This window comes from Eleutherodactylus coqui, chromosome 6 (genome assembly GCF_035609145.1).
Source record: "Eleutherodactylus coqui strain aEleCoq1 chromosome 6, aEleCoq1.hap1, whole genome shotgun sequence".
Classification (NCBI taxonomy): Eukaryota; Metazoa; Chordata; class Amphibia; order Anura; family Eleutherodactylidae; genus Eleutherodactylus; species Eleutherodactylus coqui.
This window is the reverse complement of record NC_089842.1, coordinates 31933065-32005153: the sequence shown is the minus strand read 5'-3', so window position 1 is coordinate 32005153 and position 72089 is coordinate 31933065. Positions and strand designations below refer to the sequence as shown.

General features: G+C 44.3%; 2 protein-coding genes and 1 long non-coding RNA gene across 3 annotated transcripts in view; 1 reads left to right on the top strand and 2 right to left on the bottom strand.

Moving 5' to 3' along the window:
* The window catches only part of LOC136632011 (phospholipase A2 inhibitor and Ly6/PLAUR domain-containing protein-like), a 16970-nt gene extending 13168 nt beyond the window's left edge, over positions 1-3802 (bottom strand). Inside the window, exons 1-2 of the mRNA XM_066606545.1 lie at positions 3742-3802; positions 2723-2836 (exon numbers count right to left, since the gene is read on the bottom strand). Of these exons, the coding sequence (XP_066462642.1) occupies positions 2723-2836; positions 3742-3790 (163 nt within the window). The 5' untranslated portion in view covers positions 3791-3802. The remainder of the gene's footprint in view (positions 1-2722; positions 2837-3741) is intronic.
* Positions 3803-15069: 11267 nt separating this feature from the next.
* Positions 15070-16391, top strand: LOC136572036 (uncharacterized). Its single transcript, XR_010785744.1, has 3 exons — positions 15070-15176; positions 16166-16220; positions 16326-16391. It is a non-coding gene; the product is annotated as an uncharacterized lncRNA (long non-coding RNA).
* Positions 16392-25278: 8887 nt separating this feature from the next.
* LOC136572035 (phospholipase A2 inhibitor and Ly6/PLAUR domain-containing protein-like) lies at positions 25279-49701 on the bottom strand. Its single transcript, XM_066572654.1, has 5 exons — positions 49638-49701; positions 48617-48730; positions 29458-29604; positions 27208-27345; positions 25279-25605 (listed from the first exon to the last, which is right to left on the bottom strand). The coding sequence occupies exons 1-5, from the start codon at positions 49684-49686 to the stop codon at positions 25418-25420; spliced, it is 636 nt and encodes a 211-aa protein (XP_066428751.1). The 5' UTR covers positions 49687-49701; the 3' UTR covers positions 25279-25417.
* Positions 49702-72089: the final 22388 nt, after the last annotated feature.

Below are 72089 nucleotides of genomic sequence, written 5' to 3'. Positions count from 1 at the left end.
GACTCCGCAGGTAGCACCAAATAAGAGCTGCTAAATTTACCATTGTGCAACGCACGAGCCAGGCAACATTCTTCCATAGGAGAGGAGCAGCCCTGCCACTGTGACTAACATCAGCGTGATCTGTAGTTTGCATTGGTATCAATTTAGAGTACATAGGACTTTTTAATAACTTTTAATTATATTTTTTTCTTGGAGACAAAGTGACAAAAAAGGCACAATTTTTGATGGCGTTAACCATGTAATATATGATATTTTAATTACTTACTGGAAGAAGGATTTTCTAACTTCATATTTTTTATTTTTATAATAATTAAAAATGGTGTAAATTATAGCAGAAATGTGCTCCACCTATGACCTAGCATAGATGTCAGTTTGGGACTCATGGATGGCCCAGGATCCTCTGTGTTCAAGACTGCTTGTGCCTCCTAATACATTTGGTGCATCTTCCTGCACTGATCTGCCAATTAAGACAGGCAACATGGAGCTCCGGTCTTAATATTTCTGTTCCAAAGTCTATTAGAAAGTTGTTAAACTTTATGCAAAGGTTAAAAACTTTGATACATAACTAAACCCCTTTCAAAACACTTCAAAAGAGTGTCATTGGGGGGGGGGGGGTTGCCATTTTTCCAACTGATGACCTATCCTTTAGACAGTAGAGGAAGTGGGAGCATTGTCTTCAGTCCCATTGAAATCAATGGGAGCGCTGTGGTACTATTTACACTTCCTGCTCTTGTTACTGATCAAGCCAGATATCCAGTCTTGTCCAAAACGAGAAACAGGAAGTGCAATAGAAGCATGGTGCTCCCATTAATTTCAGTGGGAGTGAAGCCAGCGCCCCCACGTCCCCCCCCCCCCCCATTTGCTACTGACAACGTCTGGCCTATCCAGAAGATGGATTCAACTAAAGAAGCTCTTTCACTGTTGGGTGTTCGCTATATAATTGTAACCATTATCATTTCCTTCCGCGTGTTTGTAATTATGTCACTTTCAATCAGTCTGTCAGGCACTGCAATTGTTTTTGTCTTCAGATCAGTATCTTAGCCTATGTGCCAATGATGGACATCATTTTCGGTTATATCGTGCGCTGAGCTCCTGTCCCCTTTCCACCCCTCATCACCATTTGCAATAGGAGGGGGAGGAGGGGGAGGAGCAAAGTCTGGGACTTAGCTCCACCCTGTCCCGCCCCCTCCCATTGCAAATAGTGGCAGGGTGTGGGAGCTCAGAGCACTGCTCCCGGCTCTCCCAGCCTCCTCCCCCTGCACAGAGGGACACTGTATATTGGCTGGGCGCGAAAACTCAGCCGATATACGTTTGTCTGAAGCTGCCCTTGCGATGTATATTTTCTAACTCTTCTTTTTTTTCAGTATTTTTAGCGTGACTATCCTGTCATATCTATTGCTAACGGCATACTTCATTTTTATTTTCATGTTTCTGCTGTCTTCTCTTTTATTGTTTATTTACGTTTCATTCCTTGCTTCACTAGATTGTAGTTTAGTACTTGACAAAGGAGCATACGGGCTCGAAACGCGTTGCACTCTGTCTTGTATACGTTTAATAAACTATTATTTATTTCATCTATAAGTTTCCAATTTTGTCCTCAAGTTCTGGTACCTCTCATAGCAACCCGGTCTACACTTTACCTTGCCTTGGGGCTGTAATATAGTTTGGGACACTCTGGGCGCAGCGGTTTTCTCCTCTACTTTCAGATAAATAAATAAGAGTTATGAAGGGGCTAGGAAAAAACGAAAATGGTAAAAAAATAAAAGGCTGAGTTCTTAAGGGGTTAATTCCAGCAATAAAAAAATATATATTTTAAGTGGGAAAAAGGGAAGGAAAGCTATATCAATTTGGTAATGGCATAATTGTAGTGACCCACAGAAGTATTATTTATACTCCATGATCAATGCCGTTAAAAATATAAAGCATGTCGAAATTGCAGATTTTGTTATTATATTCTCTAGCAAAAAAGAAATAAACAGCAAATAAAATGTAATATGTTCCCAAAAATCAGATAAATAAAGAATAGAGTTCATCAAGCAAAAGGCAAGCCCTCATAGAGTTCTGTCATTGAAAAAATAAAAATGCTATGGCTCCTGGAATGCGGCGACAGAAAGGCAAAAAATCTTTTTTTATCTATATAAAAATAGCAAAACATAAAAAAAACTGTATAAACTTGTTTTTGCCGAAATCGTGCCGACCAGAGAAGAATGTTATATCTTTATGTATTTTGCACACTGAAGGCCTTAAAAATGAAATTTCATTTTTTTTTCCCCAATTCCCCCTAAACATGGAATAAAGGTTATACAATACATTAAATATAACTTGTGGCTATATCAGAGGAGAATTTAAAAGGTTCTGGCTCTAGGAATCCAATGATGAAAAGAATTGAAAAATTAGCTGGTCATTAAGGTGCAAACAGGCTTCATCACTAAGGGGTTAAGTGCTTTTAATTGATGTGTTTTCACAATAAAGTATTTTCTCTATACTTTTGTATTTTCTGTTTATAATTACGGATAACCTACAGAATAACAAGATAACTACTCCAGTTTTGAAAAACTAGAAAGTACTTAGTGTCCATATATGTATATAGTGAGAGATTTGTAGACTAAGAAACTCTATTAAAAGTTCTATATAAAATTCGGCATTCCAGTGTGTGAAATTCTACTCTGGTCACCAAGACCCAAATAGCCCTGGTCATGAAAGGGTTAGTCATATAACTCACCGTGAAGGACTTGTGTATATACAGACCCACACATAAATCCATCCGGACAAGTTATGCTGCTGCCTGAGCAGGTTGAGGACATAGATATACACGTCCTACATGAGATAGCAGAACCTAGAGAGATGTCACACAGCACACAGTCAGCACATTAATCACTTATTACACTCTTGTTTTCTGCTGCAAAGTAACTGAGATCAGCGGCATCGGAGACAGAAGTCTAAAAGCTCATCTCCCAGTATGAACAGGAGGAGAGGTAACATCTGTCACACAGACTTATACTGCTATAGTAGAAATATTAATATGTCTTATTACCGCCACAATTCCTGCTATTTATTATTTTCTATCATTATTAAAGGTACGTGCACACGGATATTTCTGGAAGATTTTCGGATCCAAAAATCTGTCCGAAAATGGGACAGGAACAGCGTCTATTCATTTGAATGTGTATATGCAGCATGTCCTAATATTGTCTGATTTTCAGATGAGAATATTATTGTCCCACACATCAGACAGCACATGGACGGGATGTCTGATCAGAGTTGTGCTAGAGAATCTTAGCCACAACTTTTTTAATGCCCGTGTGCGTGTACCCTAAGGGTGTAGTTACACTTCCATTTATCAGTTGTAATTCCATCTTTGTTTCATTTTTTGGAGCAGAGATACAGAATAAAAATGGGAATAAACATTTGTTTTTTCTTCATTGTTTTCAAGGGGTTTTCAAAAAATACCTAAGGCTTTCAGTTTTCTTCGTTTCCATTAGTTCATATTGTGCCATTTGTTCCATTGAAACACGGAAACCTAATAGAGTAGAAGCGGACTAAAAACTTTCAGTTTTCTTTCTGCTTTTTTCTTTAAATGCATTGAAAACACTGAGGAAAAACAAACATGCTTGTTTCAAATTTAATTACATTACTCCAAAAAAGGAACAGAGGTGGAATTATGACCCGCAGCACTAATGGGAGTGTGATTGAGAAATGCACAGAAATAGAGCAAATACAAAGGCAAATAATTCAACCTACTTGTTGCTGTAAGAGCCGAGAGGCTCAGAAATCCAATCAGAGAAATCATCGTTCAGCATAGATTTTCTCGAGAAATGAAAACCTTGGGTGAGCCTCCTGATTTATCTGTTTTTTTTGGGGTGGTACACAGGAAGAGCTTAGTAGTTTCAAAGAAATGAAAACTTGCTCACTGGTATAGGAAAGTTACAAGTTATCTCCCATCATGCCGTTATCTTGATAATAAAGAATGTATCTCCAGTAAATCTTATACTGGTTCTCTATTATACGAATAAAAACTAAGAGACATCTAAAAACCCCTTTACACAGAACGACCTGTCTGGCGTAGATGCCCAACAGGTTGTCGCAGCCATAATTGTTCCTGGGCATTTACATAGTAACGATCATCACCCAGTGAATAGAAGCAGAGCTGGCTGGGGGTGGCTCTGGCCTGCCAGAAGGAATGACTGCCTTTTTATACAGGCCAATCCATCATTCAGTTTTCTGCATGCATAAACGATGAACAAGAAGCGAACAAATTTTCATTCAGTCGGGGCATGCATTTATACTGAATGATAATCATTAAAATTCTACTGGATGTGGGAATCTGAACGATTTATCAGCCCTTATAAAAGGGATCTTCACCTGGAGCAGGACACAGGAGTCCAGAGGAAAACTCAGCAGTCAGGAGGGGACAGAATCAAATAATGCTGTGTAAGTACCATGCACAGAATGACTGTGACATCTTACCAGCACTGGATAGAAGCCACAGATCAGTAGTCAGGATAGCCAGGAATCGTTATCGGGAGGGAAGGAGGTGCATAATGTAGTCAAATGGAAAGCCAGAGGTCAGCAATCGGAGGCCTCGGTTTGCAGTACAGAGGCATCAGGCGGGTATCGTGGTCAGAGAGGAAGCCAGAAGTCAGTATCAGGAGGTTTTGCAGAAATAGTGGAGAAGCTGGTAACATGGAGCTGGATTAAACTGTGCTGTCAAGAATATTAATCATTTTCTGATACAGCGGCAGGGCCAGGCTTTTATAGGATGTCTAATCAAGAACTGAATGGAGCTAGGACATGGGCTGGGTTAACAGAATCTGGGAAGAAGGCAACAGGTATGCAGGGGAACTGTCCAAAGAGCTGATGGCTCAATAAGAAGGGCTACTGTTCAAGATATCCCAGCGGCTGGCATTCCCTGGTACCTTCAGTGGAAGTCCACTGTGAGCCAAGGTGCAAGTATGTTTTCTTCTGGCTCCCACGACTTTTCCTCTGGCCCATATTTCTTCCACTGCACAACGTACTGCAGTTTTCCGTGGTATGTTCAGGAGTCCAAAATCCTTTCAATGACGTAGTCATGCCCTTGGACCTTCACAGGAGGGGGAGGCATTTGCTGTCTGCTGGAAAGGCCTCAGTAGGGACACATGGAAAACTGGGTGGATTTTCAGGCTGCCCGGGAACTTCAAGTAGAAAGCCATCTGGTCGACCCTCTCTGTAATTGGAAAAGGTCCAATAAACCTTTGCCCAAATTTGGTAGAATGTAAGTGGGTTTTCAGATTTCAGTTGGATAACCATACCTTCTCTCCAACCCAGAAAAGGGGAGCCGCTTGACAATGTCAGTCTGCCACTTCTTTGTAGGCCTCCTGAGCTTCCCACAAGGCCTCCTTTAATTACTTATAAGTATCTGCCAATGCTGCCAATTTGTGGTTGACCATCGGGATAGGAGTGTTGGCAGGAAGGCTAGGGATGAAAACGGGGTGCCTTCTTTAGTTGCATAGAATTAGCTATGGGTGGTAGAACTATGTTAGGCATTGTTATACATGAACTCCGCTGTTGGTAGATAATCCACCCAGTCATTCTGAAGATGGGAGGTGAAGCAGCGGAGATACTGCTCCAGGGTTTGGTTAGTTCTCTCGGCCTGGCAGTTGGACTAAGTATGAAAGGATAGATTCACAGGGCCATGCAAAAGTGTTTCCAGAACTTCGAGAAAACTGAATTCCTAGTCAAAAAACTTCCCGGGTCATCAACTGTGTGCTTGGCAGTAGGAATCTTATTTATGGGGATGAAGTGAGCCATCTGTCATTCCACAACAACCAAGATGGTAGTCATTCCTTTCTGGGGGGGGGGGGCAGGTCAACTATAAAGTATATAAATATAGATCCCTATTGCATGGATGGAAAATCCAGAGGTCGAGCTTGTGTTGTTTTGTTCTGAGCACATACCTCACAAGAGGTTACATATCTCTTCAAATTCTTCCAGCAGTGAGGCCACCAGAAGGAACAAAGCAGGAGTTTCAAATTCCTTGTGACCTCAATGTGAATGGTCAGCTTGAAAATGTGGACCAGTTTGAGGACTTAAGAGTAGAGATGAGCGAACGTACTCGTCCGAGCTTGATGCTCGGGCGAATATTAGGGTGTTCGGGATGTTCGTTATTCGTAACGAACACCACACGATGTTCGGATGTTCGTCTATATGCGCTCAATGGGGCCGGCGGCAGCAGCGCCAACCCCATTGAGAACATATAGAAGACAAATCCTTCTTCTCTGCCACAGCTGGAACAGCTGTGACAGAGAAGAACGATGTTTGCCCATTGAATTCAATGGAACCGGCAATACAGCCGACTCCACTGAATGCAATGGGCTGCCGGCGATCGCGGGATGAATTGTCGGAAAGGGGTTAAATATATAAGCCCTTTCCTGCAATTCATCCAGAAATGTGTAAAAATAAAAAATATATATATACTCACCTGGTGCCGGCAGATGGAGTTCAGCGCGGCAGGCTGCAGTTCTCCTGAACTGCTCTGAACAGCTGTGAGTAGTATTCAGCAGCCGGGGATTTAAAATCCCCGCCTGCTGAATAAGATGCCTCTGAATGGTCACAGCCTGACCAATCAGAGGCCAGCCCTCACTCACACCCATTCATGAATTCATGAATGGGTGAGTGAGGGCTGCCTCTGATTGGCTCAGGGGCAGGAGAGCTGCCCCTGAGCCAATCAGAGGCAGCCCTCACTCACCCATTCATGAATTCATGAATGGGTGCGAGTGAGGGCTGGCCTCTGATTGGTCAGGCTGTGACCATTCAGAGGCATCTTATTCAGCAGGCGGGGATTTTAAATCCCCGGCTGCTGAATATTACTCACAGCTGTTCAGAGCAGTTCAGGAGAACTGCAGCCTGCCGCGCTGAACTCCATCTGCCCGCACCAGGTGAGTATATATATATTTTTTATTTTTACACATTTCTGGATGAATTGCAGGAAAGGGCTTATATATTTAACCCCTTTCCGACAATTCATCCCGCGATCGCCGGCAGCCCATTGCATTCAGTGGAGTCGGCTGTATTGACGGCTCCATTGAATTCAATGGGCTAACATCGTTCTTCTCTGGCACAGCTGTTACAGCTGTGGCAGAGGAGAACTTGCTGTGTCGTTCCCATCATTTTCTTGAATTGCCAAGATTTTCACACATGAAAACCTTAGCGAGCATCGGCGAAATACAAAAATGTTCCGGTCGCCCATTGACTTCAATGGGGTTCGTTATTCGAAACGAACACCCGAACATCGCGGGAAGTTCGTTTCGAATAACGCGAACCCGAACATTTTGGTGTTCGCTCATCTTTACTTAAGAGTCAACCAGCCTTGGGATCATAAAGTTGGTGTTCTTGCCTGCAAAGTCCACTGTTGAAAGAGAGTTTCACGTCTATAGAAGAATGACTTAGGAAAGGCCAGAGGCTCCTTGTTCCCAACATCATAGTTTTTATCCTTGGGTGATAAGATGTTGGATAGAAATGCACAAGCATGCAGTTGCATCTTATCTCTGATTCATTGTAATAGGATAGCTCCCACAGCGGAGTCGGAAGCATCCACCTCCACGAAATAAGGCAATTGTGGTCTTGGGTGGATCAGTACCAGTGCTGTAGTAAACAGAGTCTTAAGTTACTACAAAGAATTTTGTGCCTCCGGGGATCAGAAAAACATGTGCTTTCTTTGTTAGGAAGGTGATGGGAAAGATGACTTTTGAGAAGTCCTTGATAAATCTTTTGTAGATAGGCTACTGCTTGGAGTACAGGAGGTTCCCGGTTCGAGTCCTGACAATAGTACTGTGTGACAGCTGAGTCCTGAGAGATGAAGAAAGAAGATGGTTACTGCCAGCTGGGTGAAGGGCTGGTGATAGAGCATAGTGCAGGGCAATACATTTCTTATGCCTCCCAACACAGCAGGACAGCTCTAAAACCCCCATACTGTTCTGTGGATTTCAAGATGGTTGGAAGGCATGAGTAGTAAGAGTTCATACCTTATGTCAAGCCGCCCACTTTTGGAAAGTGACAGGTGCCACGCCCCTTTCCCAGGACCTTTGACCCTCCACCCCTTCGTCACAGCAGCTGGCCGTCTGTGACGTGTATCAGGGGCCCCCACCTGTATTCTAAGCCTGTGACGCATCACGAGACACACTTTAGAATACAGTGTGTGTCATGATAATCATGGGCTTTTTTATATGTATAGTTTTGGCTTGGTTGTTATTTACCAACCAGCTCGACTTATGAGTATAATGGGTTAATATATAGAATGCATTTCAAGCCACTAACAGATTTTTTCAGCACCGCAATCCGTCAGCCTAGACATCTGTTATCTACCATGCAAATCATCCCCTATGAATGGGTTATTATATGTACCATTCATGTAATCCGCAACGAATGGGTTATTAAGTTTATAGGATGAGCTAATGTTATGTGTAGCCTGGTAGGTTAACCTGCTGTTATATATCAATCATGTAAATAAAGAAGTTAATATATTGAAAGAAAAACAGACTAATGTATAGTTTTATAAAAGTTTTATTGAGAGCGCCGAATATATAAATGTTGCGCTGTAAGAAAGAAAAAAATACAGAATATAGTTATTACATAAAGGAATGCATAAGAATGATTACATAGATATGTATAACGCTGTATAATGTTAAAAGAAATATAGTTACATTTTCGCTCGCATAAAAATGTCCCAGCCCAGAGGGTGATTTTTCTTGGTAGCGCTATGGCTCTGCGTAGCATGGCGGATCAAGTCCAAAATGTTTTGTTTGAGGGAAGTAACAGTTCAAAAGTCTCTCCGAGTTAAAGTTTTAGATCCATCATGGACTTTATTAAAAAATCCATCTTCAAAGATTCCACCAACTCGCGAGTACTGGCGTCTCCAGCGACATCGCTAGGTACATTAGCCTCCGCTATTGCATGCATAAAAATGTTCCATCCCAAAGGTATACTTCTTCTCACGAAGGTGTGACTCTGCGTCGTATGTCTGATCAACGCTGGGAAATTGGTTCCGTGAATTACGGTATTTTTATACATCAGCTCGTGCTTATCGTTCCATGTGATAATATTCCGGTGATTGAGTAGAGCGGCCAGCAAGCGCTCCGTGTTTTTCTTGCACGAGTGCGGAAGGTCCCAACGGCGAATGACATCAGCTATTTCAGCTTCATAACGCGATCGGTCGGCAGCATACACGGATGGAATAGCGTAGTCTGACTCCATATTAAAGTCTTTACCACTTCGGTTTAGCCACGAGCTGAGTCTTGGTATGATTCCTCTCGCCGAGTTCAATAGGTCGCTTTAGTGTAACACGCAACTTTGAACTAGATGGGGCATCCGTCAATGATTTCTGTATGCTGACTTCGAGAACCTCACATTAGTGTGATCAGCTGACTATCACTTATGTCTAGGCCCACAGGATGTGGGTGTGTGACAATGAATGGGATGTGGCTTGAATTAGTTACGCCTTTTTTTACAATCAGTAGCTAATTAGTTCCAACTCGGGAAGTGTGTCAGTATAGTGATGAATGATGATGTCTATTATTACACACTAAGAATCAAAGATTACGCTGTTAACAGTTAACACAGGTGTCTATCTCTCTATTTTATTATACTTCATGTATCTAACGATTATATAAAGATGCACAGATCATATTGAAAACACACGGTATCCGACATCTGTAATGACGGTCACAAAACTTATCTTTTATAAATTGGTTTACAAAATTATCATTTTTTTTTAAATCTGGCGTAAAGAAACGTAAAACACTCTCATAAGATAATCCACGGGCTATGTAATATAATACAAACACACAGTAATGCCCACAAAATACACTGTCAGTATCCTGAATTTGGTTATCCTGATATATGTACCTAGAGCAGTTTCTTTTTAAAAACTCTATAAAAGCCTCGGGAAAAATGGGACTATCCGGTGCTAGGCCGTAACTATCAAAAAAGACCGCTCTCTCCGAGTCATATAGTACAATTAACACCCAGTGTCGTCCTCGCTGAGTTGAATCATCAGTATTAATTATATAAGCCGATGGTCTTTTATCCACAGCGAATTGGGGTAGGAAGTCACTCGGGTATACGCCAGCAAAAATTTGCGAAGTATAACGATCGGATTTAAGGAGATTCGTGAGTTGAAGTGTGTTCATAATTTAATTGTAATCGTACAGAACTTCTCTTCTGTGATTTATTTCCAGAATAGCGGGACTTGACGCATAGACAAGCATGTTAACCGTGTGAGGGGTAGGGACTGAGAAGCGTACTTCCGCACGCAGGTTCCCGGTTTTAACGAGCGAGAAGTGCGTCCCGGGCTCCATGTCCGGTGACAGATCGAATGCAAAAAATGTGTATCCGCTAACGAACTCATTTCTGTCAATCGAAATCGAGTTGTCTGCTCGTTGCTTTCCGGAGATATGCACGAGAGCCATATATTCCCTAATAGCTAATTCGGCCTCAAAATCAGGCTGAAAAGGCCTGGCCGGAATCTGTTGACCATCCAGATACAAGGCCGCGTGGTTTACGGAATAATGGTGAAAACAGAGAGGATTTTTTTGGAAGCTACCGCTAAAGGCTTCATTGTCCACAAAGGCTAATATCACAGTTTTAGGTATTTGACCCAGGAACAAATTTTCATGGGTTGCTATACGGCTTCCGATTGCTATGCTGAAGACTTTGAGATTCGTCCTATCCAAAGTATATTTAGCGGTGGTTGCTAGTAGCGCCTGGCTGTGGCCTATGCGGACGGCTGGGGATACTTGTACTCTCTTGATGAAAATTGAAGCATGAAGGATTTGAACTTTAAATCCATCAGGGTCTGCTGACATCAAGCAGAATGAGTCTTTATTCCTTGTCAGTTTTATCTTTAAATCCAGACCTTTCAAGATAAGTTTCGGTTGGTTAAATATATCACCATAAATAGGCCCCAGAAGCTCCACAGTTTTAGAGCGCTGTGTTGCTGCAGCTCTTTTAGCGAAGCCTACATTTAGACCGTCGAGTGTCCTTTCATGGTGGTGACTCGCAGAATCCTTGTAAAACAGGCCGGCTGTAAATTGGGATGCGAGCGTTTGACCACTATAATTTAAAATTGTCTCGATGAACGCTCTATAACTATAAAGATTATCGGATTGTGAGATTAGTCGATCCCCCAATGTGATGTCCACTTGGTTAAAAAGTGTGGCTACTGGGTAATTAATAAAGCCCACACGTGCACCATCGGCGATGGGTGTGTTATCTTGTTTAACTATACGACAGGTTAAGTGCAGGAGGGTGTTATTTAAGTCGTAGTAATATTCGCCGCTACCCGATATGAAGAATTCCAACGGCGTGTTGTCAGTGAGGGCCGCGATAGGCAGGACTTCAACAAATAAAGATTTTTCAATACTTGTCTGCGTTGGCGGTATGGTGAAAATATCCAACTCAGATTTAGTGCACTCTACAGATCCGTCGTGTATGAACGCCATGTTAGAGAATTAAAAGATGTCGTCTGCTGCGCGTCTAGCGGGTTTCTGACGGCGTCGTCTTTTGCGTGAAGGAGTCTTATCCATGAGGAGCGGGTGAAATCGTGCAACGATTCGCCTTTTTCTTTTACGGGGGTTTTTTACAACAGAAACAAGTCCGGAGCCGCGCTGTTCTTGACGCGACTGATTGAGTCTGTCCAAAACAGCCGAGGAAACAGAAGTGACTGCATCTGTAGCGATATTTTTGACAGCCGTCTTTACATGAGGCTTTACTAATTCTAGACCTTTTCTGAAAAGAGGCAAGGCCCTCCGGAAGAGTGACCTGAAGACACCGCCAATTCCAGCGCCATTCATATACTCGTCTCCGTGAAATCCGTCTATTTTTCCGTTTCCACTCTGCGCCAAATAATGTTTCACGTAGAGCGCAGGATCTCCGTACACCCGCTGAGACAACATGTTTTAATGCTGCGAATCGTTACGCGGTCTAAAGTGTAATCGCACTATACTTTTCCCGTACTTGAATTTAACAGGCGTGTTCTGGTCTGATAAAATCGAGATTGTAATCGTGTCAAAATGTTGTTTACACACCGACACGTAATCAGGGCGATTGTAGTGAATTGTGACAATGTTGCTGTTTTTACCGCTGATTTCGACCGTTCGTAGTAATTGGACATAATTATTTCCTACAATCTGGTGATCAATTATATCACTATAGATAAACAATGTATAGAATCCACCTTTTATGTCCGCAAAATGCCGCTTCTTGTCCGCGATATCCCCAGGTAAAGCAGGGTTATATTCAGGCAGGCCTAGCAGAACGGACAACTTATGACCCGGAGCAAAGTGTAGCGTTGGAGAGTCGGTAACTGTAACTATTCTTTTTACTTCATCATAGTGTAGCTTGAAGAGCTCGTTTGTTAGCCTTAAACCCTCAATTCTGTCATTTATCGTGCGCGTCAAATCTGATAACGAGGCGTAAAAACCCGATTTGATAAAATACTCATTGTAAGTACTTCCATTTTTAGCCACGAAAAAGTTTCCCTCAGTTGGCGCAATCGTGTCCCATGTGTGCGGGTACTGAATTTCAGTTAGCGCCACATCGTAAGCGCCCGAGAGGTGAATCGGCTTCGCTAGTTTCGTAGTGTAATTAGAAATTGAGTTTTCGGGGTAGATTCTGGACGACGCATTACTAGGAAGAGTTATATAAAAAGAGCCCGACTCCATGCTCTATGCGGGTGACAGTTGATTTTCAGCGACCCAGCTGTTAAATTTTGTAGGGTACCCGAGCCACTTCACAAAATAATGCACCGATCCGCGGATGCGCCTCTTCTTTAATATTTTCTCGATCCTGTAGACACGGTTCTCGTCAGCGGGTACCTGCTGTATTTCCTCTTTATAAAACGACCCCTCTATAGCTTCGCCGTTCAGATCGATTAATTTATATAGCGGTTTTTGAAATTGCGTATTAATAGACTCTATGACGAAAATTTCATCAGTGTAAGTTTGCTCATAGCCTTTCGTAAATGTTCCTTTATGTTGAGAAATCCTCACATGATCGCCTATTTGTAAAGAAGTCTTTTCATGCTTTGAGTTCAGAATATCGCTGTAGATATTTCGCCAAATTGTTAAGGAGTTCTTTTTAGTGACATCCACAGGACGACATCGGATAATACGGTGGTAAGTTCGGTTATAACTGTATACCAGTGCTGGTAAAATATCGATATAGCGAAATGTGTTATGATGGGTGAGATAACGCCACATTCGTGATTTTAAAGTGCGGTTAAAACGTTCAACCACCGCAGCCTTTACGTTGTTGCTCGTAAAGTAATGGTGTATGTTGTATCTTTTACAAACGCGCTTCATGTGTTGATTCATGAATTCTTTCCCTCGATCGGTGCGTATTTTTTGAGGTACACGATCGCTATTCTCAAATATCAGCTCGAAGGCTCTGGCGACGCTTGACCCCGATTTAGATGATAATCCGACGCACCATGCATATTTTGATAAAACATCTATAACCGTTAAAATGTATTTTATGCCGTCATTTTCTTTAGCGTATTGCATTAAACACACGAGGTCAGATTCCCAGAGCGAATCTATATCAGCAGTGATTATTTTGTTTCTAGCAAATTTCTTTCTGATCGGCTTGTGAAGGGTATAACAATTAATCTTTTGCAGCCATTCTGTAATTTTGCGTTGGTTTATCCCCTTAAGCGCCTTATGCAATTTTTGAATTCCGGCATAAGAACCGGCGCTTGATGGTGTAAAATATTGGCGCTGTAACCGACGTGCATCCCGTGAAGCGACCATAGGGGTAATTATGCATCAAGGGTGGGGATGCATCGGTTTAATTAGCTCCTAACTTTTTATAAATCTAGTCCGCTTTGATTCTACCACTCGTAGATTTTAAATCAACTGATTACAGCACGTAGAAACCTGGACATTTTAATCACTTTCTGCTTTTTTTAATTTTTAAATAAAGTATCTATCACATTTTGATTTTGCTAACTGCTTTAAAATGTGATAGAACATAGAATCGTATATTTAACTTTAGGATATTAGATATATGCCTAATTTACCGTGACACCAGCTGAAGTATGACACATTATGACCGGCTGTCTCATACATCCTGATACTTATAGGATCAATAAAATCAAGAGGCTATGTCACAGAACTGATTATTTACCCTGTGAAAAAAGAGGCTATTGAGAGATTGAATCCGTTAGACATATGGCTAATTTACCGTGACACTAGCTAAGTAAGTTTAAGCCCTTCTGCCAGCTGAACGGTCTAACGTAACACTAACTGAAGTTTGACACATTATGACCGATTGTCTCATACATCCTGATACTTATAGGATCAATAAAACCAAGAGACTGTGTCTCAGAACTGATTATTTACACTGTGAAAAAAAAAAAAGAGCCTATTGAGACGTGTGGGACAAGGGGGGTATTTGTAAATAACTAGAAACACCTGTTGAGGAATTTGTCTGGACTTGCCCGCCGGGCTGCTGAGAGCCGCGCATATAACTGCCCTTAAGGCCTCCTTCCCACGAGCGTGACGGGGTCCGCCGCGTAATATTACGCAGTGAAGCCCGTCACGGCGCCCCCCAGAGCCCCTATACTTACCTGCGGGAGATAGCGTGAAATCGCTTCCCCGCCCACCACCGCCGCGTCACCGCCCACCACCGCCGCGTCACCGAGCGTGTCACGTGACGCGGCCGGCCGTGTCACGTGACGCGGCCAGCCGCGTCATTTGGCGTCAGATGACGCGCGCCGGTGGGCGGGAAAGCGTTTTTTCACGCTATCTCCCGCTGGTTACAGCGGGAGATAGCGTGAACGGACGGCTTCCATTGACTGCAATGGAAGCCGTCAGTGCGTACAGCCCGTCCTCACCCGCAGAAAATAGAGCATGCTGCGGGTGAGGACGGGAGAAATCGCGGTGCGTAATTCCGCGCTGGAATTACGCATCGTGAGCATTGTGCTATTAGGTTCAATAGAACCTAATAGCTGCGGGCAACGCAGCGGATTTTCGCCGCGAATTACGCGGCGGAAATCCGTTCGTGGGAAGGAGGCCTAACTCAGTTAAGGCATCTCACGAGCCAGTCAGCCCGTCTTCTTTACAGAGCCAGAAAACATCTGTGTCCATCTACTGAACTCGGGTTCATCGCCTCCAGCCCTTCACAAAGCATCATTGGAATAAAAGGTAATACATTGTTTTTATCTTTTTAATTTTGCATTAGTGTATAAGGATAAACATTGTTTTTATTACCGTATTATATTAACGTATTAGCATAATTATTAATATTCACGTATTTGATATACGTACGGTTAATAAAATGCATGCATAAATTAGTGCATTACAATAGATCTATGTTTAATTAGTATAGCTGATTACATATATTTTTTAATACAGCCTGACTTTAATTATGCATATAGCGTAATATTGAAAACATTGTTTTATTATCGTATTATATTGACGTATTAACGTAATTATTAATATTCATGTATTTGATATACGTACGTTTAATAATTGCATACATAAATTAGTGCATTACGATAGATCTATGTTTAATTAGTATAGTTAATTACATATATTTTGAATACATACTGTCTTTAATTATGCATATAGCGTAATATTAGTCTTACTGTGTACGCATTTTAATAATATGTCACTATGTTTTTAACACTTAGAATGCTTATTATTACCGTATATTTTTAATGTCCGTACCCATTAATTGTTTTATGATGCACTATCGCGTTACATTAGATGTGTTTTATTTTTAATTATAGCAGTTTATTAATATTGTTGTATTAAACATTATATATATATATATATATATATATATATATATATATATATATATATATATATATATATATATTTATAATTTTGGTAACCTTACTATGTGTGCAATATACTAGTCTTTTGCTATAGTTTTAATCATTATAATGCTTATTAATAACGTAATAATATTACTGTATCAAATTAATATATTATATGTGTGTATTTAATATACGGATCAGTAATATTTCTACGACACATTAGTCTATCAGTAAAGATGCATGGCCAATATTTTTAAATGACGAATCTTCTAACGAACAGCAGCGGTGCTAGAAATCAGTTTTTATTTTATTTATTTATTTATTTATTTATTTATTTTTTTGCTGCAGTAATTCTCTATGCATTTTCAGATGGAAAGTCTGGGTGTCAATCATTCCCCCCTTGGATTTACTACCACCCAAATCGGTAGGTATGCGGCGTTTACACACTTGATTTCGTATAGCTATCCGCTAAGGCTTCCATTTTTAAAATACGTAAATTTTATCCGTTTTTATCATTTGCTGTATAAAGTAGAGAACTGGGATGACACCAGCGAAACTTTTGACGCAGCGCTATTCGATTGTTTCTCACAGTCTGCCAACGGTAGGTTTTATCACACCGTATGCGTTGTTTTGTTTACGCAATTGTTGTTATGTGTTATGCTAAACAAGCGTTGTCTCAATACAGATGCTACAGATGTAAATGAAACCATAAATCACGAAAGACCAGCGCAGGCGCTGGGACACGACAATCACCCATGGAGTCCACTAAGACAGCAAAATGGATGCGTGAGAATGGTGGTGCTATCACCTATATCGGTTGCGCATGGGAGCCAGTCGAGGGACTCCGGTCAAAGCGTCATCGGTAAGATGCTTGCAACAATTTGAGCGAATGTTCAATTATAGTACGGCTGTTACATGCGTAAATCCCGCGTAATTCATCAACAGCGTTACACATTTTTTTATTGTGTTTTTTTCTTTTCTTCCTTCCAGAGAATACTTGTGTCATCGCTGGGGAAAACTCAACATTAGAGATGGCAAACCTGACGCTAAACCCTGTGGAAAATGCGAGTGTATCGCCGGATGCATTTAGCCCTGTGTTACAGACACACAGCGAATCCGTGAGATACCCGATGCCGCTAGAACCACACATAACCATCAACCGCGTCGCCACACCAACTGCTGTCAAACATCGCCGCAACTTATTGAAGCGTGAGAGACATTGTGTGAGAAAAACACCGCTATCCCCTGTTTTGGAAGAGTCCGAAACGCTGGGGGACACCAACACTGGTGCCGCTAACGGTAAGCCGCATGCCGTAATGTCAAACGATATTCGGGTTTGTCATAATGCAACACAAACTGATACACAACACCAACTAGTCAGTGCTAGTATTAACGCAGTAACATGTGTTGATACTCAGCAGTCGCTAGTTACCCCACCACGCCCCACTTCATCTCACAGAAAGAGAAAATCATCTGACGAGTATCAAGTTTCAAAAAGATCGCCAACACTGAGAAACCTTAACGATCCTGTTTACCATCACTTTGTGACGCGACAGATACAGATGAAAAATACGATACAGCTTCTATGTGACGGCGTTATCGCTAAGGCGTCAGAATGTAGCGCTAAGGCATCAGAATGGGCCGCTAAAGCATCAGAATGTCTCACTATAGTTTCCCAAGTGAGGACGAGGCAATCAGAGCTAGAGCACGCACCTGTAGAGCCCCTTAGTAACGATGAACTTTTAAAACTAGTCGTAAAGTTGCGAAAGATTTCCAAGGCGCTCGCTATTACGGAGCCCCACCAGCCCCCCACCTTATGACTATCTATGGTCGGGGCAGGTCTGAAGAAACAGTGTTCTAACAGAGGTTGTGTTTGGCGTAGAGCAAAGTCTGTTAAAAAAGCCATAAAAATGTTGTGTACGGCCGCAAGAAGGGAATCCGTCAGAAGACGCAGAAAGAGACAAACCAGAGTTTCCCTACAAAACCCTGACGCACCCCCAGATAGATCTGATTCAGCTCCACATACCGCGCAGATTCCAGACATGCCCAATCCAACTGTAAATAATGAACCCTTACCACTGACGCCCCCGCAGGAACAAGAGCGTATACCGTTTGATCGTGTTGAGCAACCTGCTGACGCTTCTGTGTTTTTACAGCATTTATTCCATATACGGCGTGAAGTTGGTCACTTCAATGCCGTGGAGCACATTGATCATTTCAGCTTTGCAAATCTGCATAGGATACAATCTTTTATTGGTGCGATTAATGCTGTTCACGTTGTCATTCAGTCTTTGCTCGACAGAATCAGACGAGATATACAACCCAGTGATTTTATACAGCTGAGGATCGATGGCGGTCGATGGTTGGATCCTATTTATTCCCTAAAACAGGCTCGGGATGATTTTAACGCTGAGAGTTTCTTAAATGCTGTGGCCAATGCATTACAGAGTAATGCGGAGTGTTTAGCTGGTGAATTTCTGACTCTCAGAGTGCTAATAGTGCGGAATAGGCGCGGCGGTGGAAGACATCGCAGACGTTTAAAATCAATACTTTACACACAGATCATCAAGCAGAAAAAACGCTGGCTGTTTGATTTTAACAATTACGACTCTAACCTGTGCTTAGCTGCCAGCCTATTCGCACTGTTAGAGTCCGGATCTCCCGATGATAGTGTTTTATTGGTGCGTGCTAGAGAATTACATCGCGAATTGGACATTCCCGACAATCAGTTAGTGAGTTTTAGCGATATCGAGGCATTCGAGAAACACCTGGGCATAACCATAAGGGTTTTATACCACAATCGCGGTGATTGGCGTTATTTTCACACCGGCAAAACATCTGGTGGGAATGTTGTATACATTCTTCACCATGATGATCATTATTACGGGATTACGAATATAAAAGCCTTTATCGGTGCAAATTACTTTTGTGATCATTGTAGTTCTGTTTTCCACCACAAAAATAATCACTCGTGTCAGTATTTTTGCAAGGCTTGTCAATCAGAATCGTGTGTCGAGACCGCGGGATCGATATACCGTTGTTCCAGTTGTAGCGTGTTTTGTCGCTCATCCGATTGTTTCGTCCGACACAGGGTCCTTGCTGCGGCGAATAAAGCGTTTTGCAAGACTAAAATCTTTTGTGATAGTTGTTACCGCTATGTGGTTAAAGGCTCCGAGCCTCACGAATGCAAGGGGCTCCGCTGTAACATCTGTAAAGCCAACGTGGTGAAATTTGACAAACATGAGTGTTACATGCAGCCTTACCAAGGGGGACCAGATGAAGATGCGTCAACGTATATTATCTACGACTTTGAGTGCCAACAGGATACAGGTAAACACATTCCAAATTTTATTTTTGCCACACCGCTGCACGGGTCAGTGTCTTGGGAGTTTGAGGGCGAGTTTTGCACGCGCGATTTTGTTCAGTTTTTTCTCAGCGGCGCTTTTGAAGATTGCACATTTATTGCCCACAATGCGGGGCGATATGATTCATATTTCATAGTCAAACAATTGATAATTGAGAAGATTCAAATAGATATGATCTCTCAAGGCGGCCGCCTTCTGTGTGTGACGGTACCTTCGATGAACTTGAGGTTCATAGACTCGCTTAACTTCATTCCCATGAAGCTTAGCAAGCTGCCTCAGGCTATGGGTTTTTCAGGGGGCAAGGGACATTTCCCTCACTTTTTCAATACTAAAGAAAACCAGAATTATGTCGGCCCCATACCTGATGCTAAATATTACGGCCCAGAGTACATGATGCCTGACGACCGAAAAGAGTTCATGGAGTGGTGTGAATCGCAAAAGGATTGTACTTTTGATTTTAATGCAGAATTGAAGGCGTATTGTAAGCAGGATGTTGAAGTATTGCGGAAATCCTGTGAGCGTTATAGAGACCGGGTAATGGACATGGCCAAGAAAAAGGTTAGAAGGTATTGTACAGAAAAAAGGAAAAACGTTACTGTGACTTATTGCGTTGACCCGTTCCAGCACATCACTCTCGCGTCTGTCTGTATGGCTATATACAGGTTTAAGTTCTTACCTAAAGACACTATAGCTGTTGTGCCCTCTGATAATTATCATAAGGCCAAAAAAAGGTACTCAACGCCAGCTATTCAGTGGTTGATGTACGTGTCTCACAGTGAAAACATAGTCATACAGCACGCGCTGAGAGGCGGCGAAAAAAAGGTCGGCAACTATTATTTAGACGGTTACGCGTATGTTGACGGGTGCCATATGGCTTTCGAGTTTAATAGCTGTTTTTTTCACGGGTGTGGCGTCTGTTTTAACGCAAACGCGCAAAATAACGTCACAAAAACGACGTACAGTCAACTATACCAGGCATCTTTAGCTAAAATGCGCTATTTACAACAGCAGGGGTACACTTTACGCGTCTTATGGGAGCATGAATGGCGTGAAATGGTTGAGACCAATTCAGACCTTCAGGCTTTTCTTCTTAAAATGCAGTTCCCAGTACCGCTAGAGCCGCGTGACGCTCTTTACGGCGGTCGAACTAACGCGATAAAGCTATATCACAGGCTGGCCGATGGCGAGACGATAAATTATTATGATTTCACTAGTCTATATCCTTTCGTCAACAAAACAAAGACTTACCCTATAGGTCACCCGACGATTATTTATGAACATTTTACTTACATCAAAAATTACTTTGGTATCGCAAAAGTTAAAGTGTACCCGCCTCGCGATTTATTTTTCCCGGTGCTACCGGTGAAAATGAATCATAAGTTGATGTTTCCGCTGTGTTACACTTGCGCTTTAAATTCACTGAGCGATCCCTGTAGTCATACCGATGAAGAGAGGTCTATGGTTGGCACATGGTGTACGATAGAACTCGAGATGGCTGTAGAGAAAGGTTACAGGATAGCACACACCTACGAAATCTGGCACTTTCCAGAAACATCGGATAATCTATTCGCGTCTTACATCGAGTTGCATCTTAGGGATAAGCAGGAGGCTTCAGGTTTCCCTAGTTGGTGCACGGACGATGATAAGAAAAATGAGTATATTGACTCCTATCTTTAAAAAGAAGGTGTTCAATTGCGTAAGGAGAAAATAGGCGTAAACCCTGCTAAACGCCAAATCTCCAAGCTTTTCTTAAACTCCTTGTGGGTAAAGTTTGCGCAGAAATCAAACCTTCCGTGTACCAACATCGTGACTGACCCTGATGAACTCTTTGAGTATGTGTTTCTACCACAGTACGAAATTTCAGGTCTAAATTTCATTGATGACGAAACAGCCAATGTCACGTGGAAATACGCCAAAGAGCACCACACAGTCAACAAAAACACAAACATCTTTATAGCTTGTTTTACAACAGCCTACGCACGCCTAGAGCTCTACTCTCTTCTGGATAGACTGCAGGAACGATGCCTTTATCATGACACAGACTCTGTCATGTTTGTACACCGTGAAGGCGATTGGAACCCACCGTTAGGCGATTATCTGGGGGAATTGACCAGCGAGATCCCCGATGATACACACATAACAGAGTTTGTATCTGCTGGTCCCAAAACCTACGGGTACAAGTTGAACACTGGCAAAACAGTGTTAAAAGTTAAAGGTATAACTTTAAATACGTCAGCCACTCAGGTCGTAAATTTTGACAGTCTGAAAGATCTGGTTCTGGATTATCAACGTAACAGCGACCCTGAAACACAAAAGACCATTACCGTAGAGCAGCCAGGCTTCGTGAGAGATAAAAAGTATTGGGATATCGAAACAAGGCCGCTACAAAAAACACAGAGGTGTGTTTATACAAAGAGGTATCTACTAGATGATTTTACCACTCTCCCTTACGGTTATTAGATCATAAAGTAAGCAAATACACCCAGACATGCAAACCCGTAATATTGTTTGATTTTGTGGCGTGTTGGCGTAATTATATGTCGGCGATAACTGCTTCTTCTCCTAACTAGGTCCTATAAGGAATACGTACTACCAGATCGCCGCAGCATTAACGCCACGCAATCCGCAAGATCGTGTGAGGAGACGACTATTAGACGAATTCACACTATAACATCACAGTGTTAACGGTTGTATGATGGACACACGATTGCAACACCCCTTCTCTTGTATTTTAGCAGGTCCGTCTAACTCTGGGAAAAGTTACTTTGTTAAGCAATTGTTACTTAACTCTGCAACGCATATATCTCATATCCCCACTAACATTGTGTTTTTTCATTCGTGTTGGCAACCGCTTTATGATGAACTTTCCGCCTCTTTTTCCAACATTAGATTTATAGAAGGACTACCTCAGACTTTTATAGATGATGACTTATTCCCGCCTGATAAGGTAAATTTGACCGTTGTTGATGATCTCATGGAGAGTGCCAACGAGAACAACGAAATAGAGAAAGCGTTTACCAAGTATGTACATCACAGAAATCTGAGCATTTTGTACCTTGTACAGAACATATTTTGTCAAGGTAAAAAAAGCCGCACTATCAGCCTGAACAGTAATTATATTGTACTGTTTAAAAATCGTCATGATCGGCTTCAAATTGTCACGCTGGCTAGACAGATGTATCCGGGTCAGACGCGCTTCTTCTTAGAAGCTTTTGAGGATGCCACGAGTGCTCCTTACGGATATCTGCTAGTTGACTTAAGAGCTAACACACCCGAGGAGCACCGTTTGAGAACGGGTTTGTTTCCTCCTGCTTTACCAGCTGTGTACATCCCCAAGAAAAATGCTTCTAAAAAGTGAGTTTGTCTTTTTCGCGACTTATTTTATTCTGTGCACATTGTGCCGACAGGATGTCTGAGAGAATACGTCGTGATTGGGCTCTCTTAAAAAGCCTAGTGAAAGCGAAACCGGCCGTAAGAAAATCTATTTTACGCAACGCGAGCAGCGATCTGATTACAGCCATAGCTGAGATTGCATTAAATATTTTAAAAGGTCGGATACCTCTGAAACCGCGTCAGAAAAAGATACTAAAAAAATGGCGAAGTGCTATAAGGCGCCTGGGTGATAAAACACTGGCCATTAAGAAAAAGAAGCGTATAGTGAATCAGGCCGGCGGTTTTATAGGATCGCTCTTGGGTTTTGCAATCCCAATAATTACGAGTCTGCTTGCCAATCGATAATGGAGCATGCAGAGAAAATGTACTTGGTCCCTAAACACGAACTTAACAAGATAAGACAATCCGCTACAATGACTCCGAGCATAAGACAGACGACTATCCATCGCCTTGATGATGAAATTAGCTCGATTTTACAACGTAGTGACATTCCTGATGATGTGAAAATTAAAAAATACACAGATGTTTTACAAAGATACTTGGTACACGCTAAACAGGACGCTAAAGAGCTAACAACTTTAAACCTCGTAACCTCGGGTGGCACTGATCATCAGCAAGTGTCAAATACGTCTCCTGATAATAGAAATACTGTTCATGAAATTGTGAGCCATGTCAATCCACGGTTCAAAAAAAATGCTGAGCTTTTGCTAAACAGACTGTCGCAGAATGGTGATATTACATCGTGGAATTAGCGCGACGAGTTTGTTTATAAAGGTGATCCGGTTACTGGGTCAAACATTTTGGACTTGATCCGCCATGCTACGCAGAGCCATAGCGCTACCAAGAAAAATCACCCTCTGGGCTGGGACATTTTTATGCGAGCGTTGGCCGAAGTTAATATGCCTTCTACGGTCATTGGCAGCCACAGTACTAGAGAAATTCTCCAGGATTTGAAAACAGGCTCAGCTCCCGGCTTTGCGACTGGTACCCCCAAAAACAAAATCCTGACTTTCTCCCCATCTCCACACGGAATAACCCAGGGGAGCCTTCTGCCTAAGAAATGACTGACAACGATGCTCCCCATGTCGTGGCTAGCTTTGTAAAAGATTGTAAAAATGTAACTATATTTCTTTTAACATTATACAGTGTTATACACATCTATGTAATCATTCTTATGCATTCCTTTATGTAATAACTATATTCTGTATTTTTTTCTTTCTTACAGCGCAACGTTTATATATTCGGCGCTCTCAATAAAGCTTTTATAAAACTATACATTAGTCTGTTTTTCTTTCAATATATTAACTTCTTTATTTACATGATTGATATATAACAGCAGGTTAACCTGCTATAAAGGTTAGCTCATCCTATAAACTTAATAACCCATTCGTTGCGGATTACATGAATGGTACATATAATAACCCATTCATAGGGGATGATTTGCATGGTAGATAACAGATGTCTAGGCTGACGGGTTGCGGTGCTGAAAAAATCTGTTAGTGGCTTGAAATGCATTCTATATATTAACCCATTATACTCATAAGTCGAGCTGGTTGGTAAATAACAACCAAGCCAAAACTATACATATAAAAAAGCCCATGATTATCATGACACACACTGTATTCTAAAGTGTGTCTCGTGATGCGTCACAGGCTTAGAATACGGGTGGGGGCCCCTGATACACGTCACAGACGGCCAGCTGCTGTGACGAAGGGGTGGAGGGTCAAAGGTCCAGGGAAAGGGGCGTGGCACCTGTCACTTTCCAAAAGTGGGCGGCTTGACATAAGGTATGAACGTATACTACTACTCCCCTCCTCTCTTTCTCCCTCGCTCTCTATTCTGCTTCTCTCTCTCTTTCCTCTCCTCTCTTTCTCCTTCTTTTTCCATGCTGTTTCTCTCTCCCACTTACCCTCTCCATGCTGCTTCTCTCTCCCTCTTGCCCTCTCCATGCCGCTTCTCTCTCCCTCTTGCCCTCTCCATGCCGCTTCTCTCTCCCACTCCTCCCTCTCAGTCTCTCTCTCTGAACCTCTGCTTCAACTGTTTTTTCTCCTTCAGCACTGACCCTTCATTTCAACTCTTCCTCTCCTTCAATGCTGACTCTCCACTTCAACTGTTCCTTATCTGTAGCTACTTCTTCACTTAGCCCCTCCCCATGCAACTTTTCTCCCTCTCCCACCCCCCGCTCAATGCTGCTTCTCTCTCCCTTCCCCCCTCTCCATGCAGCTTCTCTCTCTCCATGTATTTTCTCTCTCCCTCTCCCCCTCTCTCCATGTCTTTACCCCTTCATCTCTCTCTTTCTCCATGCTGCTTCTCTCTCCCAGTGTCTTTCTCTGCCCCCCTCTCCCTCTCTCTCCATGCCACTTCTCTCTCTCTTCTCCCTCTCCCTCCTCTCTTTCTCCTTCTCTCAACCTCTCACCCTCTCCATGCTTCTTTTCTCTCCCTTTTCCCCCCTCTCCCCTGCTCACCCTCTCTCTCTTCATGCTACTTCTCTCTCTTTCTCTCTCCATGCCGCTTCTCTCCATGATACTTCTCTCTCCCTCTCCCCCCTCCATCTCTCTCTATGCTGCTTCTCTATCACTCTCCACTCCTCTCTTACTCCCTCTCTTTCCATGCCACTTCTCTTTCCCACTCCCCTCTCTCAATACCACTTTCACAAATTATTATTGAATTATCAGTGGAAGGCCTTTTAGAAGAAATAATAAAATTAAAGAATAAAAAAACAAATACAGCAAAAGCGTTTATTTATGTATTAAAGATATTTGTCAGCCAAGGGTTATTAGAAACAAAAACCTGACAACAGAAAGGAACCCTATAAAGTATCCCATCCTGTAAACTTCTCTTCTTTCAGGATCCTTTACAACTGTTAGAGAAACAATTTCAGCACTAGAAGACACACAATGGCTGGAGTCAGGACGACTTTATGGGCACTTATGCCGCCACTGGTGCAGGTATATGTATATTTGATTGTTGATCCTCCAGCAGTATAGAACTGGCTACCAAGATCACAGAAGGACTTTGTTGCGCATCCTCGCATGGCTCCTGAGGCTGATCCTGCAAAGATACACAAAGATTTCATATACCACAATATGAGGCTTCATAAATGAAGATGGTCAAACAAACACTATCCTTAAAGACCATAACAACCAAGCAAAATACAACTTTTTCATAAATTATCCTGGAAATAAAAGCTTTGCTGCAATTGAACAGATTTTTTTCTGATTGATGTCTTCCAAAAATGAGGTTTATTTAGTATGTTTTCTACTCCACTTAAAAAACCCAATAAGCTTTAGGCCTTAGTCAAACGGGCGTTTTTAGCCGCGATTTGCGCATGCGCATGCGTCCGGCGATTTTTTAAAACCATTGCTTTGCAATGGTATCGGACACATGAGCGCTTTTTATGCGCTCGTCCGATAAATTATAGAACAAAAAATCGCAGATCGCACCTATCTGCGATCTGCGATTCCTGTTCTCTTCTCTATATGCGCTCAATGGGGCCGGCGGCAGCAGCGCCGACCCCATTGAGAACATATAGAAGACAAATCATTCTTCTCTGCCACAGCTGTAACAGCTGTGGCAGAGAAGAACGATGTTTGCCCATTGAATTCAATGGAGCCGGCAATACAGCCGCTCCATTGAAAGCAATGGGCTGCCGGCGTGCGCGGGGTGAATTGTCGGGAAGGGCTTAAATATATAAGCCCTTCCCTGCAATTCATCCTAAAATGTGTTAAAATAAAAAAAAATTGTATACTCACCTTTCCGCTGCAGCCGGAGTCCAGCCGCGGCCGCTGTCAGTTCTCCTGAACTGCTTCTCGGCACTATTCAGCCGGCGGGGCTTTAAAATCCCTGCCTGCTGAATGATCTGCCTCTGATTGGTCACAGCCCTGACCAATCAGAGGCAGGTTTCACTCACACACCCATTCATGAATTCATGAATGGGTGAGTGACTGCTGCCTCTCAGCGCTGAGCCAATCAGGGGCAGGTCTGACTCACATCCATTCATGAATTCATGAATAGGTGTGAGTGAGACATGCCTCTGATTGGCTCAGCGCTGAGCCAATCAGGGGGCAGGTCTGACTCACACCCCCTTCACACCCACTGCAGGACGGCCGCGCGGAGCTCCGGCTGCCGGGAGAAGGTGAGTACATATATATTTTTTATTTTTACACATTTTAGGATGAATTGCAGGGAAGGGCTTATATATTTAAGCCCTTCCCGACAATTCATCCCGGGCTCGCCCGCAGCGCATTGCTTTAAATGGAGCCGGCTCTATTGCCGTCTCCATTGAATGCAATGCGCTGGACAGCTCCGGCCCGTTTCTAATGAAACGCGGCTAGGAGCAGATTTGCGGGCGATTTGCGGGCGACTTGCGCGCATCGGTCACGCGATTTGCGGATGCGCATCCGTCATGCAATCCGCAAATCGCGCGAAAAAACGCCCGTCTGACTAAGGCCTTAAGATGTTTGCATGTGAAAATGGAAAACTTTTTTCTTCAGTTGGCCATACTAGGAACAGCAAATGCTTTTACTGGCCCCTAAATGGGCAGTCGAGGACTATTTAGTTCACTAGTTTAGTGTTGGTATGCAATCTTATGTAGAGATCAATCATAGTCAAAGGTTCTCAATAAAGTGAAGTACAAAAATTAGTTATTGAAACCTATTTCCATTGCCTTGAGAAGACACATATTCTCATCCGCTGTACATTGGATAGTATCTGAGGTGTAACACGGGGTAGATTGGGCAGGAGCGCAAGATGGGCAGATTACTCCATTGGGGTTATGGCCTTTTGTTGGAACTAGAAGAACAGGAGAAAGAAATAAAAAGATGACTTGTATTCATAGCACAAAAACCATAATGTATGAACCTATGAAGAACCTTCATCATCCACCCTTCTAAGTGGTGAAGCGGTTGTCCCTCTGTTAGAGCCTCTAACATATTATTCTCTATACAGTAGAAAGAAGACAGTGATCTACCATGCAATACACAGACACCAGTGGTTCTTCATAGCGAGATCAACTCAATACAAGCGGTCTCTGACCTACCAACAGAGAGATGTTTTACTAGATGAACCACCAGTGTTACCTATACATTCCCACTGGGAAATGATGGAAAGATGTTCTCCAGGGCAGAAGTCCCATTTAAATCAATCATTCACATCAATAATATACACTGAATGTCCCCTTTATTAGAGACTAGAGATGAGCCAGCATACTCGATAGGGCGAACTACTTGAGCGAGTAGTGCTTTATTCAAGTACCTGCCCGCTCGTCTCTAAAGATTCGGCTGCCGGCGCGGGTGAGAGGTGAGTTGCGGCGGGGGGAAGGGGGGGGGGAGGAGAGGGAGAGAGAGATCTCCCCTCCGTTCCTCCCCACCGCTCCCCGCCCCCTGCCGGCACCCGAATCTTTAGAGACGATCAGGCAGGTACTCGAATAAGGCACTACTCGCTCGAGTAGTTTGCCTTATCGAGTATGCTCGCTCATCTCTCTTAGAGACCCATCTAGTAATGCTTTGGACCTTCTTTGACCTTCTAAACCACAGAAATTTCTTACGATGTAGATTCCACATGGCACCTAAATCATTCTACAGGAATATTGGCCAATGCAGACAGAAAGCTTCTTGGAGCTGTCACAAATTAGATAGAGGTACTGATGGGCTCTGAATAGCTGACAGGAAAGGTTCATTGATGCATGCTGTTTGCAGAAAATTCTGACCTCTCAGCATGGTGCAACAGAAATCTGGATTCATTTGACCAAATGATGTTTTTCCACTGCTCGGTGATACAATTTTCAACTCATATATGCCCTGGAGACTCACTTTTCTGTTTCTCTTAGACGGAATGGTACTGAAACTGCTCATCTGCTGTCATAATATATTTATGCTAAGGAACAGTGAGTTGCACATTTGTAGATGTGACAGGTGTGACTCTCGAGTAGTCTAGCACCAATGACCAGGCCTTTTTAGAAGTCGCTTATGTCCCATTTGCACGGGACGACGCTTGTTTAAATGAGCACACACGTGACGTCACCGCTAGTTGTTCGTGCTCATGCAGAATGTTTAGACAGGTAGATCATGGCTGAAAATTGCTACCTTCGTGCGCACTTCTCGTTAAGTGCTTCATATTCCATGCAGTGATTTTTATGCAGGCGGAAACTGAGTGACAACAACTAAAAACAAACAGAGGATTCTGATATTCAGATAATTTGTCACTTGATTTTATGCTGCACTCTGGGGTCCCATGTCTAATATCCATACAAGGACGCTCCAGTCGTGAGAGGGCTGAGGACTCTAATAAAGGAGCCATTCTGTGTGCATTAACTGTGATCCCAAAGCACAGGTGGTCCTAAGTAAAGGGATAAAGTTTATGGGGTCACTGTTTATTACAGGACAGTAATTTTACTTATGATGTTACTTATGATCTTATGATTTTCACATATTTTTAATTAGTCTGTCATTGTTTATATGTGCTAATAATAAAATGTGGTACTAATTTTGGTATTTTTCTTTCATATAGTTTAATTGTGCCTGCTTGTACATTTTTTTTAGCTAATAACCAGATTATGCTAATAACAGATTGACATGTCACCATTGTGGCCAGTGATTGGCTGCGGTGGTGACGTGTCAAAATGAAGCATGACTTCTGGAGTGCAGTAAACAGATGGGTGAGGAATGAACAAACCATTGGCATGGGAGCCGTGAGGGATACTGAAAGAAGAGTACAAAATTTTGGTCTATTGTAACTAACTGAATACTGTACAGACCTGAGAGAAAGTGTGCCACATTACCGATGGCATCCGTAATTATACAGAATGGAAATTAAGCTCTGTTATTAAACTAGGAGCTGTAAAGTCTATGAAGAATCAACCAAATCTCATTTGTATGTAGAACAAAGCAGAAATGGATGACTTACCAGTTGGAAGAGTAGGAGTACAGTTGTCAGTGCTGCAGCATGAAATGCCAAGCGCAATTCGTTCTTGTGGTATGCTCATGGTGCCACTGAAATTGCATTCAGATGAAGGTGTGCATGTCCTGATCAGAATTTCAATCCTCTCTCCCTCTACAAATAGAAAGATCAAACATGTTTTTTTATTTTTAAAATATCACCCTTCTTTTGCCGGAGGCATCTGTATATTTTGCACCTCCAGTATTCAGGACAACTTTCAGATTTTTTACATGTACAGATAAAACCTAGATTTTTAAATTAAAAAATCATACCGACCCCCTGTACCTATATATATTCTGAGAGTAGACACCTGGTGCATTATCAAAATGCCACTCTTGTATATTGTACACAGGTGCCTTCATGCAATTTTGTGTCAAATTGTAATTTGTCATAAAAGATGCATTAACCCCTTCCAGCTCCAGGGCGTAAGTTTACGTCCTGACTGCCGGGTACTTCCCGCAACAGGGCATAAACTTACGTCCTGGGGATAGCGCGAGATCTAATTCCCTGTTAGATTACAGGACATAAGATGTAAGTAACCAGATGAGGAGGATAAATATGAAGATTCAAGACGTCTGCAGAGCAGCGCCAGTCCTCTAGAATGCACTACCTCAAACTATCCTGGCAATCCCCCGCACAAAATCTTCAGGCATGCTCTAAAAACACACCTATTCAGGAAGGCATAACATATCTCCCAAACCAACCGTGGTTTTGTTTCTGTTCCCCCTGTCTTGTAAGCACTGTGGAATATGTTGGCGCTATATGAATAAAGATTATTATTATGATTAAATTGAAACTGACAAAGGAGACTGAGACAGATAGTATTTAATAGAAATAACCAGAGAGGTTTGTTTCCTAATGGTATCTCTCCTCATATCTTCCCTAATCTTTTCCTGATACTGTCCCTAAGACCAGACACCCCTGTCCCTAGGTAGCCCTCAGCTATCCTTATCTGAAATGCTGTTCATGAAAGCAAGAGGGCACTAGGAACTATGTAAGAAGCCAAAGAAGTAAGCAAAATATTAAACCAAGGGGAGACAGAATCAAACAGGGAATGAACAGACAAAAGGCCACAAAACTAGGAACAAGATGGGTCTAGACAACCATAGGAACAATTCAACTGACTAGAACAAACCAGATTAAAACAATGCACTAGAACCAAGCAAAGAATACTGAAAATAAATGCACTTTGTTACTGTGCAAAATTACATAGAATGCACTGTACTCATCGCAACTGTGACACAGCTCCTCAGCCTTCCTATAGAAACCATTCAGAGAGTGCAGGCTTCTTCCCATTTGTCGTATGTTGCAGAGTTCGATACTTCTGTGACCTTGTCCGTTCCCTCGCCACCGGTCCTGTCACACAGGCTGCTGCCATGCGGGCAGGGGAGCCTCAGTCCTTGTCATCTCCCCTGGCGGCCTGGCTCCTCCAGGTTGTCTTGTTAATCTTGTTTCCCCGGAGGTAAGATTTACGTTGGGAGCCCTACATATTGAGTCCTGCACATTTCTTGTGATGAGAGACTGGTCTGTGGACGTCATCTTAGGTCTACCCTGGCTACAGGAGCACAATCCTGTAGTTAATTGGGACACATTGGGACTGGTAGAGTGGGGGTCCCGCTGTGACAATCACCTGCATGCGGTGGAGGTGAATATATCCACCTGCGAGGCGATTGTCCTACCAGATTACCTCTCCGAGCTTTTGGACGTCTTCTCTAAGCACTTGTCTGATGCCTTGCCCCCTTATACGGAATGGGATTATAAAATTGATTTGGTTCTTGGGGCCAAACTCCCTAAAGGCCGCATCTATAAATGTTACCATTCCAGACAGAGAGTCCATGAAAAACTATATCCAGGACAGCTTGGCCAAGAGGCACATCTGTCCCTTAGAATCCCCAGTGGGTGCCAGGTTGTACTTTGTTGAGAAAAAGGTTGGGGGTCTCCGGCCCTGTATTGTCTATAGAGATCTAAATAAGATCACGGTCAGAAACCAGTACACCCTTCCACTCATACCAGACCTTTTCAACCAGCTTGCCGGTGCCCAGTGGTTTTCTAAGCTTGACCTCAGGGATGCTTACAATCTCATTTGCATTCGGGAAGGGGATGAGTGGAAGACAGCTTTTAATATGCCTCCCTTTGGGTTATGTAACGCCCCAGCCATTTTTCAGAGGTACATGAATTCCGTGTTTCAGAATATCATAGGGATGTTTGTCGTTGTATATCTAGATGACATTCTATATCATCACCCCGAGTGATATCCAGATAAATCCTGGGAAGGTGAAAGCCATCACGGAGTGGACCCGGCCAGATACCTTGAGAGCTCTTCAACGCTTCCTCGGCTTTGCTAATTATTATCATAATGTCATTAAAAACTTCTCTGTGGTTGCTAAACATTTAACGTATCCCACCAGAAAGGGAGCAGATGTGAGTACCTGGTCTTCTGACGCCCTTACTGCCTTTGATACCCTAAAGGTGGCTTTCTCTTCAGCCCCTGTCCTTGTGCAACCGGACCTTTCCTGCTCATTTGTGCTGGAGGTAGATGCCTCGGAGTTTGGTGTGGGAGCGGTCCTGTCTCAAGGCCCCTCCACACTCGCGAACCTTAGACCGTGTGCCTATTTTTCTAGAAAGTTCTCATCTACTGAACAGAACTACGATATAGGCAACCAGGAATTATTGGCTATTAAGTGGGCTTTTGAGGAGTGGAGGCATTTTTTGGAAGAAGCTCACCATCACATCACGGTGCTTACTGACCATAAGAATCTCATTTACTTAAACTCTGCAACGAGGTTGAATTCCCGGCAGGTCCGCTTGTTCATTTCCCGTTTTAATTTCCTAGTTACTTACCGACCCGGCTCAAAAAACACTAAGCTGGGGGGGGGGGGGGGCGTGACTTGCCAATGCAGGGATAAGTCGCTCTCCTGCCGAGCTCCCGGCTCCCTCATAGCAAAAAGCCTGCTACTCACCCCCTAAACAGCACCAAACGACCTCCAAAGCAAGGATGGGGAAGAAGAGGGCTCCCAGCAGACAGGAGATAGCGGGAGAAGGCGAACCGCCGAACATCCAGCGCTTCTTCGGGAGACACAGCGCGGCAGCTCCTTTACCTAAGATGGCGCCCGGCCACGTGCACTCGGCATCAGCTCCCCGCAGCAGAGCGGAGACCCGCGGACCTAGAGACCGGGAGACGGAGGGACCTGAAGACAGCAACCTATCAGATAAGTGCCTCCACATACCAGGGACACACAGCCCTCAAGCAGGCAGCGCAGAGTCTCCCTCCAGGCACCGTTCTCCCCATGCAGCACACTCCACCTTAGTACCTGGGACACAGCAGAGCCCCACAGTATATGCAGAGGGTAGCAACCCAGACCAAATACAAAGCCAGAGGGATAGAAGACCCACAAGCAGCAGACAGACCTCACCCATCAAAACAACAGCACAAAACAGAAGCCCCCAGTCCGAGAGGAGTAGTAGTTCCTCCCAACAGAAAAGCTACAGGGGCCACGCAGCAGCCGCAGCAGCACCCCTAACTAACCCGTCAACCGATAACGTGTCGTCATCAGATGAGGACTGGCACTGGAAGGCACATTTGAGAGCCCTCCCTACCAAAAGGGACTTCCAATGACTAGAATGCTCCCAAAAAGAAGCGCTATCCCTCATACATCAGGATCTTAAAGAGATGGGAAGCCGCATAAATGCGGTAGAGGAGACACAAGACGAAGTCCTCACTACACTAGAATCCCACAGCCAAATCATCAAAGCGCAAGCCCAACAAATGGCGGGCATTTTGTCTCATCTCGACGACTTAGAAAACCGCCATAGATGCAACAACCTGCGCCTGAGAGGCCTATCTGAGGAGGTTGCCCCTTCTCAGCTAGAAGACTGGGCCCGCAACTTCTTCAGCTCCCTGCTTCAGCGCCCACCAGACCGACCTATAGAGAAAGATCGCATACACAGAACACAGGGCCCCAGACCCGATGACCCAGGAAAACCACGAGACATTGTATGCCGCATACATTTCTATAAGGACAAGGAAGCCATACTGAAAAGCGCCCGAGACAGGAAGGATCCCCTCACCCACAACGGCTCCCCCATTGCGGTCTTCCCTGATTTGGCCCGCCGCACCCTTCAGCTCCGAAAAGCCGTGAAACCGCTCCTTGAAGCTCTCCGAGTCAACAACGTAATCTACAGATGGGGATACCCCTTCATCCTCATAGCATCAAAAAATGGAAAGACGGCGGTCTTCAAATCACCCGCAGACCTACCTAAATTCCTCAGTGTCCTGGAACTCCCGATGGTCGCGATCCCGGACTGGCCGCACATCCCAACACTGCCCGTTACGGCACCCAAAACCGCCTGGCAAAAATCTAGACCAAGGCGCCAGAGGAGCAGGAACCATCCCACCCACATGCTCCCGGGTCCCACACGCTGAAGATGCCACCTGTGAGACCCGATACCACTCGGACTATATGTGAACGAACTATCAGCGGACGGGTCCGACTGCACTATTTGCCCCCGCATCGATCCGCATTTACTCACAATTAGCACGCTGGGCACCGGGTCACCAGTTAGCCCAATCCTCCGGCCCCGCCAAATTCACTGAGTATCAACGTGCACTTTCAACCCTCTCTGTTTAGCTACACTCCCCCAAATGGTCGTTTAACCATATTCTCTAATCCCCCTTAGATACAGGCTTTTCACATATGTTTCTTACCGTTTGAAAAATTACAGACATAGACGAGGGAGACCGGGAGCGATTTTGACTCCCGTGTTTCCGGCTCTCACCCCCCTCCCCAAAGGGTAGACGCCACCATGGTGCCGTCTGACACGGACCCCTGGTCCGAAACCCACCTCAGGAGATTGGGACTTGTCCCCCCAATCGACGGAACACACGCTTTCCGTCACCCATCCCTCCTAACCCAACCTAACTCTCTCTCCCCTTTCACCCACCCACCCCCACTCTCTAGTGTCTCGGAAGCCCTGAAGGAGCCATCGCCCACCACTACACAACCACCATGACTGGTATCTCATTCTGTACATATAATACTAGAGGCCTCAATAACCCCACCAAAAGAGGCCAGATTTTGGCTCACTTACATAAAAAACGGGCCCTAGTTGCCTTCCTACAGGAAACGCACTTTAAAACAGGCCACACACCCAAATGCAATAACAAATACTACACCAAGTGGTATCATAGCACCTACCCTGAAAAAAAGGCTTGTGGAGTCTTAATAGCGATCCACAAGAACCTCCCCCACAAAGTACTGGCAACAAAAGAGGACCCAGAGGGATGGTACATATTCCTCAAACTTGACCTTGGACACCGTATCCTGACGTTAGCTAACTTATATTTCCCCAACACAGGACAAGTCGGCTTCGGGATTATCGCCCTGAGAGAACTAGAGCAATTCGCAGCAGGAACCGGCATCATCCTCGGTGGGGATTTCAACCTGACGATGGACCCTGATCTGGACTCGTCTTCGGGTAAGTCCGGGGTTTCCCTGGTTGCCATACGTAGACTAAGGAGATGTTTGCAAGGACTGAGACTCGTTGACCTCTGGAGGATTCTTCATCCAGGGGTCAAGAACTACAGTCACCACTCCACAGCACATAACAGCTACGGGAGACTGGACTACCTATTTATCACACACGGTCTTCTAGATCTGGCCCCAAGAAGCACAATAGGCAACATCATCTGGTCGGACCATGTGCCCGTCTTCGGGGCTCTATTGAAACACGACCATAGGGTCGGAGCCAACACCTGGCGCCTAAACGACAACCTCCTGACGGACGCGCTCTGTCGTGACGAGATCAACAGAACCATCAAGACATTTGTAGAAACCCACAGCAGAGACACGACATCTCCACCAACACAATGGGAAGCACTTAAGTGTGTGTTAAGAGGGGCCTTCATATCTCACAGGGCGAGGCTTAAAAAAGCTAGAATAGGCAAACTGACAGACCTCAACACCCGTTTGGGGATAGCTGAACAGGCCAATAAAACTAAGGCCTCCCCCCACTTAAATACGGAGATAACCTCCCTCCACCAGCAGATACTGGCGGTACTGGACCAGGCCCACCTGTGCATGAGAGACAGGATTAGAGGAGGCTACTATGAATATGGTAACAAATGCAACAGCTGGCTGGCAAAGGCCTTAAACCCTCGGGAAAGCCAGTCCTACGTATTTGCGCTGAATGCACCTAAGGAGGGGAAGGTACACGCCACGGAAGACATACTAGAATGCTTCAGAAAATATTATGAAGAACTATACAACATCCCGGCCCCCCCAGAGACGAACCCAAACGATAACCATGACACCATAGAGGCATACTTACACAACTTTGCCCCCCAAAAGATCTCCTCGCTGGAGGCTGAGAAGCTCGAAAATGATCTAATGGAACAGGAAATCCTAGAGGAGATCCGGAACCTAAAAGTGGGCAAAAGCCCCGGGCCTGACGGCTTCACCCCCCCGCTTTTACAAAACCCTCGGGACCCAATTAACGCCAATACTATGCAAAGCTTTCAATGCGATCTCAGCAAATTGCCCCTTCCCTCGGCAGGCATTACAAGCCACAATCACCGTTATCCCAAAACCCGGAAGGGACCCCCTTTTTTGTGGGAACTATAGGCCCATATCCTTACTAAACGTGGACACAAAAATCTTTGCCAGAACACTAGCCACACGCCTTGGGTCATTGATCCTTAGAATCATTCATAAAGACCAGGTGGGCTTCGTCCGCGGTCGAGAGGCAAGAGATAACACCATAAGAACTCTCTCCTTGATACACAGGGTACGCGACTCCAACAGCCCCTTTTGCCTTCTATCAGTAGATGCTGAGAAGGCATTCGATCGTGTTAACTGGAGATTCCTTGAAGCCACCTTACAAAAAATCGGCCTGGGAAATAGATTAAGCAACTGGATAATGGCCCTCTGCAAAAACCCCACGGCTCAAATACGAGTGAATGGGAAACTCACACCCAATCAATATCAAAAACGGGACACGCCAGGGATGCCCACTATCCCCAACCTTATATATTTTAGTTATGGAGTCACTCGCTAATGCAATCAGAGCAAACCCAGAAATCCAGGGATACAGCACGGCACAAACCGAACACAAGGTGGCGATATTTGCGGACGATCTCCTAGTCTATATCACAAACCCCAGACAGGCCTTACCAGCCATATTACGAGAATTTGACAATTACAGCAAGGTTAGCAACTTTAAAATTAATCTGCACAAGTCAGAAATCCTAAACATAACAATACAGCAAGCTGAACTGGCCCAACTTAAACCCCTCCCACTCTTGTGGCGTGAAGACAACATCAAATATCTAGGAGTAAAAATATCGCCCAACCCAGCCCAACTGTTTAACCTAAACTACGAACCCATCTACTCCTCCCTGATTAAAGATCTCGAAAGATGGAGACCATTAACATTATCATGGTTCGGCAGAATAAACTCCATCAAAATGAATTCCCTCCCAAAATTCCTGTATCTTTTCCAGGCGGTGCCTATCCAAATCCCACGCAATTATTTCATTAAGCTACGAAGAACCTTGATGAGATTCGTATGGGGGGGGGGGGGCAAGGCTCGACTGAGCTACAAGCTCCTCACCCAAAAGAAAGAGAGGGGCGGAGTGGGCTTACCTGATTTGCTCCTCTACTCCATAGATCTGCAATATGCAGAGTAGTTATGGACCTCATGCACAGGGGACACTCTAAATTATGGGTGGAACTGGAACAGAACTCCGCCCCGCACCGGGCGCAAGGCCTATTCTGGCTTAAAGGAGGACTGGGCAGACGGGGCATAAAGGTGTTGTCATTTCTGAACACTATATTAAGGATCTGGGACAGTTTCGCACACAGATGTGGGCTGATATCCGTGCCGGGACCCTGGACTCCCCTGGTTGGCAACCCGGACTTCCCTGCGGGAGACTGGGGAATGACGTTCCTAGCCAACCTTGGAGCTCCCATCCCAAGGCTACACGACTGTCTTCAAGAAAATGGAATTAAGACCCTAGACGAGCTCACGGGGGAGATGGGCCCGGAGACGGGCGCATGGTTCCAATACCTACGATTATGCCATTACATAAAAACACAAGGCTCAATTGCAGAGCTGTCAGTCCCAGCTACTCCCTTCGAGGAGTTATGTGCTAATCCCCGAGAATCAAGGGGAGAGATCACCAAGGTCTACAACATACAGGTGGCCAGGGGGGGCTCCGGACCCGGAACGAGGAGATCGCGGAGCCTGGGAGGGTGAGCTAGGTCAGCCCCTGTCAGAGGAAGACTGGGCTAAAGGGGTCGTCTTGACCCACAAGATGTCGGTTGCGGGCAGGCACCACGAGATAAATTATAAACTTATCATGAGATGGTACCGTACCCCGGCACTACTGGCCAAAATATACCCTGGTACCTCCTCAGCATGCTGGAGATGCCTGAATGGGCTAGGTACGTTTGTACACATCTGGTGGTCCTGCCCGGGTATCGCTAGACTGTGGGTAGAAATAGAAGACATATACAATGCCTTGAAAAGAAAATGCTTAAAGGAGATGTCCCGCGCCGAAACGGGTTTTTTTTTTTTTAAACCCCCCCCCCCGTTCGGCGCGAGACAACCCCGATGCAGGGGTTAAAAAAACCACCCGCACAGCGCTTACCTGAATCCCGGCGGTCCGGTGACTTCAATACTTACCGCTGAAGATGGCCGCCGGGATCTTCTACCTTCGTGGACCGCAGCTCTTCTGTGCGGTCCACTGCCGATTCCAGCCTCCTGATTGGCTGGAATCGGCACGTGACGGGGCGGAGCTACACGGAGCCGCTCTCTGGCACGAGCGGCTCCATAGAAGAAAGCAGAAGACCCGGACTGCGCAAGCGCGGCTAATTTGGCCATCGGAGGGCGAAAATTAGTCGGCACCATGGAGACGAGGACGCTAGCAACGGAGCAGGTAAGTATAAAACTTTTTATAACTTCTGTATGGCTCATAATTAATGCACAATGTACATTACAAAGTGCATTATTATGGCCATACAGAAGTGTATAGACCCACTTGCTGCCTCGGGACAACCCCTTTAACCCTTACAGCAGAGATGGCCCTCCTGTCAATCCTGCCAGGAAACATTTCCGCTAACAAAAAGGATGTCCTTAGGTTTTTCCTTCTAGCCATGCGGACCCTGATCCCCAGACTATGGAAAACCAGGACGACACTGACACGCCTGAACTGGGCAATGGCATTAGATGAAATTAGATACATGGAGGAACTGAGAGCCAAAGATAATGACAAATGGACAACATACTACGCCACGTGAAGGTATGGATCTCCTTCCGTAGCTCCAACGGATTTGACCAATGGACCGAAAATGGAATAGTGCCAACCTGACTGAAGCTGAAGAATGGGACCCCTTCAGAAGCTTCCACGGAACGAGACACCCTCTTTTTCTTCTTCTTTCTCTAACTCCCTTTCCCTCCCCACCCGGACGCCCCAACCTACCCCACCCCGCCAACCCCTCTATACCGACCCCAGTTTAGGGATCGGTCTGGAATGATCCCATGTTTTTGATTACAGTTGAGTTATAAATATTCATTTTGATTCCTCAGAAAAAGAAGCAATCTAACCATTTCCGAGCCGACCAAGGAACACAACACAGATAAGTCAGCTCAGTAGTAATAATTGCTCAGGGTGACAGGCATGCACTGACCCAAACATAGGCAAACTAGTTAACCCTACCACTGTTAAGACCATCTTTGCCTGAGGACTTTTTCATTCTTCATTGAGCTGAGACTGGTAGTTATAGTTATATTATATTATGTTATGTCAATTACATGGTCCGCTTCTGGAACAAACCACAACGTATGTAACAAGTATTGCTTTGAATAAAAATATAGTTTGACCTAAAAAACCCCCCACTAAGCTGACGCTTTATCTAGGTGTTTTGGTATCCCAGAATTTACTGAGTTGGAGCCTGAAACCATCCTTCCCCCTGGGGTGGTTCTCGCTGCCATCTCCTCTGACCTCTCACCTCAGATTCTTGCTGCTCAGCAGTCTGCCCCTGAAAACCTTCCGGAAGGCAAACTGTTTATTCCGTTACCGTTGAGGTTAAAAGTGTTGGAGGAGACGCATGCCTTGGTCCTTGCTGGTCACCTCGGTATCCGGGGTACTCTGGAACTACTTTTCAGACTGTATTGGTGGCCTCATATGGCTAGGGATGTGCAGGCATTTGTTACTTCTTGTCTGGTTTGCGCCAGGGGGAAGAGTGTCAGGAGACGTCCTGAGGGGCCTCTTTTATCCTTGCCCATCCCATCCAGGCCTTGGTCACATCTGTCCATGGACTTGGACATTTGAAATTGAAGTTCCCGTCCCTGAAGCTGGCTCCCTGATTTATTAGGCTATTTACCGTCTCTCAGATCGTTAACCCTGTGGCGTACAAATTGTAACAACCCGAATCTTGGAAAATTCATGATGTTTTTCATAAGAGTTTGTTAAAGAGATACGTGACCCCAGTTCTGCCTGCCTGAAACCCACCCTATCCTACATTAGTACAGGGGGAACTGGAATACGAGTTAGAGAGATTGGTGGATTCCCAGCGAGTGAGGGGTGCTTTGCAATATTTGGTGCATTGGAGGGGTTTTGGCCCAGAGGACCGAACGTGGATTTCCGATAGGGATGTTCATGCACCACGTTTCTATAGGGCTTTTCCCCTCAAACCCGCTCCGGGCCATAGGGGTCTGGTGTCCCCCCGTAAAAGACAGGTACTGTCAGGACCAGCGGCTCGCAGGTCCATTCCACCGCCGCCGGTCCTGTCACACAGGCAGCTGCCTTGCGGTGCAGGGGAGCCCCAGTCCTTGTCATCTCCCCTGGCCGCCGGGTTGCTAGGGACGCATCGGGGGGCTCCCTGTGTCGCGTCCTCGGCTCCATGGCAACTCGACACTCAATTTTTTCGCCACCTTCAGCGGGGCTGGGGTTTCCAGCAGGGCTAGCTGTGCCCGGTGGCTGTCAGACTCCCCGCCCCAATCAGCTGCTGGGGCGGGAGCTCTGACAGGATTTAAACCTATCTGTGTGTGCAAATGGTTGCCAGTGTTAGTTTGATCTTCCAGCTGCACTCGTGTATTGTTTGACTCCCTGTTGCGACCACAGCTTTCTGATTTTCTGCTTTCTGGACTTGACTTTGTTTTGCCTGACCCCTTTGTACCGCGTACCCTCCCATTGCCGACCCAGATAGTCTGACCATTCTACTGTTTGTTTGTCTCCAGTGACTGTTTGTCATTCCCATGTCCCACTTCCCTAGTTGAGTGTAGGAACCGCCGCCCAGTTGTTGCCCTGGGGTTTAGCCCAGGGGGGCAGGTAGGCAGGGGGGTTGTGGATTTCTCAAGGACTCCCAGTATCCTGGACCCTGTCCTGACACAAGGTGTACTGGTGATTGATGTGGCAGAGAGAAATCCCCCATCCATGATCCTGAGGATGAACATGCTCAGAAATTGTTTTGGAAAAATGCTGGAAGCTCTCCAGAGTCAAGTCTTCTCTGCTTCAAAAGCCCAACAGAAAGTGCTGAAGAAGACCATTAAGATTCTTCCCGCCCAACAGAAATTCGCAAACTCCAGGGAAAGAGTTGGAAGAGCAAGGATCAAAGATGTTAGACCCTTCATCATACCTCCTGGCACAGAGATGATTTTGTAGTCCCAGACCAGACCCAGTCTGCAAGGGGAAGACTACCAGGCTCTTATTGAATTCATATAAACTGAAGAGTACCCATCTTTTAGAGCGACCACAAGTTTGGCAACTGTCTCCGTGGGTCAAGTGCCTGTTTAGAGTCCTCAATACAGGTGACACTGCCATCACTCTAAAGAAATATTGCAGTGTAGCTCAAGTGTCCTTGCTCCAGCCAGAGTATTTCCTAGACTCTGACACTTCTACAATCATCCCAGCAGGTGAAAAAGGCATCTTCTTCCACTGAAGCACCCTGGTGGTCTAACCTTCATGTGGGCACTCCTAAACCCCCCAAGAAACAACAAGGAGTACAGGATGTAGCTTGCTAAAACGACACAGCCTTCAGCAAGCATGTCACTGACTTCAGTCAAGTGAAGCCTATCTCTCATACTATCTCCACGAATTGTCATCCTCCCATCAAAGACAGATATCGACCCCTGACCTTTTCTTCGTACCACACAGTGAAATGGATGATTCAAGACATGAAAGATCCTAATGTGATCAGGGATAACTAAAGTCCATGGGTGGCTTCCTTAGTGTTATTTAAGAAAAATGAGACTTATAGAATGATGTTTGGACCATAAGAATTTTGAAACCTCTCTGCTGTACTTAGACGATATCATCATCTTCTCCAAAACTTACAATGAACATCTGAAATATTTGGAGGAGGTGTTCAAGATCCTGTTCAAGCACGAATTGAAAGACAGGCAAGTTACCTGCAGATCTAGCCCTGGGAATACAACTCACAGATGAAGTTAAAGGGGTTGTCCCGCGCCAAAACGTTTTTTTTTTTTTCAATAGCCCCCCCGTTCGGCGCGAGACAAACCCGATGCAGGGGTTAAAAAAAAACGGATAGTACTTACCCGAATCCCCGCGCTCCGGTGACTTCTTACTTACCTTGCGAAGATGGCCGCCGGGATCTTCACCCACGGTGGACCGCAGGTCTTCACCCATGGTGCACCGTGGGCTCTGTGCGTTCCATTGCCGATTCCAGCCTCCTGATTGGCTGGAATCGGCACACGTGATGGGGCGGAGCTACGAGGAGCAGCTCTCCAGCATGAGCGGCCCCATTCAGAAGGGAGAAGACCGGACTGCGCAAGCGCGTCTAATCGGGAGATTAGACGCTGAAATTAGACGGCACCATGGAGACGAGGACGCTAGCAACGGAGCAGGTAAGTGAATAACTTCTGTATGGCTCATAATTAATGCACAATGTACATTACCAAGTGCATTAATATGGCCATACAGAAGTGTATACCCCCACTTGCTTTCGCGGGACAACCCCTTTAACTCTTTGCCAACCACTGATTGGGTACAAGAGTATCAATTAAAACTTCAAGAATCCCAGAAAATTGTTAATACCTGCATGAAGGAAGTTCCTCGGAAGCAGCAAAGTGACTTTGACAAAAAATGCTAAAGCTATCCCGTTAATTGTTAATGATCAAGTCTGGCTAAAGAAACATCCACGGACTGGAAAATTAGACTCTATATGGGAGCTACTGCATTACACCATTTTTTCCAAACCCTCTGCTGATAAAGAAGTATATTATATTGGGCATAAGAATGGGCAGCCGAATCTCATCAATCGGGATAGACTTAAACTTTGTTCTTTGCAACCCCCACCTCCAAAAGACTTTGACAGTGAACCCGATGTGGCCAATCCACAACTTGACCTTACTTTGGATACAGACAATCCAGTCCCTTCAGTGACGTGTCTTAAAAACGCACCTCTTTAAAGAAGCATATTAAATCTCCTGAACAAATCATCAACCTCACTAACTACTATTAATTCCTACATGTAGTTGTTGTATTGTCTGTGCTCCCCTCTGCCTCAAAAGCACTGCGGAATAAGTTGGCGCTCTACAAATAAAGATGATTTTTATTGTTATTATTCAGTCTTTGACTCTGATGATCCAATGACCTGGTATCTGATACCCAGCTTTATTGTACCACTTCACCAGTCTGTCCCATTTGCTTCAAGCATGCCACAGCCCATCCACAGAGTTCCAGAAAATCGTCCAAACTTCAGCAATTCCAAAGAAAAATTCAGCCTCAGACAAATACCTGTCCGCTACAGAGACTAAAGGTCACACTACCATGTTTAAATTATTGTGAATACCCATTCCAGTTTAGGTAACGTTCCTAAGCTTTACACCCCAAAAGACTACTTGACGATAACATTTCTAAAATTTGTACCACAAGAGACTGCTTGGAGACGTTTTTCAGTTTAATTGTTGATTATCCTTTTTGCTTGCTCGTTGTCTTAACTAATTATCTCTTTCTGGATGCTTCATCAGCAGCATTCATGGACACAGTCATTTCAGTTGTGATTCATAACTTGACTCATTTTCACTCCTTTCCAGTTTGTACAGCAGACAGTTTGTTTATTATGTTTATTGTTTTTTATCCAGAAAATGTAATTGTGTAACTTAGCTTTTGGGGAGAAGTAACATATTCCACCTTAGCTTAACCCTTTCCAATCCACTGTCTGACCTCTGAAGACATTATGAATTAAGGCTGTACAGCTCTGATGTTGGAAGACGTTCATCAGGGCTCTCTTACTGTATTTTGCCAGCTGCTCTGCTGTCGGAGCCTATCCAATGTGTCACCTCATGCAGTACTGGCTTTAGCCAGCATATAGCGCCGTTGTATAATGACAGAAAAAGAGTAAGGCCCCTTGGAAAACCAGGATAGAAATTGGATTGGAAAGAGTAATCTATTGTCTTGGGAAAAATGAATTAATTCATTCTTTAATATCGAGCTGCCAGATTAAACTGTCAACCTGAACCGACCGTCAGACTCGTAGAGGAAACATCAAGGACAGCTACTATTTTAGTAAGGAAGAATCTGTAGTGAACTGCAGTGTGACACAACAGTAAAAATACATAATTGCAACTCAAGAGCAACTGTTCTAACTACAGCCCATTTAGTAAAGGGTAGTGATGCTGGATTTTGTTTAATAAGAAGATGAGGTCAGATTTGGGAACCAAATAGTTAATTTAACTTGATCATTTCACTGTAAAACAATGGCTGAAGGACCTGGGGAAAACACTCTGTATGTAGCAGACAGGACTGTCAGATGACCTGACCCAGCAGAAGAAAGAAGCTCCCTGATTTGGTGGAAGAGCTAATCGCAGCGACGCTCAAACAAGTTAACTGAGTGGAGTTGGCTGGAAATTTCCTGTTCCCTGATCTGTGGCACAGTAGATAATAATAAAAGTGTTGAGAGGGGGAAACAAGAGGGTCAATGTGGAGAGAGAGTGAAACAGAGAGACAGAAGGAGGGGTGAGGAGAATGTCAGCAGCCAGGTAAAGCCGTCACATTGGCTTTCCCCCTGTCCTGTAACTAGAAAAGCTTACTTACAACTTTAAGAAACCACTTGCACAGCTAATCACCCACTCTGCTGAGAGAAGCTCCGCTTGTCTTCAATACCTGAAATCCTTCCAAGCTGTGGCTTCCATCCCTGCTTCCACCAAACAGTCAATACAGACACAAAATTGCAAGCTGCAGAGATCAGACATCCTCCAGACAGTCCTACTGAGTTAGTACTGGAAAATTATAGCTCGTGTTTCAGGATGGCAACTGCTGGTAGTCGGGTTGATAGGGGTTTTGCTTTCCGTCCTAGTCAGTTTCTCTATAGCTTTCCCTTACTTCGGGTGCTGCCTCCCTTTGGGCTTGTTTATCATTGTATGAAGGTTTAAACTGTGTACATGCAAGTTCTACTGTTTATTATTCTTGCAGACTGCCACGTTTAACATTACCTGGTGTGCCTTCAGTTTACTCGCATGTGTATATTAGTCTTATTCTCTACCAAGATCTTTTAATTCAGGCAATTGTGCCTAATTCTATTGGTTGTCTTTATCCTGTGGTCTACCTTCAAAATTACATAGAGCGCGCTGCACTCATCACCACCATGACTCGACTCCTAAGCCACCCCTTAGAAACCACTCAGAGATTGCAGACTTCCTCCTTCTTGTCGCACATTGCATATTGACAAGGTTCTCCAGCCTTTAGTGAGTTTAGGTCACTTAGGAACAGTCTGTGGAGTGGTTAGCCAGGTTTAGCGAGAGAAGATAGCCTGGAATTGGTAGAATAGGCCCCTATACAAGTTGAATTAGAGTGACAGTATAAATAGGAGGAGTGCGCTGAGCAACAGTCAGTCTAGGGCTGATTCTGGTCTATGGCAGAGTCGAGAAGAGTCAAGAGACAACATCTAGGATCAGCCAGTGTGGAGGGAAGGAGAAAATAGCTAAAGTTGAAGTACTCATTAACAAGAATTGTTAGTAAAGTCAGAAGAGGAGTGAGAGAGGAGAGAAAAAGGAATTCCAAGCCAAGGAAGGAGGAGTCAGCCAGTCCTAGGCACAGCCAGGGAGAAAAGGTGAAAGAAAAAACAAATTCTATAGATAATGTTTATTTGTACCAATCTCCTGAAAAACATTCATAATTAATCAATGTCTGCAACTGTAACTGTTGATTCTAAAATCATATTATGCAAAGTGTTTGAAGCAAGTCAATCTGCAATCCAATCTCTTCTCACTGAAAATAAATTTGGTTATGGTTTATGTTACAACCTGAATACTGGAGTCCCTTCCCACCAACATAAGATCTGCACTGAAGTACCACACCACATGCTCCCATGGTAAAGAGTTTCTACCCTTATTTTTGTTCAGTTGTCCACTTTTTGTAACTTATTTTTCACCACTGTACCCTGTTTGACTCCGCAGGTAGCACCAAATAAGAGCTGCTAAATTTACCATTGTGCAACGCACGAGCCAGGCAACATTCTTCCATAGGAGAGGAGCAGCCATGCCACTGTGACTAACATCAGCGTGATCTATAGTTTGCATTGGTATCAATTTAGAGTACATAGGATTTTTTAATAACTTTTAATTATATTTTTTTCTTGGAGACAAAGTGACAAAAAAGGCACAATTTTTGATGGCGTTAACCATGTAGTATATGATATTTTAATTACTTACTGGAAGAAGGATTTTCTAACTTCATATTTTTTATTTTTATAATAATTAAAAATGCTGTAAATTATAGCAGAAATGTGCTCCACCTATGACCTAGCATAGATGTCAGTTTGGGACTCATGGATGGCCCAGGATCCTCTGTGTTCAAGACTGCTTGTGCCTCTTAATACATTTGGTGCATCTTCCTGCACTGATCTGCCAATTAAGACAGGCAACATGGAGCTCCGGTCTTAATATTTCTGTTCCAAAGTCTATTAGAAAGTTGTTAAACTTTATGCAAAGATTAAAAACTTTGATACATAACTAAACCCCTTTCAAAACACTTCAAAAGAGTGTCCTTAGGGGGTTTTTTTGCCATTTTTCCAACTGATGACCTATCCTTTAGACAGTAGAGGAAGTGGGAGCATTGTCTTCAGTCCCATTGAAATCAATGGGAGCGCTGTGGTACTATTTACACTTCCTGCTCTTGTTACTGATCAAGCCAGATATCCAGTCTTGTCCAAAATGAGAAACAGGAAGTGCAATAGAAGCATGGTGCTCCCATTAATTTCAGTGGGAGTGAAGCCAGCGCCCGCTCGTCCCCCCCCCCCCCCCCCCCCATTTGCTACTGACAATGTCTGGCCTATCCAGAAGATGGATTCAACTAAAGAAGCTCTTTCACTGTTGGGTGTTTGCTATATAATTGTAACCATTATCATTTCCTTCTGCGTGTTTGTAATTATGTCACTTTCAATCAGTCTGTCAGGCACTGCAATTGTTTTTGTCTTCAGATCAGTATCTTAGCCTATGTGCCAATGATGGACATCATTTTCGGCTATATGGTGCGCTGAGCTCCCGTCCCCTTTCCACACCTCATCACTATTTGCAATAGGAGGGGGGAGGAGCAAAGTCTGGGACTTAGCTCTGCCCTGTCCCGCCCCCTCCCATTGCAAATAGTGGCAGGGTGTGGGAGCTCAGAGCACTGCTCCCGCCTCTTCCAGCCTCCTCCCCCTGCACAGAGGGACACTGTATATTGGCTGGGCGTGAAAACTCAGCCGATATACATTTGTCTGAAGCTGCCCTTATGATGTATATATTCTAACTTCTTTTTTTTCAGTATTTTTAGCGTGACTATCCTGTCATATCTATTGCTAACGGCATACTTCATTTTTATTTTCATGTTTCTGCTGTCTTCTCTTTTATTGTTTATTTATGTTTCATTCCTTGCTTCACTAAATTGTAGTTTTGTACTTGATAAAGGAGCATACGGGCTCCGAAAGACGTTGCACTCTGTCTTGTATACGTTTAATAAACTATTATTTATTTCATCTATAAGTTTCCAATTTTGTCCTCAAGTTCTGGTACCTCTCATAGCAACCCGGTCTACACTTTACCTTGCCTTGGGGCTGTAATATAGTTTGGGACACTCTGGGCGCAGGGGTTTTCTCCTCTACTTTCAGATAAACAAATAAGAGTTATGAAGGGGCTAGGAAAAAACGAAAATGGTAAAAAAATAAAAGGCTGAGTTCTTAAGGGGTTAATTCCAGCGATAAAAAGATATATATATTTTAAGTGGGAAAAAGTGAAAGAAAAGCTATATCAATTTGGTAATGGCATAATTGTAGTGACCCACAGAAGTATTATTTATACTCCATGATCAATGCCGTTAAAAATAAAAAGCATGTCAAAATTGCAGATTTTGTTATTATATTCTCTAGCAAAAATGAAATAAGCAGCAAATACAATGTTATATGTTCCCAAAAATCGGATAAATAAAGACTAGAGTTCATCCAGCAAAAGGCAAGCCCTCATAGAGTTCTGTCAACGAAAAAATAAAAATGCTATGGCTCTTGGAATGCGGCGACAGAAAGGCAAAAAATGTTTTCTTTTTCTATATAAAAATAGCAAATCATAAAAAAAAAACTGTATAAACTTGTTTTTGCCGAAATCGTGCCGACCAGAGAAGAATGTTATATCTCTATGTATTTTGTACACTGAAGGCCTTAAAAATGAAATCTCATTTTTTCCCCAATTCCCCCTAAACAATGAATAAAGGTTATACAATACATTAAATACAACTTGTGGCTATATCAGAGGAGAATTTAAAAAGTTCTGGCTCTAGGAATCCAACGATGAAAAGAATTGAAAAATTAGCTGGTCATTAAGGTGCAAACAGGCTTCATCACTAAGGGGTTAAGTGCTTTTAATTGATGTGTTGGCACAATAAAGTATTTTCTCTATACTTTTGTATTTTCTGTTTATAATTACGGATAACCTACAGAATAACAAGATAACTACTCCAGTTTTGAAAAACTAGAAAGTACTTAGCGTCCATATATGTATATAGTGAGAGATTTGTAGACTAAGAAACTCTATTAAAAGTTCTATATAAAATTCGGCATTCCAGTGTGTGAAATTTTACTCTGATCACCAAGACCCAAATAGCCCTGGTCATGAAAGCGTTAGTCATATAACTCACCGCCAAATACTCGTGTATATTCAGACCCACACATAAATCCATCCGGACAAGTTACGCTGCTGCCTGAGCAGGTTGAGGATGTAGATGAACACTTTGTACACAAGAGAGCTGAACCTAGAGAGATGTCACACAGCACACAGTCAGCACATTAATCACTTATTACACTCTTGTTTTCTGCTGCAAAGTAACTGAGATCAGCGGCATCGGAGACAGATGTCTAAAAGCTCATCTCCCAGTATGAAAGGAGGAGAGGTAACATCTGTCACACAGACTTATACTGCTATAGTAGAAGTATTAGTATGTCTTATTACCGCCACAATTCCTGCTATTTATTATTTTCTATCATTATTAAAGGTATGTGCACACGGATATTTCTGGAAGATTTTCGGATCCAAAAAGCAGTCCGAAAATGGGACAGGAAGAGCGTCCATTCATGTGAATGTGTATATGCAGCATGTCCTAATATTGTCTGATTTTCAGATGAGAATATCATTGTCCCACACATCAGACAGCACACGGACGGGATGTCTGATCAGAGTTGTGCTAGAGAATCTTAGCCACAACTTTTTTAATGCCCGTGTGTGTGTACCCTAAGGGTATAGTTACACTTCCATTTATCAGTTGTAATTCCATCTCTTTGTTCCATTTTTTGGAGCAGAGGTACAGAATTAAAATGGAAATAAACATTTGTTTTTTCTCCTTTGATTTCAAGGGGTTTTCAAAAAATACGTAATGCTTTCAGTTTTCTTCCTTTCTATTAGTTCATTGTGTGCCATTTGTTCCATTGAAACACGGAAACCTAATAGAGTAGAAGCGGACTAAAAACTTTCAGTTTTCTTTCTGCTTTTTTTCTTTAAATGCATTGAAAACACTGAGGAAAAACAAACATGCTTGTTTCAAATTTAATTACATTACTCCAAAAAAGGAACAGAGGTGGAATTATGACCCGCAGCACTAATGGGAGTGTGATTGAGAAATCCACAGAAATAGAGCAAATACAAAGGCAAATAATTCAACCTACTTGCTGCTGTAAGAGCCGAGAGGCTCAGAAATCCAATCAGAGAAATCATCGTTCAGCATAGATTTTCTCGAGAAATGAAAACCTTGGGTGAGCCTCCTGATTTATCTGTTTTTTTCGGGGTGGGACACAGGAAGAGCTTAGTAGTTTCAAAGAAATGAAAACTTGCTCACTGGTATAGGAAAGTTACAAGTTATCTCCCATCATGCCGTTATCTTGATAATAAAGAATGTATCTCCAGTAAATCTTATACTGGTTCTCTATTATACAGATAAAAACTAAGAGGCATCTAAAAACCCCTTTACACAGAACGACCTGTCTGGCGTAGATGCCCAACAGGTTGTCGCAGCCATAATTGTTCCTGGGCATTTACATAGTAACGATCATCACCCAGTGAATAGAAGCAGAGCTGGCTGGGGGTGGCTCTGGCCTGCCAGAAGGAATGACTGCCTTTTTATACAGGCCAATCTGTCATTCAGTTTTCTGCATGCATAAACGATGAACAAGAAGCGAACAAATTTTCATTCAGTCGAGGCATGCATTTAAACTGAATGATAATCATTAAAATTTCTACTGGATGTGGGAATCTGAATGATTTATCAGCCCTTATAAAAGGGATCTTCACCTGGAGCAGGACACAGGAGTCCAGAGGAAAACTCAGCAGTCAGGAGGGGACAGAATCAAGTAATGCTGTGTAAGTACCATGCACAGAATGACTTACATCTTACCAGCACTGGATAGAAGCCACAGATTAGTAGTCAGGATAGCCAGGAATCGTTATCGGGAAGGGAAGGAGGTGCATAATATAGTCAAATGGAAAGCCAAAGGTCAGCAATGGGAGGCCTCGGTTTGCAGTACAGAGGCATCAGGCGGGTAACGTGGTCAGAGAGGAAGCCAGAAGTCAGTATCAGGAGGTATTGCAGAAATAGTGGAGAAGCTGGTAACATGGAGCTGGATTAGACTGTGCTGTCAAGAATATTAATCATGTGCTGATACAGCGGCAGGGCCAGGCTTTTATAGGATGTCTAATCAAGAACTGAATGGAGCTAGGACATGGGCTGGGTTAACAAAATCTGGGAAAAAGGCAACAGGTATGCAGGGGAACTGTCCAAAGAGCTGATGGCTCAATAAGAAGGGCTACTGTTCAAGATATCCCAGCGGCTGGCATTCCCTGGTACCTTCAGTGGAAGTCCACTGTGAGCCGAGGTGCAAGTATGTTTTCTTCTGGCTACCACGAGTTTTCCTCTGGCCCATATTTCTTCCACTGCACAACGTACTGCAGTTTTCCGTGGTATGTTCAGGAGTCCAAATTCCTTTCAATGACGTAGTCATGCCCTTGGACCTTCACAGGAGGGGGAGGCAGTTGCTGTCTGCTGGAAAGGCCTCAGTAGGGACACATGGAAAACTGGGTGGATTTTCAGGCTGCCCGGGAACTTCAAGTAGAAAGCCATCTGGTCGACCCTCTCTGTAATTGGAAAAGGTCCAATAAACCTTTGCCCAAATTTGGTGGAAGGTAAGTGGGTTTTCAGATTTCAGTTGGATAACCATACCTTCTCTCCAACCCAGAAAAGGGGAGCCGCTTGACGATGTCAGTCTGCCACTTCTTTGTAGGCCTCCTGAGCTTCCCACAAGGCCTCCTTTAATTACTTATAAGTATCTGCCAATGCTGCCAATTTGTGGTGGACCATCAGGATAGGAGTGTTGGCAGGAAGGCTAGGGATGAAAACGGGGTGCCTTCTGTAGTTGCATAGAATTAGCTATGGGTGGTAGAACTATGTTAGGCATTGTTATACATGAACTCCGCTGTTGGTAGATAATCCACCCAGTCATTCTGAAGATGGGAGGTGAAGCAGCGGAGATACTGCTCCAGGGTCTGGTTAGTTCTCTCGGCCTGGCAGTTGGACTAAGTATGAAAGGATAGATTCACAGGGCCATGCAAAAGTGTTTCCAGAACTTCGAGAAAACTGAATTCCTCTGTCCGAGATGATATCATCAAGAATTCCATGTAGTCAAAAAACTTCCCAGGTCATCAACTGTGTGCTTGGCAGTAGGAATCTTATTTATGGGGATGAAGTGAGCCATCTGTCATTCCACAACAACCAAGATGGTAGTCATTCCTTTCTAGGGGGGGCAGGTCAACTATAAAGTATATCAATATAGATCCCTATGGCATGGATGGAAAACCCAGAGGTCGAGCTTGTGTTGTCTTGTTCTGAGCACATACCTCACAAGAGGTTACATATCTCTTCAAATTCTTCCAGCAGTGAGGCCACCAGAAGGAACAAAGCAGGAGTTTCAAATTCCTTGTGACCTCAATGTGACTGGTCAGCTTGAAAATGTGGACCAGTTTGAGGACTTAAGAGTCGACCAGACTTGGGATCATAAAGTTGGTGTTCTTGCCTCCAAAGTCCACTGTTGAAAGAGAGTTTCACGACTATAGAAGAATGACTTAGGAAAGGCCAGAGGCTCCTTGTTCCCAACATCATAATTTTTATCCTTGGGTGATAAGATGTTGGATAGAAATGCACAAGCATGCAGTTGCATCTTATCTCTGATTCATTGTAATAGGATAGCTCCCACAGCGGAGTCGGAAGCATCCACCTCCACGAAATAAGGCAATTGTGGTCTTGGGTGGATCAGTACCAGTGCTGTAGTAAACAGAGTCTTAAGTTACTACAAAGAATTTTGTGCCTCCGGGGATCAGAAAAACATGTGCTTTCTTTGTTAGGAAGGTGATGGGAAAGATGACTTTTGAGAAGTCCTTGATAAATCTTTTGTAGATAGGCTACTGCTTGGAGTACAGAAGGTTCCCGGTTCGAGTCCTGACAATAGTACTGTGTGGCAGCTGAGTCCTGAGAGATGAAGAAAGAAGATGGTTACTGCCAGCTGGGTGAAGGGCTGGTGATAGATCATAGTGCAGGGCAATTCATTTCTTATGCCTCCCAACACAGCAGGACAGCTCTAAAATCCCCATACTGTTCTGTGGATTTCAAGATGGTTGGAAGGCATGGCTTTACTCAAATTATGCCACGAGGTTTTCTGCTATGAAAAATGCATGTTCTTAATTGTCCCTCAATGAGTATTACGTTGCTATATGGATCTGATTTACCTCTTGTCATTGATATATCTAACCACTCTATGTACAAGATGTATATATTATGTGTGATACACAGTATATGTGTGTATTTGTTTTGTTTTTTGAACAATAATTTTTTATTAGGAGATTTTTAAGAGATACAAGGCAAAATGTATGCAGTGACATACAAGTTAATAATCTCAGTTTCATGACTTAAATGGTTAAAATTAGAGATGAGCGAGCATACTCGTCCGAGCTTGATGCTCGTTCGAGTATTAGGGTGTTCGAGATGCTCGTTACTCGAGACGAGCACCACGCAGTACTCAAGTCAATTCCATTTCCTTCCCTGCATGTTTAGCGCCATTTTCTGGCCCATAGACATGCAGGGAAGGCATTACCACTTCCTCCTGTGACATTCCAGCCCTATCCCACCCCCCTGCAGTGAGTGGCTGGTGAGATCAAGTGACAGCGGAGTACTTAAAGCGGTCCCGCCCGCAGCTCGCCTCAGACACACGCTGGCATTGATTAGGGAAGGTGCTGTTGCTCATTCAGGAATAGTGTTAGCATCTTCAAGAACCCCAACGATCCTTCTTAGGGCCACATCTGACCATGTGCATTACTGTTGTGGCTGCTGGGAGCAGTTTTGCACCAATTTTTTTTTTTCATCTCGGGCTCTGCAGGCTATTACAGCTATAGTGTTCTCAGTCTGCAGTCAATTATACAGAGTATAGGGGCAGTACTGGTGAGGCAGGGACAGTGGTAGTATAGAATTCTGTCTACAAGAACCCCAACGGTCCTTCGTAGGGCTACCTGTGACCGTCTGCATTTTACTGCGTCACTGCTGGGAGTTGTAGTGCTTCACTATTACGCAGCTGGGCCTTTTTGCAGCCTTGCGTATATATTTTTTCTGGCTGCAGTTTGCGTTACATAACAGCTGTCAGCCTCCAACTGTACGCTAATAATTACCTAATTTTTTACACCGCTCTGTGTCTGCCGTCACCTTCAGGCACAGCGTACGGCGACAGCCACTGATAGAGGGAAAGTCATATACACGCTATATAGCCTGTATTCTTTTTACAAAAAATTACAATAAAAGCTCCTTGGTTGGGCTACCCCTGACCGTGTGCATTTTACAGGTTGTCTGGTGGGAGTTGTAGTGCATCACTATTGCAGAGTCAGACCATTTTCCAGCCTTCTGTATAATTTTTTTCTGGCTGCAGTTTACGTTACATAACCGCTGTCAGCCTCCAACTGTACGCCAATAATTCCATAATTATTTACACCGCTCTGTGCCTGCCGTCGACTTCTCGCACAGCGTACGGCGACAGCCCCTGATAGAGTGAAAGTCATATACACGCTATATAGCCTGCATTCTTTTTCAAAAACATTACAAGAAAAGCTCCTTCGTTGGGCTACCCCTGACCATCTGAAATTGACTGGGTGTCTTGTGGGAGTTGCAGTGCATCAGTATTGCACAGCTAGGCTACTTTGCAGCCTTCCGTATTTTTTGCTTCTGCCTGGAGTTAGTGTTACAAAACCGCTGACAGCCTTCAACTGTACGCCAATAATTTCAGAATTATTTACACCGCTCTGTGTCTGCTCTATTCGTAATCCACCATGCTGAGGGGTAGGGGTAGGGCTCCAGGACGTGGACGTGGACGCAGGCGAGGACGCGGATGTCTAAGTTAGGGTGTGGGCACAGGCCGAGTTCCTGGTCCAGGCGAATCGCGGGATTAGGAGAGAGGCAAGTTTCTGGGGTCCCCAGCTTCATATCACAATTTATGGGTCCACGTGGTAGACCTTTATTACAAACAAAACAGTGTGAGCAGGCACTGTCGTGGATGGCAGAAAATGCATCCAGCAATGTATTGACCACCCTGTCTTCTACGCCGTCCACTGCTGCAACTCTGAATCCTCTCGCTGCTGTTCCTCCTTCCTCCCAGCCTCCTCACTCCATGAAAATGTCACATTCTGATGAGCAGACAGACTCCTCGGAATTGTTCTCGTGCCCCTGCTTTGATTGGGAAAAAATGGTTCCTCGCTCACCTGAGGAGTTTGTCGTGACTGATGCCCAACCTTTGGAAAGTTCCCGGGGTCCGGGTGATGAGGCTGGGGACTTCTGGCAACTGTGCCAAGAGCTTTCAGTGGGTGAGGAGGAAGATGATGATGAGACAAAGTTGTCTGTCAGTGAGGTAGTAGTAAGGGCAGTAAGTCTGAGGAAGGAGCGCGCAGAGGATTCGGAGGAAGAGCCGCTGGACGATGAAGTGACTGACCCCACCTGGTTTGCTAAGCCAAGTGAGGACAGGTCTTCAGAGGGGGAGGCAAATGCAGCAGCAGGACAGGTTGGAAGAGGCAGTGGGGTGGCCAGGGGTAGAGGCAGGGCCAGAGCGAAGAATCCCCCAACTGTTTCCCAAAGCACCCCTCGCGCCAAGCCACCGTGCAGAGGCCAAGGTGTTCAAAGGTGTGGATGTTTTTCAGTGAGAGCGCGGATGACTGACGAACAGTGACGTGCAACCTGTGTCGCGCGAAGATCAGCCGGGGAGCCACCACTACCAGCCTCACCACCACCACCAGCATGCGCAGGCATATGATGGCCAAGCACCCCACAAGGTGGGACGAGGGCCGTTCACCGCCTCCGGGTCGCACCACTGTCTCTCCCCCTGTGCCTCAACCTGCCACTCAGATCCAATCTCCCTCTCAGGACACAGGCACGAGGGCCTCCCGGCCTGCACCCACACCCTCATCTCCGCTGTCCTCGGCCCCATCCAGCAATGTCTCTCAGCGCAGCGTCCAGCTGTCGCTAGCGCAAGCGTTGGAGCGAAAGCGCAACTACGTCGCCATGCACCCGCACGATCAAGCTTTAAAGGTGCACATTGCCAAATTGATCAGCCTGGAGATGCTGCCGTACAGGCTTGTGGAAACGGAGGCTTTCAAAAACATGATGGCGGTGGTGGTCCCACGCTACTCGGTCCCGAGTCGCCACTATTTTTCACGGTGTGCCGTCCCAGCCCTACACCAGCACGTCTCCCGCAACATCAATCGTGCCCTCACCAACGCGGTTACTGTAAAATTTCTGTAGTAATAGTATAGGCCAACCTCTGAAACATTGGGGTACCATGAGAGTTGGCGAAGGCTGGGAAATTTGGTAGGATAAGTGTGTAGGCATGGGCCCGAAAGATAAGTGTACCAAGAGTACAAGTGTACCTCTGAAAAATGTATCAACCGAGAGGGCAGGTGAAACCCATAAATATTTTTTGAAAGATACAGCTCACTGTTGCTTAATTTGTAACAGAGCCTGTAGGCAGCCCTGTTGAAAGAATTGGTTCATGTTAAAGTATCAATACTTTTGAAACTTTGAAAAATTGTAAAAACATTGGTAGATGTAGATGAGCCTTTTGGGCCGCAGAAAAATGTTGTTTCTGGAGGAGAAGTAGCAGGTGGAGGACTAATGTCAGAGACAGATTGACAAAAAGAAATGCCCTGTTTTCCCGGTGATAGAGAGGAGTGCTTTTATCTGCGGTTGCAGCGAAAAGAATCTTTAGGTTCCGCTGCTCTCCGCCGATAGAGAAGAGAAGTCTGGGGAAATCCAGGCTTTGTTCATCTTTATGAGTACCTGCCTGGTACTTTTAAAAAAAAACAGACTGACTAGGGCATGGAGCGTGGGCCGAAGCCAACATGTATTTTCTCTCATGTAACCTCAGCTTTCCGGGGCACTGCAATGGGATTTCTTTATGTACCGTCTGTGGTTCCTGCTAGCCACCCATGCTGTGGGTGCACACAGACTTCCCATAGCGGAGTTGTACTTGTCTGTCCCCAAAACACTGGCAGACTTGGGTTGGGTGCAAAGTGCAGTTGGTTTACCCCTTGCGTTGTCGATGATGTATCCGACACCCAAACAGAATGAGTAGTGTGTGGACACATGGATTCCCCATTGCTATGTCACTCGCAGCACCTTGGGCCACACAAGGTGTTTGCTGGGACACAGGCTGACCCAGGGCCCGCTCACATACTTCCCACACAGAGTATTGCTGCATTGTGGAGATGTGTAGAAGTGCTGGGCTGGCCGCTCAGCCCCTTTTATGTCCACGTTTGCAGCTCCTGACGGAGGTGGCACAGGATTGGAATGAAGATCGAACGTCAATCTATTATCAATTCTCAACAGCATTGTGGGCTATCGCCCCCACTTTCAAAGAGGGTCGCTGCCTGGCCCTGCCAACCCTCTGCAGTGTGTGCATCCGGTTCCTCCTCATGGCAGACGCACTTATAAATAGACATGAGGGTGGTGTGGCTATGAAGCCAGCGTGTGGCATGAGGGCAGCTGAAGGCTGCGCAGGGACACTTTTGTGTGCGCTGTGGACGCAGGGTCGTGTGGGGGGAGGGGGGGTGGGGTGGGCAGCATGTAACCCAGGAGAAGAGGCAGTGGTGTGTCCCGCAGGCAGTGATTGTGCTTGGTTGGAGGTAGTGTGGTGCTTAGCTAAGGTGTGCCTTGCTAATGAGGGTTTGTCTGAAGTAAAAATTGTTAGGGGGGGGGCACTCTTGCCGCTGTTGTGGCTTAATAGTGAGACCTGAGTTGCAGCCCTGCATGTTGCCCTTGCCTGCCCTATCCCTTTCTGTGTCGTTTCCATCACTTTCTTGGGTTTTCCAGATTTTCACAAATGAAAACCTTAGCGGAGCATGGGTCATATACAAAAATGCTTGAGTCTCCCATTAACTTCAATGGTGTTCGTTACTCGAAACGAACTCTCGAGCATCACGGAAAGTTTGACTCAAGCAACGAGCACTTGAGCATTTTGGTGCTCGCTAATCTCTAGTTAAAATATGTTTTTGTATATATTCAGTATGTGTATATACCATGTTTCCCCAGTAGGTTCATCCTGACTAAGGGTGGGTTCACATGAGCGTGTTTTTAGGGAATGCACGCATTGTTTTCAATGGACCTGCGGCTGCTGCCGGCGGCTCCATTGAAAACAATGGTCTGCCGTCACCCCTGCCATCTTTTTCAGGAAAGGGCTTTACATATAAGCCAGGGATAGTGGCTGAAGTCGCCGCTGAGCTCCAGCAGGTGAGTATTCTTTTTTTTTAAATTTTTTAACACTATTTTAAAAGGCTTTTCAGGGAAGGGCTTATAAAGTGACTTTTTAAATCCCCGCCTGCTGATAGCTGAGATCTAAATAGCCGGAGACAGCCAGGAGAAGACAAGTCCGAGCCCGGCAGCCAAAGTGAGTATGTTTTTTTGGGAGTTTTTTTTTAACACTTTTCTTTGTTTTCAGGTAAGGGCTTATATTTAAAGCCCTTTCCTGAAAAAACATTTCAGGGGTGCTGGCAGCTGGATTCTCCACTGCAGCTGTCATGTGTGACAGCTGCAGTAGGGAATCCTTTATTCCCCGCAGGGATTTAGAATTTCTCTGCATCTGTCACAGATGTGGCAGGTGCAGCAGGGAATTATTTTTCCTTGCGTTCTTGCAGGAAACATCTGCCGCACACGGCAGATGTGTTCTGCAACCCTGCGGGACATGGCAATGGCGGAGAGGTAAGTTTTTTTTTTTAACTTTTTTTTTTTAATACACTAAAATGTTTCTTTTTCAGGGAAGGGCTTATATGTAAAGCCCTTCCCTGAAAAAGAATTCAGTGGGCCAGCAGAGCATTGTTTTCAATGGAGCCGCTGGCAGCAGTCGCGGCTCCATTGACAACAAGCAAGCAGCTGTGTTTACGCGTGTTTTTGCTCGTACTAGGTCCACACGTATGTACGCACCTAAGTACACACAAAAACAAGCTCGTGTGAGCCCACCCTAATAATTACTTTTGTTTTGATTCTCAATTATTCAGATAAATTAAAGGGACTGCAACGGGGATGCGACTTCGCAAAATTACGTTTGGTGAATTTAAGAAAACATATATAATATCCACACACTAGTGGTAAGTAAATATTATCCTGTATAAATGGAACATTGATGAATTATTTATATAGGATTTGATCTTCTGATGAGTTCTCAAAGTTTTGAGAATCATTGGAACCTGACATTCATAGAGCATAATTCTTAATCCCCTCTTGACTATTTGGACCTCACCTTAACTCACAAACATGACAGAATTTTTATAAAAACATTTTTCTAAAAAGTGCTTACTGCACTATAAAAGTGCCCAAAATAAAAAAATGAAAAAGTAATATTCCGTTTAGACAATTTCACTGATTAAGATGAAATTGCAGTAAAGACTATTTTCAAAAGCAGAGCTCTTTCATCAAGACCAGATTAAAAGATTAAGGTTATCCTAAATCCCTGGTAAAAGGGGCATATAAAAGGGCAAAAAGATGACTCCCAGATCTTTCATCATAATTTCATCACTATATTTAGTCCATCCTATTCCATTGTCAGGAAAAATCTGAAACAAAAACATTAAGATGTCCTTCTACAAGACTCTTTTTTTTAAAAGACAAGATTCCAGAAAACCCCAGAATAACTTTCAAGAGAGCACATAAGCTAAAAACTTCTTTGCCCCAGCAAGTTTAAAAATAGTAATAAAAAACAGAGCACAACATTCTGTTTATTCCCGATTTAGTGGGGTCCTACAGATACGGAATAGGGAGATGCAAGTCCTGTTGAAATATGAAAAAAATAAGAGAGTGAGTCCAAGAGTAACCAAACAAACAAAATATTCCCTATTAGATCCTTCATGACTTGTTCCACAATCTATGTTATTCATTTATTAGAATGCTCATGTGGCCTGCAATATATAGGATGCAGCGCACAATGCCTGCGATCCAGGAGAAATAAGCAGAGGTCAAATACCAATAATGGGTTTTTAAAACATAATGAGAATTCAGCTTGGTGGTGGGTAATAAATAGAGATGAGCGAGCACACTCGTCCGAGCTTGATGCTCGTTCGAGCATTAGGGAACTCTAGAGGCTCGTTACTCGAGACGAGCACCACGCGGTACTCGAGTCAATTCCATTTTCTTCCCCGCATCTTTAGCGCCATTTTCTAGCCAATAGACATGCGGTGAAGGCATTACCACTTCCTCCTGTGACGTGCCAGCCCTATCTCACCCCCCAGCAGTGAGTGGCTGGTGAGATCAAGTGACCGCCGAGTACTTAAAGCGGTCCCGCCCGCTGCTCACCTTAGACACACGCTGGCAGAGATTAGGGAAAGTGCGGCTGCTGATATAGGGAAAGTGTTAGCGTAGGTCCTGTCTTCAAGAACCCCAATGGTCCTTCTTAGGGCTACTCTTTATAGTGTGCATTACTGTTGTGGCTGGCTGGGACCAGTAGTGCACAATTTTATTTTTTTTCATCTCCAGCTGTGCAGGCCATTTCAGCTATAGCGTTCTCAGTCTGCAGTCTATTATACAAAGTATAGGGAAAGTGCTGCTGCTAACATAGGGAAAGTGTTAGCAGAGGTCCTGTCTTCAAGAACCCCAACGGTCCTTCTTAGGGCTACATCTGACCGCGTGCATTTTACTTGGGGCCTGGTGGGAGTAGTAGTACTAGTAGTGCTTCCATTTTTGTATAACGCAGCTAGGCCTGTTTGCAGCCTTTCAGTAATACTTTTTTCTGGCTGCAGTGCCGTACAATACCATTCTCCTCGTGAAAGTCTACTCCAATTATTCCTAGCCTGCTGCAAACTACCTCATTTATACCGTTCTCTGTCTGCAGTGAATTAGACGCAGTGTTTGGGGCAACAGCCACTTCTATAGGGAAAGTTATATACACTATACAGTCCGTATTCTCCGTGCAAAAACCCCAAAGCTCCTTCTTTTGATGGTGTGGGCACAGGCCGAGTTCCTGGTCCAGGTGAATCACAGCCTGGATTAGGAGAGAGGCAAGTTTCTCGGGTCCTCAGCTTCATATCACAATTTATGGGTCCACGTCGTTGACCTTTATTACAAACAGAGCAGTGTGAGCAGCTCCTTTCATGGATGGCAGAAAATGCATCCCAAAGCACGCCCTCGCAGCAAGCCTCCGTGCAGTTGCGGTTGAAACAGGAGAAAGGGGATGAGAGTATGTCGCTTGACAGCCAGACCACCCTCATGTCTATATCTCAGCGCGTTTTGGAGGAGGAGGAAGCGGAGGAGCAAGAGGAGAAGGGGGAAGAGACAGCTGGGCTCACTGCAGAGGGTACCCATACTGCTTACCTCTCATCTGTTCAGCGTGTATGGGCTGTGGAAGAGGGACAGGAGGAGGAGGAGGATCCTGAAAGTCATCTTCCTAGTGTGGACAGCCATGTCTTGCATATTGGTACCCTGGCACACATGGCTGACTTCATGTTAGGCTGCCTTTCTTGTGACCCTCGCGTTACACGCATTCTGGCCACTACGGATTTCTGAGTGTACACCCTTCTCGACCCACGGTATAAGGAGAAGCTTTCCACTCTCACTCCCGAAGAGGAAGGGGGTACGGGAGTGATGCAATACCACAGGGCCCTGGTGGAAAAAGTGATGCTAAGCTTCCCATCTGACAGCGCTAGTGGCAGAAGGCGCAGTTCTGAGGGCTAGGTAGCAGGGGAGGCGCGGAGATTAGGCAGCATGTTCAGCGCAGGCAGGGAAACACTCTCCAAGGCCTTTGCCAGATTTATGGCTCCCCAGCAAGACTGTGTCACCACTCCCAAGTCAAGGCTGAGTCGGAGGGAGCACTGTAAAAAGATGGTGAGGGAGTATGTAGCCGATCGTACCACTGTCCTCCGTGACGCCTCTGCTTCATACAACTATTGGGTGTCAAAGCTAGATACGTGGCACGAAATTGTGCTGTACGCCCTGGAGGTGCTTGCTTGCCCTGCCGTTAGCATCTTGTCGGAAAGGATGTTTAGTGCAGCTGGGGGAATCATAACGGATAAGCATTCCCACCTGTCAACTGCCAGTGCAGACATGCTTACACTCATAAAGATGAACAAAGCCTGGATTTCCCAAGACTTCTCTTCTCCAGCGGCAGAGAGCAGCGGAACCTAAAGATTATTTTCGCTGCAACCGCAAGAAAAAGCATTATCTATCACCGTAAAAAAAGGGGGAATTAGCTTTGTCAATCCCTCTCGGATATTAGTCCTCCTACTCCTCCTCCTGAAACATCATGTCATCACACTGAACTGCCAATTTTTCTGTGGCCCAAAAGGCTCTGCTTACAATTTTTTAACAATTTTTCAGTTTCAAAAGTATTGATACTTTAACATAAACCAATTTTTTCCACAGGGCTGACTCCAGGATCTGTTACAAATTAAGCAACAGCGACCTGTATCTTCAAAAAATATTTATGGGTTTCACCTGCCCTCTCGGTTGAGCAATTTTTCAGGGGTACACTTATACTCTTTGTACACTAATTTTTCTGGCCCTCGCCTATACTTTTATCTAACTAATTTTTCCGGCCTTCGCCTACACTCACGGTACACCAATGTTTCAGGAGTTCGCCTATACTCTTGCTACAGAAATGTTACTGGGGTCTACCTATACTTCTGCTACAGAAATGTTACAGGGGTCTGCCTATTCCTTTGCTACAGAAATGTTACTAGGGTCTGCCTATACTTCTGCTACAGAAATGTTACAGGGGTCTGCCTATACTTCTGCTACAGAAATGTTACAGAGGTCTGCCTATACTTTTACTACAGAAATGTTACAGGGGTCTACCTATACTTTTACTACAGAAATGTTACTGGGGTCTGCTTTTACTTCTGCTACAGAAATGTCACACGGGTCTGTCCAAATCTTTGCTACAGAAATGTTACTGGTGTCTGCCTTTATGTCTACTACAGAAATGCTACTGGGGTCAGCCTCTACTTTTACTACAGAAATGTTACTGGGGTCTGCCTATACTTCTGCTACAGAAATGTTACAGGGGCCTGCCTAAACCTTAGCTACAGGAATGTTACTGGGGTCTGCCTATACTTCTGCTACAGGAATGTTACAGGGGTTTACCTATACTGTGGGTGTACAAAGACTTCCCATCGTGGTGTTTTACCTATCTGGCACAAATAACCTGACTGACTTTGGTAGGGTGCAGAGTGCAGATGGCTTTTCCCTTGCGGTGTTGATTGAGGTATCCGACACCTACACAGAATGAATAGTGTGTGGACACATGGATTTCTCCATTGCTATGTAACTCGCGGCACCTTGGGTCACACAAGATGTTTGATGGGACCGAGCCTGACCCTGGGCCCGCTCACATACTTCCCACACAGGCTATAGCGGGTCCTGGTTTCTTGGCCTTATAATGCCACCTCCTCCTCCTACTTGGGATCATGGGATCAGCACTGGGCAACATGTATTTTCTCTCGTGTTACCACAGTTATTCGCGGCACTGGTTTGGGCCAAACAAAAGGAGCATTACTGCATTTTTGAGACGTTCACAGCTGTACTAGCATCGGAGTCCGCTCTATGCCCACGATTGCTGAGGGTCTGTGCAGAGGTCGAGGTCCTGGGGGAAATGCAGCTGCGTGAGGTTGGGCCCGTGGAACTTGTTCCTGGTTATTCCAGTCATTGGAGCGGTGGAAGCAACCGTAACTGATTTAATGAGACCTTCACAGCTGTACTAGCATTGGAGTCCGCTTTATGCCCATGATTGCTGAGGGTGTGTGCAGAGGCTGAGGTCCTCAGCGGAGTGAAAGTCTGCCATGTTTGTGCACTGTAATTGCTTCATGTTTAATACTTTCCTTGGGTTCCTTTGGCTAGCTTATGCTGTAAATGCACAAAGACTTCCCATTGCGGTGTTTTACCTGTCTGACACTAATACACTGACTGACTAGGGCAGAAAAGTAGGCCAAGGCCCTTCACAGGATGAAACTCTGCCATATTTGGGCACTCTGACTTCCTCATGTGTAATACCATGCTTGAGTTTCTTGGGCTCGCCTATGCTGTGAGTGCACAATGACTTCCCATTGCATTGCTTTACCTGTCTGGCACAAATACACTGACTGACTCAGGTAGAAATGTCCTTGGCGGGGTGAAACTCTGCCATGTTTGGGCGCTCTGATTTCTTCTTGTGTAATACCATCTTTGTGCACCGACAGCATAGGCAAGCCCAAGGAACTCAAAGACTTTCCATTGCGGTGCTGAGCTAACACCTACACAGAATGAATTATGTGGGAATACATGGATTTTCCATTGCTATATAACTCGCGGCACCTTGGGTCACACAAGATGGAGGCTGGGACCGAACCTGACCCTGGGCCCTCTCATGTGCTTCCCACACGGAGTATTGCTGCATTGTGGAGATGTGTAGAAGTGCTGGCACCTGAGTCCCCTTTATGCCCATGTTTGCGGCTCCTGACAATTTTGCGACAGAGGTGGCACGGAATCGAATGATGATCGTATGTCAATTTATCATCAATTAACACGAGCATTGTGGACTATCGCCTCCACTTTCAAAGAGCATCGCTGCCTGGCCCTGCCAACCCTCTGCAGTGTGTGCCTCCGGTTCCTCCTCATCTAGTATGCGCTTATAAATAGACATGAGGGTGGTGTGGCTATGAAGCGAATGTGTGGCATGAGGGCAGCTCAATGCTGCACAGGGAAATTTTTGGGTGCGCTGTGGATGCAGGATCGTGCGAGGGGGTTGGACAGCAATCCCAACATGTAACCCAGGAGAAGAGGCAGCCGTGTCACTCGCAGGCAGTGATTGTCCTTGGTTGCAGGTAGTGTGGTGTTTAGCTAAGGTGTGCCTTGCTAATGAGGGTTTGTCCGAAGTACAAATTGTTAGGGGGGTGACGCCAGACTCTTGCCCCCATTGTGACTTAATAGTGGAACCTGGGAGCCTCAGATGCAGCCATGAATGCTGCCACTGCCCTTCCCTATCTGTTTCTGTGGTGTTTCCATGACTTTCTGATGTTTTCTAGCGTTTGACAAGTCATCAGCTATGCGGAGCATCGGTCCCATACAAAAATGCTCGAGTCGCAGAAACAAGACGCAATTGGAATTTCGGGTTTTTTTTGTTTCATTTTACTTCACTTTAAACTTTTAAGTGCATTATTTGGTACATTAAATAGTAACATTGAAAAATACAACCCATCCCACAAAAAACAAGCCCTCATATAGCTACGTCGATGGATAAATAAAGGAGTTACGATTTTTTAATACGAAAAGAAAAGGCTTAGTCACTAAAGTGTAAAATAACTTGAAAATGAGACGTGCTGCTATTATTCAGTTGTACCGGTGTAATCAGTATGTTTTCATTTTACAGAAACATATCAATTACTTTCATTTATGAAATTTTTTTTAAAAATGTATTGCACAGTGTAATTTGAGGCACAAACAGAGGGCAGCTTTAAAACAACTGAAAATGGAGGATGTTATCAGTAAGTCAGCGGACAAGGAAGGAAATTTAGTTCTGTGGCCAACAACAATGTATGAAAGAGAAATGTTTAGACAGCCATGAGACAGTAACAAATATAAGCATCTAATGTTTAACTCTTTTCTCTCTTACAAGCAAGAATTTGTGGGAATAATTTTAAAAAAGTATTGTGATTAATCAACATGAAGCTAACGGTCTTATCTTGAATTCCCCCACAGTACCAGTCATCAACGTGCTCCCAAAAATACATAAAGACAGTGCCAATCCACCAGGACAGATCATTGTCTGGGATAAATGGCCTATGTGAACCTATTGGTAAATTGGTGGAGCATGTTCTTCATCCTCTATTTGGGACACTTCCCTCATACACTAAAGATCCAACTGACTTTTTGAATAAATTGGAAGGCATACAGATTGAGCCGAGCATGATTCTAGTTGTATGTGATGTAGAATCTTTATATACTTCCATTTCTCATCAACATAGATTGGAAGCAGTAGAGTTTTTTTTTCTCTTGTGTTCAAACTTGAATAGAAAATTTGGCCACTTTATCCTGTCCTTGTTGGATTTTGTCCTGGGGTATAATTTCTTCTTTAAAGGTACAGCCTACAGCTCCAGGGTGCAGCGATGGGGAGACCTTGTGCATATTCCTATACAAATCTGTTCCTGGAACTATAGGAAAGACACATTTTTTGATAGATCCCTTCCCTTTTATTGACAGAATCCACCTGTGGACCCGCTATATCAATGCCATCAAGACCAGCACTTTCTGGGGGCAGGGATTTTTCAATCCCCGGCCTCCAGACCACAGAAGAAGACTGGCATGCCAGAGAGAAGAGCCGGACGGTTCTTTCAGGTGAGTGTAATATTTTTTTCTTATACCTTTTTTTTTTATTTTTACAGCTAGGGCTGATTTTTGTTGTGGGGGTTGCTTGCAACCGACCGCTTTCAATAGGGCTGAAGCAGTGCCGACCCCATTGAAAGCAATGGTATAGCAACACAGACTTCTGCCACAGCTGTGACAACTGTGGCAGAGGACTCTTTTATCCCAGTGGTCCCTGCAGGGATGAAGGAATCCTCTGCTATGGCTATCACAGCTGTGGCAGAAGTCCGCGGTGTACTCCCTATGTTTTCAATGGGGCTGGCGCTGCTGCCGCCGGCCCCATCAAAAACACTGAGCGATATTGCATATTTTTTTCTTTTTTCAAAGTAATTTTTTATTGAGCATTTTACAGTATACAACTATGCACGGTTGATTTGTAGTAGGTACGATAACCTGTATATAAGTAAAATATAGTACAAACACAAACTTTGTTGTTTTGGTGTTGACTAAATATTTGGGTAAGCAACTCAATTGTAGTGTGTGCTAGATTTGTGAGTGAAGTTTGGTGTTGTTTTAGTTGGAAGAGGTGAAGTGTTGAGCCTGTTGTGAGTGCAGAGTGGAATTAGAACAGTAGGTATGAGGTTGAACAAATACAAACACCATTGATTTGAAGTGTGTAGTAAGTGATTGAGTATGAGAGTATTTGAATGAGTGTTGTGGTTGTGGGTGATATATAGTGTTATTGTAGTTATAAGGGGTGAGGTTTTGAGTCAGTTGTGGGTACAAAGTAAAATTAAAACAAACAATTTAACTCATATTGCTGCCAAGGTTTCCATATGCGATTAAATTTTAGAAGAGAATTGTTATTCTTTGCATGTATTTTTTCGAAGCAATGGTGGTCAGTTATCATGTCCAGTAAGTCCTTCAAAACAGGCGGGGAAGTAACTCTCCATGCTCTTGCGATGATATTTTTAGCTGCAAGAAGGAAATGGCAAATCCAGGTCCTTTTATCTGCTGGGATTGATTCGCTATCTAGAAGAAAGAGGGCGAGTTGAGGAGTTTTTGTAAGGCGCACTCCGGTGATGGTTCGGATGATGTCGAACACCTCTCTCCCATAGTTTTGGATCACGGGACAGCTCCAAAATATATGGTAAAGTGAGCCCTCGAAGCCACAATTTCTCCAGCATTCTCTATTTGTATTTGGGAAGCATTTGGCTAGTTTGTGGGGGTGTAATACCACCTAGATAGCACTTTGTAGTGTGTCTGAAGCAGTCCTGCTGAAATAGTTGCTTTGTTTGCTCTTTCACTGAGTGATTTTGAATTTTTTCTGGAGATCGCGTTCCCAGTTTAGCAGATGGATTCTTTTTGTGTCAGTTGTGTTGCCCACAATGACATCATAAAAAACTTTTGTCATTGAGCCCTGGGAGTTTGTGCATTTGTGGAGTAGAGCCTCTAAGTCATTTGGTAAAGAGCACTTCCCCAAATGTAAACTGTTGAGAAAAGAGGCTATCTTCAAATAAGAGAATGTTTCCTTATCCGGCAGATTGTATTTGGATTTAATAGTTTGGAAAGTAAGGGGTTTTCCCTTTTCTAGGAGGTCAGATATAGATTTGATTCCACATCTGCGCCATTCCCTTAAGTTTAGATCTTGAATGAAGTAGGTTAGAATCTCCAAGGGAAGATTTGCAGGTGAGCCTTTAGTGACATGGTCGAACTTGTACGCTAGCAGATTCCAGCAGTGGTAGATAGCATTAGAGGTGAGAGAGATTGTATTGGGAGGAGGAGAGGAGTTTCTGGATTGAAAATGCCTAGCATTGAGGCCTTGATAAGAGAGCTCAGTGTTTTATTTTGATTTCTATGTCTCTCCAAATGGCACCATGATGGGAGTTGTGAGTCTTTTAACCAATTGGCCGACTGGGCTAGGATGGTTGAATTGTAATATGCTTGGAGATTGGGTACTCCTAGTCCACCTCGTTTTCTGTTGAGATATAGGATGGAGGTAGCTATTCTAGGCCTCTTGTTGTTCCATATGAAATTCAGCAACTGTCTTTGAAAGTTAGTGATTATATTTTGAGGGATTGGATGAGATAGTGTGCGAAAGAGGTATAGGATTTTTGGTAGGATAAGCATTTTATATAAGGCCATTCTACCAAACCAGGAGAATTCTTTTTTTCCCAGCTCCTCCAGCTTCCCCCTCAGTGAAAAGAAGAGAGGATTCATATTTTGTGGGACAATCTCTGACGCGGTACTGCATAGGTTGATTCCTAGGTAAGGGATTGTCAATTTCCACTGAAAAGGGAACTCATTTTGGATGTCCTCTTTCAGTTTTTTGTCTATGTTGAAGCCCATAATCTGGGATTTACTCAAGTTTAATTTGTAGAAGGAGACTTGGCTGAACCGGGAAATACACTCCTGGACCTTCCTTAGGGACTTCAAAGGATCCGTCAGAGTGATAAGCACATCGTCAGCGAAGAGGCCGATTTTATGTTGCCTCATGCCAACTGGAATGCCTTTAATTGTTGGGGCCATCCTTATCATTTCCGCCAGGGGTTCGATTATCATAGTAAATATTAGAGGGGAGAGGGGGCAACCCTGGCGGGTTCCATTAGTGATTGGAAATGGCGTGGACAGGGCACCATCGGCTAGTACTCTGGTGGATGGTTGTGTGTAGAGGGCCTGGACTGCATGGAGAAAATTATCTCCAACTCCGAACTTTCGCAGTACAGCGAGAGCGAACCCCCAATGTACTCTGTCGAACGCCTTCTCCGCGTCCAAAGAAAGGAGGAGAGAAGGCGTCCGACTCAAGTTGGCTAGTTCCACCAGGTTTTGGGTTCTTTGTGTGCCGTCTGTTGCATTTCTGCCTTTTGTGAAGCCTACCTGGTCATTGTGAATGACCAAAGGGAGGAGCTCCAAGAGCCTGGTTGCTAAAATTTTTGAGTAAATCTTTACATCGGAGTTTAGGAGGGAAATGGGTCTGAAATTTGCTAAACAAGAGGTGTCCTTTCCTGGCTTGGAAATAGTGATAATCGTAGCTTGTAGCATCTCTGCTGGCATCTCTCCCTGATTCATTGAATCATTAAAGATGGCTGTTAGATGTGGGGCCAGGGTAAGGTAAAATTTTTTATAATATTCGTTCAATAGGCCGTCCGGGCCAGGGGATTTGTACTTTTTAAGGCCATTGATGGCTTTAGTTACTTCTGAGATAGATATAGGTTTATTTAGAGACTCGTTTTTTGATTTTAAGGAGGGAAGTGACATGCTCTCCAAAAACTCCTCTATAAGGTGAGGCGAGGGTTGAAGAGTTTTTGGGTCTTCTGCTAAGTTGTATAGGTTTGCATAGTAGACTCTAAATTGCTCCAAAATTTGTTGAGGGTGGGTTATTTTTGTGGTAGGATCACTGAGGGAGTTTATGAAGGGGATTTTTGCCCTGATTTGTCTTTTTTTTTGCCATTTTTGCCATTAGTTTTGCGGGCTTGTCGATGTGTGAGTAAAAATTTGCTTTGAGAAAAGTGAGGTTGCTGGCATGTTTGTCTAAGAGAGTTTTCCTCAACTCTCTCCTCAGTTCCATTAGTTCTATATGATGTGTGTTTTGGGGGTGCTCCTGTTGAGCTTTTTCCTGATTTTTAATTTTTTCTAGTAGGGAGTTAATTTTCATTTGTTTGTTTTTTCGGTCCTGAATTTTAAGCTTTATTAGAACTCCTCGGATTACTGCCTTATGGGCGTTCCATAGTGTGTAGCTGCTAATATCAGGTGTGGCATTTATAGAAAAGTATTCTTCTATGGCCCCTTCGAATAATTTTTGGTTGGCGGGTGAGCTGAACAGATTTATGTTGTTTCGCCAGATTCTAGTTGGGTTAAAGGGGGCTTTAATGTTTAGTTTTAAGTAGATAGGGGAGTGATCAGACCACGTGGTGGTGCCTATTGAGGAGCTGGTAACTGAAGTCAGGGTCCATCTATCTACCAACATTAGGTCGATTCGTGAGAATGTTTTATGTCTTGGTGAATAGAAGGTGAATTCTCCCGAGGAGTTGTTTAGGCATCTAAAAGAGTCATAAAGACTCTCTTTGTGCAGCCAGGGTTTGAGTGTAGGGGAGGTCCTTGTTTGTGCTGTAGAGTCTAGATCTTTGTCAGGGATGATGTTAAAATCGCCACAAAAAATTAGCTTGCCTATATGGACTTTCTTGACCTTTTTGATTAACTTGTTTAAAAAGGAAATTTGTGCCTTGTTGGGGGCGTATATGTTTACCAGAGTCACCGGGACTTCGTCAAGCAAACCTGTTAAAATTAGGTATCTACTTTTCTGGTCGGCAATTTGTTCTTTAAGAGAGAAGTTTAAGTTCTCTCTGAGGGCGATTAAGATGCCTGCATGTTTTTTCTGGGCGTTTGCGAAAAAGATATTAGGGTATAGCCTGTTTGAGAACTTGGTGGAAGAGGGGTGGGTAAAATGTGTCTCTTGGAGACATAGTATGTTGATGTTTGCTGACTTGGCGTCTTTCCACACCATTGCCCTCTTGAAAGGGGTGGTTAAGCCTTTAACGTTCAGTGAACAAACATTTAACAACATAATAAATGGTAAATATATGTATTGTGTATGGAGTTAATTTGGCAGCATAATTAACATTGAATACAGAAAATTAAGAACTTACAACAACAGAAGTAGGTCTTCTTAGGGAAAAAAGTGGAAGCTTATGAGAGTTGTTCTTGGTGGCGGTGGTGGTTTTCCCACAATAAGGGGTTAGAGAGACTTTTTTTCCGGAGATGTGGATGAAGACCTGAAAGTAAAAACAAGTAGAACAAAACAGCATAGCAGGTGTTAGAACCTGGTACATTTGGGGGGAAAAAGATCGGCAGGCAGGTGGAAGCCTTTTATCTTGTGTTGGTAAGATGATATGTCCAGCACAGATGATGGATAGGGTCGATTTGAGATTAATTCACTTCCCTCAAGGAGGCGTAGTAGGGAGCGTGCGTCTGCTGGAAGACTTTTGGGGTCTTTGAGGTTTCTCAGTTTGGGAGGTGTCTGGTATGGAAATGTTCCATTTAGATAGTAGTTTCTTTCCTTCTTCTGGGCAAGAGATAACTTGTGTTGCATTGTCTTTATGCATTATTATTTTGACAGGAAAGCCCCATTTGTATGGTACTTTGGCGGATCTCAGGGCCAGGGTTATCTGTGAAAAGGCCTTTCTGGCTTGTATTGTAGATTGAGAGAGGTCTGTATATAAATGAATGTTGGTATATGGGGGTACCAGAGGACCTGAGGTTCTGGAAGCTGACATAAGGGCTTCTTTAACATGAAAAAAATGTATCCTAGCGATCACATCTCGAGGGATTGTATCAGGAAGAAAGCTTGGTTTCGCTAGTCTGTGGGCTCTGTCAATAGTGCAGTCTTGTTCTGTTGAGTTTGGAAGAAGATGTTTTATTAGTTTGATAAGGAAATTCTTTAATTCGGGCTGTGACACACTTTCTGGTATGCCTCTAAACTTTATGTTATTTCTTCTGCTCCTATCTTCTAAGTCGGTCAGTTTGTGCTTAATAGATTCCACCTCTTCTTCCAGGGAATAATGAGCATCGATAAGGTTGTTGTGGGAGGAAGCAATTTCTCCCATTTTGTTTTCAATATGATCAGTGCGCTGCTCTAATTCCTGCTCAGACATATTTATTGTGTTAGAGAGGGCTTTAATGTCCTTTTGTAGTGAACCACGTAGAGCTAGAATCATGTTTTTAATAAAGTCTTCTGAGGCAGGAAGACTTGAAGAGGGGAGATCATTAATAGGGTCCTCTTCTGTATATAATAGCTGCTGGCAGGAGCTGCTGGAGGGGGACGGACGGGGTCTCTGCTTTTCAGGACTAGCAGAGGGAGTGGGTGCAGCATGTGGGGAGTGTGGATGTTCAGGCGCCATTTTATGTGTAGCTGGCACGCCAATGTCAGCTCCTTTCTCACTCACCCTGCGCTGTGATGAGGGCTTCATTCATCCGGGATTTGTTCTCCCCGAGCCGTCTGCAGAAGCAGAAGCAGTGTCGCTGTCCATGGTACCGGCTGAGGCTTCAGCTGCTCCTGCACTCATATCGGAGCTTGTAGATCTCGGGGAGACATCTCTCCCTGCAGATCAGTCTGTCCCGGGCCGCGGGAGGAGAAGTCGTCGGAGACCTTCTGGAGCGGCGCTTTCCCGGTCCTCCTCTTCGGCATGGTAAGCAGAGAGGCTTCGGAGGAGTTTTTTTTAATGTCAGGTCGTGCTGGAGCAGCTTTAAATAGCTTTAAAAGGCCACCGGAGAGCAGAGCTCGGGATTACAC

What these genes read in the sequence shown, in the direction of transcription:
- LOC136572035 (XM_066572654.1), bottom strand. Translation starts at nt 49,686, where the DNA reads ATGATTTCTCTGATTGGATTTCTGAGCCTCTCGGCTCTTACAGCAGCA. An exon ending in TACTCCTACTCTTCCAACTG is followed by an intron (nt 27,346 to 29,457) that starts GTAAGTCATCCA and finishes CTGTTCTTCTAG; the next exon opens with TTCCAACAAAAGGCCATAAC. An exon ending in TCTCAAGGCAATGGAAATAG is followed by an intron (nt 25,606 to 27,207) that starts GTTTCAATAACT and finishes GTATCTTTGCAG; the next exon opens with GATCAGCCTCAGGAGCCATG.